Raw genomic sequence first — 69,134 nt, 5'->3', positions numbered from 1 at the left:
CTCTAATTTGTACCGACAGGGATGGAGCACGCGAGCTGCATTCCTGCCATCTCTACGTCCACCTTGAGTCCATGCACTGACCGGGGCCGCGATCTCGCCTCGATGCCGATCGCGAGGCCCCCGTCGTCCCGAGAGCGGCCCGGGCACCCGGGAGCCTGGCGTGGATCGCCGAACACAATGGGCTCCCTATGATTTCGGTAGCGGTGTTTTTTGTCAGCGCCAAACAAGAGCCCGCCGTGGTTAGCCTTGATCGATGGCTGAACTTAGCTGAGTAAGCCTCCGTTTAATTAATTCTTTAATTACTTTCCCCTCTCGAAAGACGTGCTTCATCCCTGGATTTCTCCCAGGATGAGGGGACTCTCTCGTTTCTATGCCGGACGCTTGATTTCAGATCTTTCTGATACGGATATAGGATACGCCGTACGGTAGCGAGAACGGTGACGAGGACGATCCTTCACGAGGAGGCGACGTTGCTCTTGAATAGTGGTTCTTTTTTTTCAAGTTATTCGATTATAGATTTACGGGCTCGTTTTTTCGTCTGCGGTATTAATTTGATCGCGCTTGCCTGGCTAATTCGCGAGAAATAGGGTCGAATCTAAAACTATGACAAAAACTCAAGTCACGTAACGAAGAATGTGTCGAACTGTTGTCAATTTTATAGTATTATAGACTACACAAAAAAATTAATATTAAATCAACAATCATTGTTTCATATAAGCAAAATAGTTTTGCTTATATACATATTAAGTAATTATATACTATACTTTTCAAAATAACTTTTTTATAATGTTAAAATAAAAATATAATATTAAGTGTAAAAATATTTGCGGTTTTTTAATTTTAATTTTAATGCTTATTTTGAAATAAACATATGCTTATTTTCACACTTTAAAATAATATAACGCGTAAACATAAATAAAAGTTTATTCCAAAATAAGTTTAAAATAAAAGAACATGGAAAGAACAATTTTTCTAAAAAAAAAAGATATTTACAATATCTAAAGATTTAGTTAGATACAAATAAAATTTGAAAACAACATGTTGGACCATCAAAATAAATGTTGTGGATGCACAATAATGATGATAAGTAATGCAAAAATGGTTTCGATATTTTAGTAACCAGTTTGAGAGTCTAACAAAATTATTTTAAAATGTGTATTTAAATTAAATGTTTAAATGCTTCAGCAAAACCATTTTTTTGGTATATTAATTAATTTCTGTGTATAAATATGATTTAATTATTACATTTGTTACACCAATGCATATATTTAAATAGATATTTGTTAAACGTCAATTACGTGAAGTATATAAGTTTGGCATAAAAGAAAGAAGTAAAAAACATAATTTATTTCGATCAATTCCAGCTGAATGTAAGAAGAATAATCGAGTATGGTTATACAAATTCTTCTTTGGCTCATTCTTACTTTTTTTCTTACTTCATATATTGTATTTAGATGACCATTTAGATTTGCTCTCGATAAATACAAAAGTATATTTTAAAACAATGTGCTTGTCACTCTCGAACTCTCGTAAAGTGAAAAATTGCACAAGTTCAATTTTTATTCTTATTATAAGAATAATTGTTATTTTTATTAAAATGGTAAATCACTTGAAAAATTACGCATCTCAATTCTTATCTTTTTTTTAGAATACTGGCATGAAAAGGTCAATTTTAATATATCGACTTGTTAATTTTTTAATTTAACTATGGCGAGACAACACATATTTTTTACTATCAATGCAATGTGCAAAAGTAGCGTAGTGTTGATATGAACTAATTATCTCATTACACGCAAATTTTTGTGTCCAACGGACAGCCAGTAATAGAAAGTAATTTACAAAGTTGAGAGCCATCCATACTAATTGCCCTTAACGGGAAAGTGCATTTTGCGGTAACGGATTTTGCACGTAATTTGCTGTCCAGTCAAGCTGAGAACTTAACTCGTTCTACAAACGCGTATTATGGCAGCTAATGCCGGCGTAAAATGCGAATTAATCCGAAGCGCGTGCAGGCTCGTTTAGTTTCCTTATACGCGTAATGAGTTTCAGTCGCCTGTAATTGCAGCGACGTTTCGATTAATCGATAAATATATCTATTTCTGACGGAATTCCTGGCAGGGGAGGAAGGCGTGTACTTTATAGCTACTTATTCTAATGCAATTTAACATTGGTCGCAAGTGAATTAACTGACGCGATAAAATTGAAAACAACTTATCACATTCCGTATAAGCTGACATATTCGTCAATCGGTTTATGCCACTCGCGAAATTTGCGTGGTCTCTTTTATCTCACATTCTTATCGTTATCATATAACTTTTTTTCGCACAATTCCGAAACTGTTCACGGCAATCACGATGTAGCGGTAATCGAGACGCATTCGTTCTCCACGCGTGCAGCCCGTATGCCCGAGATGATCTCGCACGCGTGTAAACGCGCGTAAAACGCTCGGACACGCTTGGCGATGTTTCGAGCTAAGGAGGCGTTAAGGCGGGCAGCGTCGTAAAATAAGGCGGCGACGTGCTAGATACGAGCACAACGGCGCGTCGTAAAATCAGTCGGTGCAACAGCATAATTCTTCGGGATACTCCGGGCTGTGAACTTCGCGACTGGTTTTAACCGCGTGGTGGAATAACCGGCCGTATGTGTTATGTGGATGTAATTGTTACGAGCAGCTGTGTGTCTCTCTCCCTCCCTCTCTTTTTCCATCCCATTTTCCTTCTCTCCCTGCCATCATGAATCAGTTTTGAAGATCGTCGGAGGCGCACACACGTTTTACATTGTATGCGACGAAACGCGGCTCGCTTCGTTTACGGCCCATTGGAATCCGGGACAAATCGAAGGGATCCCCGCTTACTCCATTAACGATCGACCGGTTCCCTCCAATATGCGCGCTTCAATCAATCATGCGCGGAGTCGATTTTAATATTTAGATAAAGCCCGGTAGTATCCCAAGCTTTCGTTTTTTGCTAATACACGTATTTAGTATACACTTGCTTTTCTTCGGGAAATTAATTGTTTCCTTCGGCGACGAAAGACAATTCCGAAAAAAAAGGAAGCGTTTTTCGCTTCCGGAAGTATTTCTTTACCTTTTTAGCATTTCAAGTTTCACAAATCATCATGAGAGGCCGGACCAAAATCTGATAAGAACAGTTATAAACTTTCCTTTTCGGCACCGCGCAAGCATCTTGTTTTCCAAGGCGGGGGCCTTATGGCGCGAAACCACTCGCGGTTGCTGATTGCCCAGCATAAAATTTGTCGTAACCGAGGAATTATCTGTCGGCCGATATCGAGTTAATTTTATGGGTCTGCGTATATAATGTCGCGTTTCGCGCGCTTGTCGTTCGTCGCCTAATTTTACGACGTCGTCCCGCCCGACGACTTTCTTCGCCGTGTCCAAGGGAAGTAGCCCCGCGCGTATTAATTCATACGCCCCATCTTGTTCGTCTGACAAGACAAATTAGGATTGTTACTTTTTAACAACTTCGAGTATTCGAAGCTTCAAAAATTTGAAGTTACTAAGCTTCGAAAGTTTGAAGCTTTGAAGTTTTCGATTCTTTCGAAACTTCGAATATTCGAAATTATCAAAAGTAACAGTTCTAGTTAATTAATTGTTTGCTGTGTGATAATAATATAAAACAAACGTAACGCGTACGAGACATTCGTTCGTAACATTACACTCGCGTGTTCCGTATATTTCTGTAATGAAAAGCCATCGTCCGAACATACATTCGAATTCCAAAGTAGACCGAGAGAGACTTTGACGTCATAATAACGCGAAGGCAACTAATATTTTAAAGTTCCGAGAAGAGTATGGAGAGATTCATCGAACCGTGAACAAGCGTAGGTAGCGAGGTAGGTGTTTGCCACCGTACGAGCGCCGCCATTGCGCGAATGGGAGGATCATTGGATAACCGATGCGCAATTCTGCACCAGCCCTTCTAATCGAGTGACTCGAATGTTAGTGAGAACGAAAAATAAAAAAACAAATAGAGAAAAGGACAATAGTTTTAAAAACATATGTTTGAACTCACTTAACGAATTGCCATCTATTCACGAGATGCCTTCTGAGAAGCTGGGCGATTTTGAGATCATAGTGGTGTCCAAGCGGGCGAGACCTGAAATTTTAAAATCACGTATATATATTAAAATTGAGAAATTTTCAAACAGTTTAAATCAATTCGTGAGCCAGACATGTATATTGCATTTACAATTATAATATGATGAATTAAAACACATGGTAATATATTCCTTCGTGCATCGTGTTTCTTTTTATCATGCAATATTAAAAATAAAAGAAAATAATAGAAAAAGCACCGATACGCATTTAAAAAAAGTAGAAGTTTACATTACACAGAATCATGAGCGGTTTCTCTTGTAAATTTTTCGTAGTCGGTTAATTTTCTGTAGCAATTACTAAAGTACGATGTTTTAACCGCAAAATCTCTCTTAGGGCACCACAGTGTGCGACTGAACGATTACATCAACGAGTTCCGAGGGAAACGCTAAAAAGAAGCACGGGATTTAGACACCGCGTGACGTCGATCCTCTCCGGAGGATTCGACCAGTGTCCGAGAAGCGAGCACGAATTCGAGAGGAGTCGTATGCCTCGTTCGCGGTCGACAGGTTCGCATGCACAGTGACGGGATCGTCGAGTTTCGAAGGAAGACGAAGAAGAAGAAGAAGAAGAGAAGGCGGCGGCGGTGGCCGACGTTACCTCGCCGCCATGCCATCCTTCAGCGTTCGCGTTCGCTCCGAGCTTTGCGTGCCACTCAACATTGGCAAGTAATTTCTTGCACGCAATTTCCCGCTACTGGAATTGCCTGGTAGGCGACCTTAGTCCGTCAGTCATTTACTTTTTAAATCGATCCTACCTGCCCGCCCCCTGCCTCGCCTGTCCATCCATCCGTAACTCTATACAGTCGACCCTCGTGTGCACGCGTGTGCGAGCACACGCGACTCCGCGGAATTTCTCAACGCGAAAAATCGTGATTCACGATAGGCGTTTTCCATTTTGGCAAAGCATTTTTATACTCTCACCATCCCTTAGATTGTCTGTTGTAAAAGACACTTACTTAAAAACCTGCAATCATGCAAATCTGCATGGAGAGAATTTTCTCATAAAATTTACCCTAAAAATTTTGATCGTTGTGGGACAATGCTGTGTTTCAAAGAATTTTATATGATTTTCTTTGATTTATTAATATCTTCTACATAAATTTTATATTTCAGAGCAGTAAAATATAGAATAAGTTTCATTATTTTTACTAAACTGTGCATAGTTAAATATTAATGATTCGCGGAGAAAATTTTATAGTAAAAATTACTATATAAGATAGTGACTACGGACCATAAGAAGAAATTTTTGAGAATTATTTCATAAGTAATGTCAATTTGATGAAAACCATAGTAAAAATTTGCATAATTTCTTTCTTGGTCCATGCTTACTATTTACCACAATAATTTTTACTATAAAATATGTTAAACGGTTTGATTCTCTATTGTTTTAAATAAAATAAATGCCAAATAGCGATAATCATATACAATATTTTACGGAAATTTTACAATGCAACATAATTTTAATCCGACTGTTAGTCGCTCATAATAATTTTACCATGCAGTGTGACAAATTGATTGCGGCGTATTATTTATACACTGAGAAAAAAGTTGTTAATTTGACTAAATTTTACAACGTGATTAAATTTCTTTGATTTAAGTATTTCAATTAAATATATGAATACTTAAAGTATTTCATATTTCTAAATTAAATGCATAAATATTTGAACTAAAAAAATTCAATCAAGTTGAATCAAGAAAAATTTAATCAAATTAACAATTTTTTTTCTCAGTGTACTTTAAATGGTATGCACAGTATATATTATCGATTAACTTATCAATAGAAGCAATGACACATAAGGTAGAAAACTCATGATTCAGAAATCTCGAATTCAAATTCGAATGTGTGTGTGTGTGTGTGTGTGACATTAAATATTATACATAATACATATAGAAATGAACATTAAATATTATACATAATACATATAAAAATGAACATTAAATAGTATACATAATACATAATGAAAACACATTTCTATATGATTATGTCATATTATTATAAAATATTTTATCTCAAATTGTAAAATTTTGCTTTTAAATTCAAAGATCCCTATCGATATTTACAAAATACTTGATAGATTGCCAAGTTGTTCCAAGCTCATCACATGTGGTAAAATTTGTAATTAATTTTGTGATAAATATAAGGCTATTCCGTGTGAATTATTCCAAAAGAAATCTTATCAATGGCATGTAATTGATATTGACACGAGACATTGTAGTAATCGCCAAACATGACAAATTTTTCATTGTCCTCTTTCATTCGCTGTACAAATAGATCTAATCGTATACGTCACGAGATGTTAGTAAGTAATAATCGTGATAGTGATTAATTATGCAATATCTTCGATTATTCTATGTAATAAGATAAAAAAAAGATGGTAATTCTGTTATTGACAGCCGTCACTTTACGACGGACCATGAAGACTCTCGAGCGGTCTAAAACGGTTTCGATATATAACTCTGGCGGTATTATGGCTGGATTACATCGCGCATTAATTTTCTTGTCGAGTCAGTCAAGCGTATCAGGATGTTCTGGGATGTCGCTACCCGTATCATTAAAGTCGCGAATAAATTGCTCGCCGGTATACGGACCGCGCGATGGTTTACCGAGTATCGCTGAACACCATTTCTCAACCCTTTAAACCAGGATGATAATGGTCATCCTGGTATTAACCGTGCTTAGGATCGAAGCAATTCCTATACACTCGGTGCATCACGTAGCTGAGAGGCAAACTTAGAACGGAAGGGATCGATATGCACGCCGTTATTTTGCATACAAACCGTGCGAGAAGGTATCGAGCTAACTAGGTACTTCGTAATATTTCAATAATCTTAAAAAAAATTAGAATACTGGTCTCAGAATATTTGAGTATTTTGACCGATATGAATAGCTGATCGATAAAAGATACGAAATCACAAAATTTACGATGCTACTATAATTGTATGATAGTATTCTATTCTATTCCGTAGAATAACAAAAAAGAAAAGAAAAAGATTCGGCTAATCGATTCGAAGTTAAGGGAAATATGTTCTTTTATATCTCTGTAGTCGAGAATTGTTTCCCAGGATCACATTGTCGTGCGAAATGGTTGCGCATATAAAGGGACAGAGCGTGAAACCTTTCACCGACGTGGCGTTTCGAGCAGCTGGATCGGCCCGTGACTCTCTAACGCGAGAAAGAGGGAAAGAATTATCTTCCGAATCGAGGCTACCAATAAGCAATAATTGTACGTTTAGCGACCGTGCCGCGTTTGCATTCGTGTCGGCACGACAGGCCGGACCGCCGCGGAGAGCAAGGGAAGCGAGGAGCAAAATGACTATATCTTAATCATCTTTGGTTATTGCCTTTCTAGACCGTGTGCTCGACTTCGCTCGTGGGAACCCGGCTCGCGAATGTGGAAGAGAAAACGCTGGGATCCTTCGCAGGAAATTCGCAGCACGCATACACACGCTTATCCGTTCGGCATTCGAAATACAAAGCGCTCACAAAGATCTCAAGTGTTACGCGTACCTGACGGGTGCGAGAAAACGGCAATTTTCATGCCGTTCGATCCCAAAACGAAAGACGCCCCTCCCTGGCGCCCGTCCAAGACATTCGGATGCACTCGTCCTTAATTGTACACGTGCATCGGGATACGAGAAAATTATGCGAAAAATATGAACACGTCAAATTTCTTGTCTGAGGGGGTGGGGGGAGATGAGTCGTGTCGGAAAGTGATGCGTACGTGTGAGAAATCGTGTCTACATGATCCGCACGTAAAAGCATTATCGACACCCGTACCCGCAGGGAGAAACTGTCGTTGATCGAGTACGGGATCGACTCGAAAGACACCCGGAGATGCGTGCCAAGGATAAGCGGACTGTTTCAGCCCGTTTATCGCGCGTTTATTTCGCCTGTTAACCCTCTACTAACCGGATTCTTTACTTACGAAAGAAGATTACAGAATCGAGACACGGGAAACGTAAATTAAAGCAAATTGAGACTTAACAAATATAGATACATTTGTAATTTCCAAGTAAACAGTGTTATAAACGATTAAATTTGTTGATTACTCTATTAATTTATCCAACTTAATTGATTTAACCATTTAAAGATTTACCAAGTATATTGCTTTGAAAACTCTTTTTAATAACAGAAAAATAAAAATTTATAAGATTTTCAATGATTTCGCTTCTCGATATAATTTAATAATTATTTTCTGTTAAATATTATTATAATACTGTAGAGAGAACTACGCGTGATCAAATTAGGTAATACAATTTTAAGTTATCACGCGACGTTATATTGCATCTTTCTATCTGCAGTAATGGATGGCGCCACCAACTGCTTCAAATAAAAAAAAAAATAAAATCAAACTAATTGTAAACACTTATGTACAGACTATACACTCTATTACATAATAACATATTTCTTACGATGTCATTTCTTGATTGTAGTAAACAAGTTTTAATACATTTAAAGGTTTTCCATATTAAAAATCCAAACTAATTTCGATTAATCGATAAATCCGTAAGTTTATATAATTAAATTAAGTTTACTAAATTAGAGTATTTTTAAGTATGTATTTAGATAGTTATATTCATAATAATTATACATAATTTTACACGTAACAGTGAAATGTTTCTTTTTTTTTTAACAATTGTGTAGTTAATTTAAAAGTTACAAAAATATATAAATTATACAGATTTTTATGATAAACGCGCAAAACTAGGGAGCGAAGTATTAATAACACATCGACCTTGTGGAGGATTGCATTGACATATTAATATACATATCCTTGCGTTTAAATAGATGATTCATATATATCAAACGAAGGACGTGATGGAAATTCTAACGACTACGAAACGTGCTTTCATGTGCTCCGATAAAGTAATCTGCGTGACGTTGCCGAGCAATCTCGGTTATAAGTCAGTTCATTTTGCATTCCACAGAAAGCTTGAATTTTAAAATAAAAAAATTTAACAAATACTTTTACTGTTGAACTGGTACCCGTAATATCATTGACATTCATTTAACAACGATTATATCGTAGAAAGTTAATAATTATTTTAAAAAATATGTTTCAAATATCTCGCATATAAAAAAAAACGATTTATCTGAGATATCGAAAAATTTAGTTACATTCAAGAAATAATCTTACAACTATAGCAAAAATTGTTTGTGTATAAAAATTCACTAAAGTAGATAAATGATTAGCAAATACTGTGATACGTACATGTTTTCCACTTACTCGATTTTACTGACAGAAGCAGAATTTAGAAATTTTATATGTGACAATAAAAATTCTAGCAGACACAAAAATTAACGATAAATTTTAGTTGTGATATCGAGAACATCTATCTACATCAACAAATTTTTTAGTGGTAAATGACAAGTGAGAAGAACAAAAGTTATAAAAATAATCTACGGCAATCGTCACGAAAGATAATTTTGTTAAGTATTAAAGATAATTTTATATATTACTATAGAAAATGCCACCGAGAATAATCACTCACAGATGAAACAGAATGCGCTTATGCTTCGCTTTATAACTTATAATATAATATATATGCGAGAAATACACGGAAAGACCGATTTTGCTGAAGTATTTAAAAATTTTACTGAATATACATCTGAAAATAATTGTATTGAAATAATTATGAAAGACGTTCAAATATAATGCTGCAAAAGTTTTAACTAGAAATCAGCTTGAGTATCACGTATAATTTTAACCGTCCAATAAAATTAGTTTAAAATCTCTATTCACAGTTCAATTTTTATATCTTACTTTAGCAAAACCACTTTTTTTAATAGCGTATATTTTACAATTTTCTGGCACACATGATTTCTATTTGATTCCTGGCAAAACTCTTCGTGACAAAATTGTCGTATAGTTACGACACGCCAAACACATTCGAACTAAATATTGACTCTCAGGAGTTTTTCACAGAACGGAGAAAGAAATGCGTTTCGAAATCGTCAGTGTCATTGGGTTATCGGACTATGACCCGATAATGTTCTCATCAATGTTTAAGCCGGTTTAAACACCGTACGATTTATCAGTTGTTCGGTGTTAGTTGAGAAGAATGCGCATACTTGACACGATTCTCGTGCTCGTGATTCTCTGCACGAGCCTCGCCGCATGCTGGTCCTTCTCAAACGTGGCGATGTCCATCGACAAGCTGATACGACCGCAAAATGACAGCTCAATGGTTTTAAACTTTAAAGAGAACGACGCCACCTCAACGGCATCCCCGGATGTCACGATGCAAGGCAGGATAATATTTGTTCCACGAAGAAGTAAAACTCATTGTCAACCGGGTCAGCAAATTGATCGGCGAGGCAAGTGCAGGATAGTGTGGTAAAACGTGACAAATAATCAATAAGGTATATTTATTGCAGTATACGTGTAGTAGATCTGATGACAATTTTTTTATGAATTTTTATGCAATTAAAACACTTTTCAGAATTATTCAGAAAATCTGTATTTCTTCTCAGAATTTTTCATGTTTATAAATTCTAAAATAAATATTTTTATATATATTTATATAAAAAATCTGAACAATTTTTTAAAACGTTATAAAATTATATAGATATTCCGAAACATTTTCAAATTTAAATATAAATTATGTAAAATTTTTTATCAATATTGTATAATTGTCTCAGAATTTTTTATATAACTTTTCAGAATTATTACAGAATGTTTTAATTTTTAATTAAAACACTTTTTAGAAATACTAAAAATTTTTTATACAAATCTTAAAATATTTTACATATATGATACATTCTAAGAAAAACTGTACATTAAAAAATTCTAAAGAAAATGTTCATCAGGGATTGTCATAAACAAAATAGGCGTAAGAACTCTCAATAATCAAAATTAAAAGTAAAATAATCAGATAAATGAGAGTCAAATGTAGTTACGGCATATATTCGTGCAAACAAAGTCTCGTAAAATAAAGAATACATGAATTTACTTAACAGTTTATTCATCCAACGCGCTCGACTCTCGTTTGCTTGATTATTTTACTTTTAATATTTATAATCTTTTTTATATCATATATACATTCTAATTCTTCTTCTTTAAAATCTAATTATTTAGTTTTCCAAAATTCGTTAATTCCATATAATGCAATAAATCGTAAATACATCGCTGATGTGATTTCTTGGAAAAGAACAAGCTAAACAGTTACAAGGATATGCATTATGTTTTTTGAATTAATTAGTTTTCGCGAGAAACAAGTTTAAATATAAAAGTAGCGTATTATCACGCATGATAATCGTGCTTGGCAATAAATATGGTTCATCACTATTATCGGAAGTCTGTCACCACGTACGGGTTATCAAGAGTGCTCATAGACGAAGCAAAACAAACAACTTTTACTTAACACATCTCTTTAAATAATTTAGTAGAAATTAATGTGTGTCACTGTGCACAGTTTATCCAATTATGTACGTATCGCACATCATTGTTTCAGAGATCAATTTTCGGCAAACGTGCCATTAACCTCGCACGTATTTTTAGCAGGTCGTATTTTTAGCAAAACTCCTTTTTTATTCCGGTGAATCGTCCGAGTAGCGTTCAGGATTTCGTTACGCAGTTCCCAGTATCGCAATCTCGAATCGATGAAAAATTCCGGGCCGTCCTGATAAAGCCACCGGCTTTCGTCTTCGTGATACTTTGCGTCGCAGATAAAGCAACCTTTTAAGTCGGTTTGCGTACAAAGGTCAATTTTAATTAGCCCGCTCGTCCGTTTCCAGAGGTCTGTTTGCGTCCGCGTTCTTGAAGACGGCGAGAACGGCGGACGGCGGACGGCGGCGGCGGCGACGACGGAGGCGATGTAATAGAAATCAATCGTCATCAGTTTCTTGGCAATCGCGTTCGCTGTTCAGCGGCGGGCGTCACGATTTTCATCGCGGAAAACGCACGCGTCCGGGCCGCGTGCCGAATCTGAGCTTCGTGTCGCTCGCGCTCCGACGCGATTACGCCGCCCACCCGATAAGAATTTTAAGCGAGATACCTCGCGCATTGTGATTAACAAACTGTGACCGATGATAATTCTGGAGCACGTGTTCTTTTCAAAGCACGAGCATCAGTACGCCACGAAGTGTTGCCAGTTCCAGTGTGATCGTACGCTGTATCTGCGAGGACAATTTTTCTCGGTACACCGCGGGAATCCCCCTGGCTCTCCGAAATGCACGGGGATTAACGCGTGATCGCGCATACGATATATCTCTCGAATCGAGTGGCGTACAGATGCTTGAATTGTGATCGAGAGAGTGATTAACATCGAAAAGGAAAATTTGCGCTTGTAAATTTCCGAATTAACTCCAACAAATTGCAACGCACACTGTATGCCACAGTAGTACGTAATCATGAAGCTCTTACTGGCCATAATAACGTTCGCCGTAGCGTTGCTTTTCATTCTGTCAAGCACGCGCGCGACCGACGCGACAGACACGCGGGAGGAAAAGCATTTCTTGCCCTTCAAAAATGACAGCGATAACAAAATCAAAGAAGGATCGATAATTAATGTCCCTATACAATGCCCACCTAGGACGATCAGAGTTGGAAGTCGCTGTCGAAAAATCTATTAGGTAAGAACAGAAACCATGGACGAAGCGTTAATAATTGCGTCGCAATCAGCGTAAATAATTGTTTCTATTACTAAGGGAATGCTAGAGCACCCGTCAAACTTGATAGGGGTTGAGATATAACGTAGGGTCACCAATATTTTTTATTAAAAAATTTTTTTAAATTGGTTTTGCAGAATTCCGAACCTTCTTACACGGTCAAAATACGCAAAAATGGAGACAGCAAAAGGCAATTTCATGTCAATAACAAAAAAAGTTTTCATTTTTATGTTTAAAAATTGTTTTGTTATTTGACCCTTTGCTGTCTTCATTTTTGTGCAAAGAAGAATTGTGTATAAAAGATTTAAAGACTTTATCAAATTTTTATGTTGCTGATAGAAGGCAATTATTTTATTTTATACATATATAAGCTGTTTTTTTTTTAGTTTTAAGCAAATATTGTCATAAACTGACAACTTGCTATGCCAAAAACAAGTCATTTTAACATATTAAAAAACTTTTTATTAAAATAAAATCAACCGTTGCTTTCTTTATTTTTGTGCATACTTTAATTATGTAAAGGATTTAGGAATTCTATAAATCAAATTCAAAGATATTTTCTAATAAAAAAATGACGATAATTTGCTTCACTTTAGGATCCTCTTAAGATTTCAAAATTAATTAACAGACTTATTGTCAGCGCGTTATAAATAAGTGCTACAAATAAATAACAATAGTAGAAATCAAATATTATTGACAAACGTATATAAAATAAGAATGATTAGGTAACGTGATTTAGCATACAAACAATATTTCTTATTTATCATATATAATATGTAATATTATTGCTATAAGGAGAAAATTTTTTCTTAAAATTGCCCTTAAAATCATAACTGTGGGATTATAATACTTCGAAAAATTTTACTATTACATAATTTTAATAGTAAAATAATAAATCAAACTCTATTAAAGTTTTATTATAAATTTTATCTTTATAATAAAATTTATTAAAATGTGCCAGTTGTCTTATATATGATTACTGTCTTTTTGAGGATAAATTCTGAGAAGAAATGTTTTACGTGTGACAACAATATTTGTTATTAATAATATTGCATATTATCTAGGAAATATAATTTTTGTGCTTTAAATTGCGTTATTTAATCATTCTTATTTTATATGCGTCCGTCAATAGTACTTGATTTCTACGATGCATACTGACGTCAAGCACGTCCGCGTTTATATCTCATTGATAGTGGCGTGACGTAAACTTGTAATTCCGACGAAGTGTAACGCTTCGAAGTTGATTTTGTTTGCCGGAAGTAGCTACCACTCATCAACTATTCTCGTAACCTGCTCGTCCATCAGATGCGCACACAATCGTCACCTCGTATCGATCCCCCTTACACCCATCAAACTTAAATATGCAATAAATTGCTCAGATCTTTATTTATAGCCATACTATTTCCGCATATACCGCATAGTTCTTACTTCCAACCATATAGAAAAGTGTAAGATTCGTGCGTATGTAAAACTCTGATGTGTAAAACAGATCGAAATTACAAGATCTTAATTTTTGTTACAGAATTTTTATAGATAATTGAAGTGCTCCTGTTCAATTATCTATGAAAGAAGACAATCCCACAAGGAAACAGAAGAATTAACAGGATCAAAAACATATAAGAATATTATTTATAATTGTTAAAAATGATTGAAAAAGGAAATCATGGATTTCAGTTAAATGTACCTAATTAATTAATAATATATAGTAATAATAATATACAATAACTTATAAGTAGGATGTTTAAATCACCGAATTGAATTGGCAATCTTAGATTCTATTTAAAATATAATTAAGATGCAACAAATTATTTGCTACACATATTTATCCCACAAACGCAAAAAATCTTAAGCGTGCAATAATTTCGATTTATTATAAATATTATTACAAAGTTTTAAATTTATATTTAATATTAAATGAAATGGAGAGAGTCCTGGAATTGATTAATTTGCTGCTTGCGCTGCAATTTTTTAATTTTATTTTGTCTACGCTTTGTACGCTTGCTAAAACCATTTACAATAAATATTCTAAGATAGTAATGTATATTCAATCAATTATTGAAAGAAAGAGAGAGAGAGAGAGAGAGCATTACACTCGAAAAAATGACAACAGTAAAAATTATATGTATAAAAATTAACTGAGATAAATGATTAGCAAATACTGTTGCAATCTATCTCTTAATCAATTTAACTGATAGAAATAGAATTTACAAATTCTGTGATAGCCAAAATTCAAGATAAAGATATAAAAATTAGCGACATATTTTAATTGTGACATCAAGTTTGCTTACATCAATAAAATATATTTTTTGCGTGTTCTCGCATCAACTTTTACGTTATATAGAATAATTTTGTTAGTAAGATAAATCAAATTAAATTGTACTTCTTCTTGAACAAGATTATACTCTACATTATTATTATGGTTAAATATGTTTAAATATTACAATTATTTATTAAATAAACAAAGTACACGGCAAACATTATATATAAAGTGAATAATTGAAATGTTTATATACAGATACAAGTATGTCTGTCATGTATAAGTCTCACAAAATGAATAAAATATTTTTAATATATATATTTGTATAGATTTTTTATATCGCCCCACATTTCCATTGAGTCATGAGAAAAGTCTTTTTAATAATATTTGCACCTAAATCTCTAAAACATGCATGGCGTACTCAATATTGTGCTGCGAAAGTTGCGAATAAACGCTCGTGCGTAAGCAATCAGGATATGATTTCGACCACTAATTAACGATAACAAAACGGGAAGGAGACGAGAAACCGCACTGATAAAACTTTCCTAAGGTATAAATACATCCGTTATCATTATATGAGAGTCCAATCTAGTTATTACCAAGTATCTTAATGTTGCAAGCGTACACCGAGGAAGAAAGAAAGAAACTTGACGCCAATTCATCTGATTTTGTCTACCTAATTTGAAATTCAGAAGAAAGTGATCAGGAAATATCGTCTGCAGTAATGGCACCAGCCAGCTTGATTCTACTGATTCTGGTGTCAATAATGTTAGTATTTGCGTGCGATGGACGGCCACTGACTTTCCCCATAAGAAACCGTACGAAATGTCTACCTGGCTATAGGCGCATTCGTACCGGAGGATGCAGAAAGATTTTAGCAGCTTAAAAGTACGACTTCCTACCTTGCACAAGGTAAATATTTCATGATATTTTTAGAACGCAAATGCCTTTTTATTCTTTTCTCATTTCTTATTTTGTAAAATTTATCTTACTTTGCATACTAATTAAAATATTATATAGAAATAGATATTTTAAAAAACTATTGCATAAATTGTAGTAAATCGATTGTAGTAACAAAATATTTCTTTTTCTTATTATAGAATGTCAGAAGATATTCCCAAAGTTATATATCAGCAACGTAAACAATAACGGTCGTATCATTTCAATATTATCACATCTTTTGACTTAAGTAATATGGATTGCATGCGGAAGAAACCACTTTAAGAAAATCATTGATCATCAGGAATTCAATATGCTTTTGTTACGAATATATACCACATAAATGTCGTGTATACATCTTTATTTGGATGAAAAATAATATCAGAAAAGGTAATTTATTTCTATTAAAAGCCCTCTCTTTTCCTATATTTAAATTTATAAATGTAAATTCATTAAATTTAAATAAATTAAATAAAATCAACAGATATCTCATTATAATAACGTTACATATTGTTATAATAAAAAAATTTTAATTTTAAATTGCCTTAAACAAATGTTTCTAAATAACATCAATTATTAACTACTGAAATATCGTTAACAATAAAATAATACTTCTAAAATTTAGACCACTTAAAAAAAGAAAACAATAAAGATGTCAGATTATGATCAACAAAAAAAAACTTAAAATACTAATATTTTAATACTAATTACACAATTCAGTGTAAATCTTTAATTGATAATAAAATAAAAGTCGGAATTTATTATGCGATAATATGTATAAATATTGATCACTTCTCATTACATTATTAATAAAAAATTTTAATTATTTTAATATTTTTAACGTTACAGTTTAATTAATATTTCTTAAAATTTTATCCTTTACATTTTAAAACATTAATTTTTAGATTGTAATAAATTTGTCAATTATTTAATAAATATATAGTAATTAATAACATTATTACGTTACTGTTATTAATTATATTTTCAAATTATTTGAATTTTCTTCCAAATTACCTTCCGTAGTTGTCTTGCAAAATATCGTACGTCTTTATAGTTACAGCGTTGGATAAATCTATTTTCTTTAACTCGATCGTCGATAATGTAGTAATAATATTGTATATTAAGGGGATCCGGGAGTGACAGAGTTACCGACATTTTTTTGGGAACTTGGATTTTCGAATTGGAGTAACAGAATGCAAAATCCTTTTACAGGATTAAAGTACGCACAAAAATGAAGGGGGCGACGTACGATTTATTCTGATAAATAAAAAAAAATTGTTATTTATTAGTCACCTAACGACAATATTTGCTTCATACAAAAAATCTATAGTTTATATGTATAAAATAATCACGTCGCCCCCTAGAAAAAACTCTCAGGAATAATATCGTGCAATTAGAAATAAGATTAGAATCCTAGAAAAAAAGATTCGCATTCCGCAAATTGGAAAATGAAAAAACGAAAATTTAGGTTATATATACGTAAAAAGTTGATAAGTAAAGCAATATAAAAAACATTTTTTTTGTTTTCAATATAAAATCCAATTCATAGATTTATGTTTAATATGTGTACTTTAATTCTGGAAAAAGATTTCTAAATCTATACAAGAAATACATATGAAATCTCATTAATGATGTGCACGAATGACTCTACATTATCGACTTTTATCAAATTTCAAAGGCACTCCTGGATCCCCTTAAGACGTTTACGTTCCAATTTTGGACATTGTGTTATCTAAGAAATAAACATATTAATTATTCTCAAATTTAAATTAAAAATATTATTAGCAACAAGAAGAAGTCTAAAAGCGACCACGGTCACAATTTAACTGTAATTTAAATTTAAAGCGGGAAATAATATTTCCAATACATTACATTAAAAAGGCATATGTTTAACATATAAAATATATGTATATGTATAGTCTTTTTCAGACTTTTTTTCTTTCTATGTATGACTTTAAGAGCCATCAACTTTAATAAAATTTATGGATTGCAAACTTAAGAAACTGGTTATCTTTAACCTATTATTACTTAATTATTTCAACTTAAAAATATATTTATTAATTTAAAGCATTATATTTTACATAAATTATAATTGGCATGAAAAACAAAATAATAGCAATAATTTTAAATTTTACAATCAGTTTTAAGTTTTACAATTGGTTATTGTTAATAAATCTCAATTATTCAAAAGTTAGTAAAAGATAGTGAAACCGATCTTACAGCGGACACTTTGTCAGCGTGTATCCGAAGTCTTAAACCATCGCACAGATGGCTCTGCTATGCTCATAATTCGATTAATTTACATACTTGGCGATTGGCCAAATAGCTTTGATTTTTCTTCATGATCATATTTTTTAATGTGAGCTATGCATTTACTTTTATAAATAATTAATTTTATATGTCACTCTGCTTATTCTTTACATGAACATCTGGTTTTTCTAAGTCATTGCAGAATCAAGATCTCCCTTTGATTGTTACCTTGAGATGTAACGTTATGAAAATTAATCTCGGAATATGTAGATTTCATATGCAAATGAATAAACGCCCACACCGAAGTATAGAAAAGCATTTGCTCAATTAGTTCTAAATTATTCTAAATTGTAGTTGACGTAATAGTAACTTGTACTGTCTTGCGGATATATAGCTTGAAATTCTTCGCGATACTCAATTATATTTATTAAGGTATGACCAGCACGAAAGTTATATACTTTACATTCGATCTTTTACTTCGATTAATTTCACATAAGGTACGATTCACAGTAATATATAGCATTTAATGATTATCTCAATTTACGATCAAAACTTTTACAACGGAATTTATTTCTCTTTCGAGATTTTGACGATATCGCGAAAATTTTGTCTAAAGCTTACTTTTTAAATTATAAAATGAAATAGTTACCGAATTACGGGAGGCATGCAGAACGTAGGCAGGGACAATGCGACTCACCGTCCAACACGAATGATTAACAAATTCGATGTCTTCATATTTCTTGACGGATGAAGAATTTGACCGCGAATAAACACTTTGCATGTAACAAACCGATAAGTCACAAGTTTTTTCTTTCTCGTCACGCGTACAATACACACATCGAATTTACTCGCGCACTTGATCCAGTGATTTATGAATCAATAATCGGTTTATTAATCACTACCGATTAATCATCTCGCGACTTATTTTTATTAAGCACTGGTTAATTATACACCGAAAATTATTCGTAGAAGAAAAAGCGTTTACACAACGCACGTAGCCCGCGGGACTCCAACGTTAACAGAACGAGTCAAGGTTATGTTTTTGAAGAGTCTGTCGATAATTGCAGTCGATAAATCATGGTATCAAAATCTGATACCATGATAATGCAGAGTATTAATTAATCGACAGTAGAACGGTTCAAAGTATGCGTATATTATATTATATTGCTAATGTCTAATTGCAATTTTATTTTAGCTTTAAGCGAAATTTAAATATGTATCAGTCTTTATTTATTTAAAAAGATAGATAAATCTTGCTTAAATTCCAAATAATATTGGTAGTCTAATGCCCGATTTCTTCATACTTCTCGATAACTATCTTCCAGATAAAGATATTCGTTAAATAATTAAAATTCGTTTTTTTTTCCACTAAAACTTTTGATTATATATCCAATAAATATCTATTCTTCATATTATTAACTTTCGACACAAAGATATTAGAATTTTACTATATATTATCATATTCTATTAGTGAAGTGTGAGGTTATAATTTGAGATATCTTTCGAATAAAGTTATCAAAAACTTATCTAAAGGTGAAGAAATCGGGCATACGTGAATAAATAAATAATGTTAGAATATCAATTGCGTCTGCCTGTACACCAAAGTTGTCGATTTTTTAATAAAAATAATTTATCACGAACTCGAAAAGAATGTTCCTCGTAGATAAAATATTAAATTGCCTTGAAAAGACGCAATTGATATATCGTTTCTCACGTTAAAAGCGTAATTCGCGGGACAAGTGCGACGCACTTTCTTTTCCTCACGCATTTCACGTAAAAGCACTCGAAACGCGATGTGCCCCACGAAAAAGTTGCACCGCTTATCTTCGCCGCGCGACGATTCATGCGACACGCGGCGCGAGTGAGCGCGCGCGTACGCTCGCTCGCTCGCTCGCTCGCCTATGCCGTGGCAAGAAGTATAAGCGCGGGACGTGTTCGTCTCATCAGTCGATCGCGGTGCGGGCGCTCGGATACGCTCAGGTGTGCATCGTCGTGTGTCGAAGTAAAAAAAAAAGCCGACCTCGAGCGAACCGAGCCGCGAAAAAAAACGAACGGCTACGAGTTACGCCGGCGATAACGGTGAGTGTGTACGATTGTTAATAATAATTAACGACGACGCGAGTCGCCTGTGCCGGTGTAAACGGAGGAGCGAGGAGAAGAGAATCGAATCGGCATTACCGCAGAAATGCAATCACGGCTGTTCAGCGGCGCGCCGTTTGACAGCCAGTCGCCGCCGCCGCGTCATGCCGCGAGGATGTTCCTCCTCGCGATCGTCTGCGGCGGATTCGTCCTGGGCGAAGTCGGCGCGCAGTACCACGGTGATCCCGATCACATCGTCTACCCTGGACCAGTCGACGTGAGATCGAGGGCCCTCGAGTACCCTGATGGGCCCGCGGGGAGCTCCGTGGACGACAGCGATACGCCGGTAAATTGGTACAGATTGACCCTACCTCGGAATTAAATCCACGATGTTGCTGCCCGAATTATTAATTTATTATTTATTATAACGGTCTTCACGATCCCCTCCCCCCCTTTCCCGTTCCTCGCGATATAGCTTCCGTTAAAGAACTGGAAAAGTTCACACTTTGACAATTTGATGTAACGAATGTTTTATTATCGCTATTGTTAATTCTCTTAACAGACTGACGTTCTGATCTCTCTACTTCTCTTTTCGTTTTATTTTTAATTGGTTGCAAGAAAGACGGTAAAATATTAATTGGTTGCGCGTCGCAAACACCTTTATTTTCCAAGACTCACGTTTTCGCAGAGAGACCGAAACGCGACGTCGGAAGGCTGAATCTGTCAGTGTCGAGGATAAAATGTAATCGCGACACGCGTAATGACTTGTGATTCCCGACACGTTGTAACAACCGTGACCGTATCGTACGTCATCTTGCAATTGTGCAAATACCGGATCGATTAGCGATCCTTCTATCGGTCGGCTGCTATCTTTTTTCCTTTTTCGATGCGCGAATCATTAGATAGCAACAAAAAGGTACGAGATAATAATACGGTTGGAGAAATCATTCTCTTTCTCTCCCGACGTGTAAAAATATAGTGTGAAATAGCTCCTCCACTAAAACAGATTTTAAAAATTACATCATCCTTGTCGGTTTTGTTAAAAAATTATACATTTATACAATTAGTTATCAGAATAAAGAAAATTTATTCTACTATTAATTAATTCTACTACTATAATTAATCTAATTTACACTACATGTATTACATGCGGTATTTTTAATATTGCCGTACGTACTGAAAATAAAGGGATCCATGTACGAGTGTAGAAAACTAAGTAAATTGACTACCGATTAGGAGAAATCGTTGTTTCAATAGCGGGCTATTAGGCTTCACGCGATAATTACAATATCGTCACAACGGCTCTCTGAGTCAGTAGCGAGACCGAGGTTGCGATTAATAAAACATAGCGGCGCCTAAGCCGAGGGTACAGCCTTGCTTTCTGGCGAGGTTTCTCTCTCTCTCTCTCTCTCTCTCTCTCTCTTTCTCTCTCTCCTGGAATCAGGGCTATTCCAACGTGTTGAGAGGTCCTTTCGTTGAAGGAAGGACTATATATGCGGTCGTTGTCGCAAAAGTTGTTTGTTCCTTCTACACGGGATTACAGATGCAGACCCTGGATTTGGATATCCCACGTGCTGAAAGGTGCTCGAGAGAGAGAGAGAGAGAGAGAGAGAGAGAGAGAGAGAGAGAGAGAGAGAGAGAGAGAGAGAGAGAGAGAGAGAGAGAGAGAGAGAGGGGGGGGGGGGCCCGAACGAGTTCAGGGTATGCGTCGATTTCTCGGCGATTGTCATTTCCAGGAAATACAGTGCCTGACGCGGAATATATTTCTCGATTATGCAAATCTCAGAATTCGCCCAGCCTACTCGTGCCCAAATGCCACGAGGCTGCATTTGCGCAAGTATCACATGAGAAAGTATCAGTTTTGAAATCAAAGTGGTGACATTAGTTCCGGAGGCGTACATGTATTACGCGAAGAGCACTTGTTCTCCGTGGAGAAGAAAAGGCGTATTTATTTCCACATACTAAGAGAAAAAGATTGCTATTACCATGATTTAACTATAATTCATAGTTATTTTCGGTAATTATATATTTAGAGTTGTATCGGTGCAAATTATGGCTAGAAAAGATGATCGATTTCACATTTATATTAATCGATATTTAAAATATTTTAAATTAAAAACATAACATTTTTATTCAGCTATATGCTGTTCAATTAATTCTTCGCTCAAAATAATAAAATATTTAATACTTAAAATGTTAAAAAATAATGCATCAAAGAGAAATAAAAAAACTGTGTTTTGTTATAAAATTGTATATTAGTCAAGATAAAGAAAATATATTCTTGATCTATAAAATGCATTACATATATTATATGCAGTATTTTTAATATTACTGTATATATACTGAAAATAAAGGGAAAAAATATATATTACAGAATATATGCAACTATGTACGTATACATTTTCATGTGTATGTATATGTATATATATTTGGATATATTCTGCAATACGTTCTCTTTATTTTCAGTACATAAACGGCAATATTAAAAATGCTACATGTAATGTAAATTACCGACCAACTATATAGATTAATGAAACCATAATTAACTTATCGAATAACTATTTCGAAATGAAAACTTTCAAAAAGAAACCACGTTAGGTCTGTTAAAACATCAACATGCTTAGAGGGTTATATTAAATCTTATGCTATTATTTAACTTTGTATAACTTGAAATGTATACAGCCGAATAAAATGTTGAATAACAAAAAATATTCAAATGTTACGTATATATCAGAAACACTTTTCCTTGTACGAGAGCACGAGATTCGCAATAAAACTCCAAAAATGCTTCAACAGATTTTGAATTGATTTTTGCGAATTTAAATTTAAACCAGAAGATTATTCTTTCGCACAAATTAAATTTTTATATTAATATAAATTTTTATATTAATTTAATGAGCATATGTATATAATGAAATATTTACTGTTTATATATTTCATAGTAACAGGATAATATAATAGATTCCACTGCTTAAATCTTCACAATCACTCATTAAATTTATATAAGTTATTTGCTCTTTTTTGGCAGCTGAATAATATTTCAGGAATCTAAATACCTTAAAAATGTGTTTGAATCTAAGCTAAAGGCGATTTTGCGTCCATTCAAAGTAATGGTTATCAATGACTAATAAAGCAACTATGCAATGTCTCGATATATGTACTACTTTTATCTACAGATATTTATCAATATGAAATCGATTTCACTTTTAAAAACATTGCGTAAAAATTCTTGAGCGGTAAGAGTGAGTAAAATAAAGAATTCTTTATTTCAGAAAAAAACAAATAAACAGAAATATACATAAATTGATAAATTTATGTATATTTCTGTTATTACATAAAACATGCAATATAAAAAATCAAGATCGCTTACTAAGGGCTATGTACAAATAGAAAGACACGTTCAAACTTGATCACCACCTCAGCCTAATTGCGGTTAATGTAAAAATAGTTTAATGATAAGAAGCAAATCCACTTTCCTTCTGATATTTCCTTCTCTCAGGATTTTCGTGTATCATGGATCATTGACCGACATTCGTTTCACTAAGACGATTTGCTTCTTAGTCACGCATATCACGAGTATCCGCGATCGAACGGTATGACTCATAGTCCGCGGGAATACCCCGGAGCATTTAATTTTATATTTATTCTTTTAGTCAATATTTATGAGATTGTATCTAGGTAAGGCTTGGTAAGGAATAACTGTAATTACTCTGGTATACGTAAGATCGTCTCTCTTTCTCCCCTCCTCCCCTTTCTCTGCTTCTCTGTGATCTTAATGCATGTTCGAATCGAAATAAGTTGTTTAAAAAATTCTATTTTCAATTTATTATTGCTCACGCACATTAAGTTTTCCAATATAGCTAACGAAGGAAAATTGCTGACCGCGAATTAATAAAACAATTGGTAATTATTTCCTCAATTTATGTAATCGTTTATTTAATCCCGCTAAAAATCTTGGTATTAAATTTTCTAGCACAGTACACACAAAAAAATATCAATTCTATTGTTAGAATAATAAGAAAAATGATACTAAACTTACTTAACTTACTTTTTTCTTTTAAATAACGGTTATTTTTAAAAAATAACTTCTATATTAGTTTTAAAATATACTTATCACAAATTTGAAAAATATTCATTATGTATAATGTACTAAGAAAAGGTTCATACTATTTTCAAATTATATAAAATTTTCAAAGAAAATTTAGAATGAGTAAATCAAATTTTTGTTTTAACTTAATATTCTGGAAGTATTAAGTTATTATTAAATTCAGTATATGTTTTGAATAAATTTGAGATTTATGATGAACTTATGATATATATAGATATATAACGAATAACTTATGAAATATTGGAAATTTCGAGACAGTAATGTTTACTTAATTTAAGTAGTATATAGTAAGTAAAGGAACTTGTAGATATCTGAATTGAATAAAGCCCATCACTAAATAAGTGTTTATTAAATAAGCTCATTTTTACATTCATAATTTAAAAAACGTGCCTAAAATTTATAGCGCTTAAAAACATGTGTCGTAATAAATAAGTAAAAAAAGTGAGAGAATATTAGAACCGATAAAAACGCATCTGTTTGATGCAACAAAACGAAGTGAATGTATGAGCTGCTTTAATAAAAAGTCGCAACATTTTATAAATATGCATATAATAAACTTAATTTATTTCAATTTCTCTCTCTCTCTCTCTCTCTCTCTCTCTCTCTCTCTCTCTCTCTCTATATATATATATATATATATATATATATATATATATATAACGTTTTTAAAAAATAAAATAAATTAAGTATGCTTTATTCGGTTCAGATACTTTATATTTTTCTGTATACAGAACAGAATATTACTACTGTGTCTACTACTACTTTGTCAACTACATATTGACAAAGTATATTGAAATCGCTTTCATTTTTGACAACTTTAATCAAAGTCTCGATTTACTTAGTTATGAATATTGGCTATAAATCGCACTTATGATACATTCCGTGTTATCAGATTTTGATTAGATTATTTTCCAACAAAGATATCAGGAGACCAAACATATATACAATGCACACACACACACAAGTATATTTCAAATAATAATTTATTTTTTAGATACCACTCGATTTAGCGAATAGATTAAATTCGATAGATACGATGGAAGAATTTATGGAGCTTCTTCACGGTGTTCCACAAAGCGAAAAGAGTATTGCAACGTTTGCCAGTAAGTACAATTCGCTACTGCGTTATCTTTATCATATACTAAGTGTAAATGTGCAAATAATGCAATGGCAAATAACAATCTTAAGGAAAGCTTTACCGTAAAAAATGGTCATATCAAGCTTATTCATTGAAAATCTCACTTTATTGAAAAACCTATTATCATAATTAATTATCGAAAAGATCTTGCGATGCAAACATTTCATAATATATTTATATTATTGATCACACATTCTAAAATATTACATTACCACCATTAATTATTAAATGTAATTACAATAAAAAACCTATTATTATTATTAATTATCGAAAATATATCGTTAAATAAACGTATGGAAATATGTTGATATTATTGATATTATTGATCATTTACAACGTTGCTCAATCATATATTAAATATAGCTACAATCAAGTGTATTATAATTATATACATCATAGGAAATAAAAAATCATAGGAAAATTAATAATTTATGAAGATGCAAATAAAAGCATCGCGACAAAATCTATATCACCTAAGCAGGAACATAAATTAAACCGCGGCGCGGTATGTCCCTTGATCATTTCGTTGTTTACACAAATGCAAATTAACAATGTGGACTGAGATCATTCTAAAATGTGAATCGTATGCATTTTGATACTTTCGAAGCAGTGCGCATAGATTAAATATTATGCAATTTAAAAAAATATTGTTTCAAACTTACAAGTTTAAAATGCCTTTTAACATTTTGTACACACATTGTTTTTTGGGACAATTTACAAATATTAAATTTTTTCAATTTTTCCTGCATTTGCACTTTAATATCTCTCTAAAAAGTACTTCTATAGTATTTATATATTTATACAAAGTTTTATAAATAAATGTTATAATTAATTACAGGCCTCTTAATTAAAAATTTAAAAAAAATTTACAGAACAAAATTCGAATCATGTGTACAGAGTGCTAGTCTTGCAAGAGTTAAACGGTTTCTCAATTGACACAGGAAATAGCCTTCACTTGTTACAAATAAAAAAATTGTCGAGGTGAATTGATATCCGGCAATTGATTCACCTGACAATATTATCTAACCAAGATCAAACACACGCAATCGTCATTCAGCTGCAACTTGTGTGATAGTTTTATTTTTCACTTGGGCCGTTTCTTCTGTATTACATGCATTTCCCTGACTGTGCAATTCCCTGACTGTGGTATAAACAATCTCGTGGATTTGACATATGGCTTTAAATGGTCTTCTATTTGGACAATCAAAAATCAATTTATTGTTCACGTAATTCGCGCAAAAATGCACATTGCGGTCTTTTATTTCGGCTTGGAAAGTTTTTAAAAAATTGTCGCGATCCTCTGAAAAGTTTAAGGGTTGCAGATAACCACCGAAATTATTTACATCCCGTATTAACGTATTACTAGCTCGGATTGCCTCTTCCAAACTTAACAATTTACTTTTTTGTACTTTATCTGCATCGTGGTGTACTTTAGCCGAAAGGTTTGAAACTTGAGCAGAATAAGCACTTTCCTGAGAATCGTAACATTTTTTAGCAACTATCGGCGAGTTATCAGTTAAAGAATACGCGATCTGCAGTATACATTGTTGTTTCCAGAATTTTTTTTTCCCTAGTTTTGCCCGATGATATAAGGACAAAGAATCTAAAATTCATAAAATTTTCAAATATAATTAATTATGTTTTAATCATTGATCTTTTAATGTCTCACATTTATTGTTAACAAAATATATAAATTATTCCTATAATAATAAAATTTATTTAAATTATATAATTAAATTATATAATTTATATGTAAATTTATCTCTATATAAAATGTAATTTATAATATTCTGTAAAATCTATAGAGATGTATGTCTGATAATAAAATATTCTTCGCCAAATAATTAAATAATGAATAAAATAATTATCTTAAATTAGATTTATTTCTAATACTACCTGTTTGTGCAGCCATTCGTACAAATTGTATTTCTCCATTCGCTTTCAGGTACTTAGTCGCGTTAGCTTCAGCAGTAACAGGTCCATCTCCTTGACCACACTCTCTGTTGATGACTCTGATGGTTGGTGCCATTTCCTCTTTCAATTTTATCCTATTAATGTTCTGTATCTTCTCGACGATGTGCTGAGACATAATCTTGGGCTCGAAAAGATTATAGAGATCGTTCTCGGCTGTTGCATTCGCAATAAATTCATCTTGATTCACATCGATAGCGACATTTTTCTCGTCGTCTTCGTTCATTAATACTTTTAATTTGTCCAATATATTTTTTTCGAGCAAATCAAATTCATGTTCGCATTCATTTGCTTCATGCATGATAGCCGCATCGTTCGAATTGCTCATCTGATCATAATCCTTGCCATTTTCATGGGTCGTTGACATTTCAGTCTCGTGTGAAGAACTACCCGGTGCTTCGCGTAAATAATTGTTCGTGTAGGTTTCGCATTTACCGTTTTGATCTATGGACCGTTTTATCTTCCTACGCGGAAAATACGTGTACGTGAAACCATCTTTATCTAATAAACGTTACACTTTTTCAAATGAATTTATTACTTAATTCGTATACGGAAAACAACATGTACACATGGAAAGAATTTTTCGTTATATTTGACTGCAATATTTGCTACAAATTTTAAATTTGTAGTGATAAGCTTGGCAAGCATTTGTTATCAGTAATAAATTTTTTAAATTTATATACAAAACACATTTTATAAATTAATAAAAATTATCTTATAGCGTTGTAAAATATTTAAAAACAAAAAAAATTATAATTCAAGACAAAATTTTCATACATAATGATATATAATCATATACGAAATTTGTCTCTGTATAACTATGTATTTAGAATGTATGTCTTTTAAAAAACGTTTATCTTATTGTTAGTAAAATTTAAAACCAAGCCAACTGAATCATAAGTCATAAATATATAAATGTATTATATATTTATTTATTTATGACAAAAACAGCGCATAAGTACTTTATATTTTACTATGTTAAAATATAAAGTATATGTAGAAATATTAATAAATCATATAACATTCTTTAAAATACAAAGTTATCCTATGACTACCATAATTTTCAGATAAATTTTATGAGAAAATTCTCTTCATGTATAACCTAGTTTTTGAAAAAAATACCGGTTTCATACAATCCAGACATAAGTAAATGCAATATAAGTAAATGCAATTGTGTGTATGCATAAATTAACTGGCGTAACTTAATTTAAATAAATTAATTTTCATGTTCTCACCGTTTCGACTGTTTGTTTCCGCAAGAGATACCCGAAATTGGCATAATATCGGAAAACATGTGAAAGACTTTCATTTTATTGAACAGTATAAAATTAGCTACGTTTTCTCTTCCCTTAATCACCTGTCCGAACCATTTAAGTACTACCTGCTCTGCGAGATGGTCTTTTAAACCGGGAATCATTCCATCGGCCAATATAAAATAACGATTTGCAATTGAGATTGCTTGAATACGTTTGTTGGCCATTTTCGCACCCCCCAAAAATGGCTACCTAGAAAAAACCTAATATCAGTTTAATTAATCCTTATGATCACAAAATAACTTTTTTTTAATAAACTTTAGTTCCATTTTAATAATAACTTGTCGCAACTGATAAATTAAACGCTACTATTACATTATCACATTTTCATATATAATACAAAATATTTATAAGACATTTAAAAAACAAGGTACTTAATTTTAAGATATTAAAATATTTTATTTCTGTCTACGCTTTTTTAAATACTTAAAAATGTTTCAATTTTTAATGATGTTTAGATTTAAAATACTAAAATGTTTAATACTGTTAAAGATTTCAGCTTTAAAACTAAAACATTTTTAAGTATTTATAGAACCAAGACATAGAACACTTCAATATCTTAAAATAATACACTTTTTTAGTATAATATCTACTTCATAATTAATTTACCCAATAAGTTGTTAAAGGAAAACTTTTTTACGTATTATGAAACACCTTTCCTATTATATAAACCGGAGACTATGTCGGTAGTACAAAGAAAAAAATTTCTCCAATTACATTCAAGATACAAACGTGGATACTTTCCAGATAGATTTGCAGGCGAGGAGCGATCGAACGCGGTGATGCCGACGCCGGCCAAGTGCATGCCCGAGCTGCAGCTCGTCTCCCTAAAACTGGACGACGATCCTTCGACGTTCGTCTTCCCACTCTGCACACGGATCAAAAGATGCGGCGGCTGTTGCATTAGCCCTCTGCTCTCGTGTCAACCAACAGCGACGGAGATGCGAAACTTCGAGGTAATCGATCATCGTCGAGTTAAAGAAGAGTACGAACGAAAACGCGCCTATTATTACGAGCAACCAACTTGAAAGAAAGCAATAATTGCTGAACATCTTTCTTCTCGCGTTGTTTTAAGGTGATCGTGTCGTCGGTGAAGAATATGGAGTACCGGGGTCGGCGAATCGTGCCAGTGGAGGAGCACACTAAATGCAAGTGCGACTGCAAAATCAAGGAGGAGGTAATTTGACGGCAATCGATAATTGTCTTAGTTAATCGACGCCTTCCTGCCTAACCGGGCCGCGCCGTTCGCACCTCGCGCATATCATCTCGTCGTATTGTTTCTCACGCGACTCCTATGCATGCGTGTCGCGCCACTCAAGAACGATTTACGTCAGCCGGTCGACTGAAAGAAACGCCAGCTCCGCTTCCAAGTACCCTAACAATGCACGAAAATATACATTAAAAACAGAAGTAACAGAAGTACCAAAAGCGTGAATCACTTTCCACGTGTCCATCTTTATCCTCGGTCGTTCGAACATATTGCGAGATTTAAATGTTTCAATCAAACATTATGTCATCGTGAAGAAGTTCCAAATGATATAGAAGAAATTCTGAGATTCTAAAGTTTACTTCGACCAACTTAGATTAACTCAATCGCCCAGGTAACAAACTAACGTAATTTGTCGTCATTTTGGCGTCAAAATGTAAAAAATGTCGTTTATTACATGGGCAATTGAGTTAATTATTGATTAAAATTAATCAAAGTTAGTCAGAGTGGTCCTAAGGACGACTTCGGCCAGACTCCAATTATTTTAATTAATAATTCAACTATAAGATTTGCTTAAAATCTTTACCATTTATTATCTGTTTTCCTAATCTTTTTTTCTGCGTGATAAACAATTAAGAAGTTTAATAATTTCATTAATATTAATAAAATAGTACAGATTGTACTTGAAATATTAATTATTGAATTAATTAAATTTTCCTCTTAAAAGTCGCATAAAATTAGATAAGAAAAAAATCTATAATAATATAATATAATCCTGTTTTTAACCTGTAAATAAATTTATTATCTTTTTTCATATTATTTAGTAATCATTTTTAATCAATATATATTTGACTATGTTTTATAGAAATTGATGTTACTCTATCACATGTTTTTAGATTATATATTATATAACAGGTACTTGTATTAAAATACTTTAATTTTAAAGTTTATTTTTATCCATAATTTTAATATTTTTTTACATACATATATAAATTATTTATAATAAATAAAGCGAATCATATTTTTTAAATTAAAAGACTTGACAAGTTGTATAAAAAATATACAGATTAGTACTTACTTGTTAAGTGAGAGTTAAGAAACGATATAAATAACTTTTATGTCTAATAATAATTCAAATGTGGTTCAATTAAAACGATAACTTTATTGTAAAATTATATGCAATTTCAATAAAATTTAAACCTGTTTCTGTTAATTTTTTTAAAGAAAATTATTTGATAATTAATATAGCCAGTAGGGTTGCTTAAAGCAGAATCTATAACTGCATTTTTTTTCTGATCTAATTTTTCCTGTACATATATTAAACAACAAAAATTTGAAGATGTGATGGATTTTTCTATAATCACATATAATCATAGATGTATTAGTTAATAGATTAAATTGAATATTTAGTAAATTAAAATACCTAATAGAAAATTCTTATAGAAAAACTTAAAACTTAATAAATTAATATCACTAAATTAAGCAGAGTGTTTGGTCGAAGTCGTCCTAAAAGGCGTATTAGTAAGGCCACTTGCGTAATGTTCAGCGTATACATAACAATATTTAATCCAAATTACGCTATTTCTCAATATACCAATTTCGCTGATTGCTACAATTGTCGCTTCCTTGCAACGTGCGCGAACACTCGCGAAGTGTGTCAACGCGGAGGATAAGCAAAATATAACTATGTTTGTATGCGAGCACGCGAACTGTTGACATTCTTTTTCGCCGATGATTCATGTCGTTTTATCTTTTTGTCTTCCAGCACTGCAACGACAGGCAGCACTACGAGCCGCACAACTGCAGATGCATCTGCAGCAACATCGACGAGGAGCAGAAGTGCAAAAGTGACGACATGAAGATCTGGAACTCGACGCTCTGCACCTGTTCGTGCAGAAACATTGAGCCATGCACCACCGGATACTACTTCAATCCCAACACCTGCAGGTGTGAGCCGACAGAATAGAGGGATAAAGGCGCCCTTTCTTCTCATTATACTTCACTCTGTCTCATGATTTACGAGCCATACGCGCGAACCAATTTATTTCTAAGTGCACCTAAGTGCTCTGAAACTTATTGTACTTCGTCTGCTTCGTTTTCGCACGATTTTTTTGCAAGTTTTACCCTTTTTCTCTTATGCCCTACGCGCGAATGTATGCGCCGTGTACTTTCCTACTATCTCGTATAGGGTGCTCGTGAACGAAAGCATACTTTCAATTTCTCTCTTTACGCCAACGTCTTTCACTGGACAACGTCTTAACTCGCCGACATTTCGGGTGGTCCAGACAGTGAAATAAAGACTTGCTTTTCGTCAAAATTTACCTCATTGCCTAGTCATTAAGGATGTATTTACACCCATTTTTATAACTTATATTTTGAAAATTATATTTTAATTGTAAGTTTAAATAATTTTATTCCAATTCTGAGTTTGCGCAAATAAAAAATTTTGCTTACGAAATAATTGACCTCTGTATCGCAATAAAACATAAATTATCTTGAATACTTAAAGTATTTATACATAAAAATTCAGATTTTTTCAAATTTATTTAAAGCAAATTTTTATTTCTTACTAATTTTCGATCCAGGTAGAAAATCTTGCATTACTTTTAAATCCAATATAAAGCAATCTTTTACATTTTTTTCATTATTTAAAAAATAGGTGTAATACATTCTTAAACTAAAACAACGTATACCTCATGTGTACATATATTTAACAAATATCTACGATGTAACACTCCCTGGAGATGGAATGTTTGTATCCTCTATTAACAACGATTGTCGCTTTAAATAAACCATTTAAAAAAATAACTTAAACCAATAGTACTTTATATGAAAATCTTGTGAGATCGTAAACGATGTCCTGTACTCTCAGTTCACACAAATTTGGCATGATATCACAATACACATTTCCTGCAATTATTGGCAAGTAACCGCAAATGTGTTCCAGATGTGGACCGATAATGTTCTCTAGACCAGTAAACAGGTTTGCAACTACGAATTACAATTTCACTAATCGTCGGTCGGAAAACAGGCGACCCGTCATAATTCCCTTGGACCCGTCGGATCCCAGGAGGAAACACAAGGAGGATCCTGAATACAAGTGACAACAATTCAGTGACGGACACACGACGGATTACAAGACTGCTAAAACGAATCTATAGTTATTTTGTTAATTTCTTTATTATTACGTAGACGAGAAGAATCTCTCATTAAGAGCCACTTCGATCAATTTTGATTAACTTTCGGCTAATTAATCAACGATTAATTGAATCGACAGAATTGGGCTTAATCACATCAATATAAAAAGTAAAACACTTTATTATTAAAATAAGACAAAAATTTTAATTTTTGTTTTATAATCTACATTTGCTCAATTATAATATCTGATATATATTTGAACATATAAATGGTATTATTAATTTTTTATTTGATGAATACAAGTTGACGCTACTAAAAATAGAGTTAAAATAATCAAAGTTGATCAAAGCCTTAATTCCATGCTTGGAATTTGAAAAAGTTAAATTGTTTTACAATTAAATCCCTGTAATTTTATCATGATGTATGTTGCAAATTTTATAATTTCATTCATAGAAAGTGTTTAGTTATAAAATATTAAAATGCCTTTTTTCTCCGTTTTTTAAAATACATAAAAATGTTTTACTTTTAACGGTGTTTAGATTTAAAATATAAAACGTTTAAAGTTATTAGATATTTCAGTTTAATGTTTAAAATCTAAACACTACTTGAAACTTTAAAAAACATTTTTAAAAGCTTAAAACCAGAGACAAGAAATAAATTTTAATATTTTAATAATGAACACTTTTCCTATTGAAGCTTTTATCTCTCATGCTCAAGAAACAAAATGTTTAATTATTTTAAGAATTATTTTATTTAAAAAAAACTAAATTAGAAAAGACTCCTTATAATTACAAAATTTAATGTGCAAGAAATAGGGCTGTAAGGAGTCAGCAGGGTTATCAGTTTGTGCTAAAACAACGACAACAATTTCTCTTGTGTCACAATTTAATTAAGCTAAATCGATATGTTACAAACGTTTTCGACTTTCCTTTAAACCATCTTCAGAGCTTAATGCTGGAAATGAAATACAAGTGTACGTCATGTGTGAGATACAATTAGAAAAGAAGTAACTGTAATCCAGAGCAGAGCTGTTTAATTATGTTTATTTATATTCATCCTTTTTTATCATGTACTACGGCTACAAACTGTGCCTGTTACCATATTGTACTATGATCTTGAGCCTGTCCATTCAGCTAAGAAACCAGTTAGGAAAGTTCAGTTCTGCTCTGGATTGCAGTTATTCCTTTTCTAATGGGAAATTAAGTTGTTTTCACGCGCCGATAACCGCACTGACTTCTCACGCCCCTATTTTATTAAAATGTTACAATTTTAAATGATGTTTAAATTTTAAATTATTAAAGATTTAAGTTTTAAACATGTACATTTTAATATAAATTTAAATCATTTAAAACTAGCACATTTTTGGATATTAAAAAACAAAGAAAAAATATTTCAATATTTTAAAATTAAACTCTATGAGTTTCTATCACATTTACCATACAATTACAATAAGCATAATGAGCAATCATTTCTACAATTTGATGGTGAAAGAGATATTACACAATTTGAACATTTACACCTCCAAATTGCAGAATAACATAAAAGCTTTTCTTTAGTTCCAAGGTGTTTTCATGCTAAACTACTGTATGTTAACTGTCAAATAAAAAAAGTCAAGAAACATTGTGATATAATAAGGAAATATGACCACCACAAGATCTTTGTCGACGTTATGTCATAGTTTATTCCTTTTTGTATTTATTGTCACGTCGATACTCACACAAACAGCTTGTTATTTGCCCTTACATGATGCATAGCAATAAATTTATAATATGACACATGTGTGCAGGATCATCGACTACATCACGTGTATTCGTTAATTAGTATTTACATCTAAGTCATAGCATAACATAGAATTCTATATAATATTAATTACAATATAATTAAATAAATACAATCTTAGTTTACCTGGCTGTTATTACTCCGTAACGGACGCACCTTCGATATCCTCTGCGCTTTGATCTAAAGCCTTTTCACATTTCTCAGTGTTCCGCAAGTACGTGACAACAATTGCGTTTACCTTTAGGATGTCGTTGAAACTCTCGCTGATAGATTTAACAGAACTGGCTATATCGTCTAAAAAAATAGAATAAATTAGTTATATTTTAACGTGTAAAAATGTATCACAAAATTTCAGATTTTAAAGATAAGAAATATATCAATAATCTGTAAAACATTTCCTACGAAATTGAGTTTTATTACTACTATTTTACTCTGTTTTTGTTACCCTGTTTCTTTTTATTAAACTTTTATCAAGGAAATCACACAAAAGATAGCGAGAGAGGTTTATTTCGTTGTAACTTGCCGACAGAAGACGCGATGTCAACAACAGCCGATTCCTTCGTGAACTTGATCCGTTTCACTTGCTGTTCCATTATACTATCTCGGAGTCCTGGTGTCATTCCCCAGTTTACATTTGGTGCTCGCTAATCCGCGATGGTTTCGCGAGAAAGTCAAAAGTGTCAGGAGCGTTGTTGGTACGCTGCCGTTTACGCGTTCGTCAGTGACGTCAGTCGGTCGGTTGAGAAAAGGCGGGAAGATAATCGTCGCCAGGCGCCATATTGGACGCGACTGACGCGACTGAGCAAGTGTACGTTTACGTAAACGCTTACGAGTCCGACATATCGAAGGTGATTACAAGTAAATTTTGCACAATAACAGCTGTAATTGTATAATGTGATTTGTAAGGGAATGTATTTATTTAGTGAAGAAGGAAGGAGTTGCTCTTTTGACAAGTATAGTGATTGTCCTTGCTATGCGTATTTCTCTTTTCTTTCTCGCTACCTCTTTCTCTCTCTCTACTCGCGAAAGGTCACATTCCTTTTTACCTTTCCAATATCGTTTACTTGCGGATGCTTGTACGAGCGACCAAATGAAATGATAACAATGAATTTTTATCTCTTTTAAAACTAAAAACTCATGCACGATCTTCGTTTTATGTGCAATTTAACGTCTGAGAGAAATGCAGACATAAAGAAACCGTAAGTTTTATCATTCATAGAAATTGTATGTCTTCGTTAATTACTAAATTGAGATTATTTTGTGCAATTATAACAATTTTTAATAAGATTTCGTCAATTAAATAAAAATAAGATTCGTTTTAGGGTACTAAGAGTCATCTGGCGAACTCTTGAGTTATCAATAAGCAGTTTAAATCGTCTCATATTCGCTAGATGGCACAATCATCCAAAATCCGTAGAATTCCTACAATAATAAGTACGACCGGTATTCATAGTCGAATCTTATTTTAAAATTGTCTCAAGTAATGCCTTAAGATTCTAACACAGCTCTACGATTGATTAATGACATCTTAAGACCGTACTTAAGATAATCTTAAATATAAGATTTGACTATGAATACTGCCCTAAAACCAAATCATCGCTGTATTCAAAATTTTAAGAACCATCTCTTTAAAGGAATAAATTTTAATAAATTTTAATTGAATCTTCCTCACATAAAAATTTCGATATAAAAAAAACTATAATTTGTTGCAGAATATCTTCACATTAAATATAATATTTTTATTTACGATTCAAAAAATTGTGTGCGTTTTTTAAAAATGTTTTACAGCGTATTATTTTAATTGTTAACATATATATCTCTCACCTCGCCGCGTTATATCTTAATGACAATCTTTTTGAAAAAATTAGATTTGAATAAATCCTAAACTTTCTCAACACAACAATTTCGATGTAAAAGCTACTGTTTGTTTTAACTGTTATATTTTTATTTATGATTAAAAAACATGTTTGTCTCTTTTAATGTTTTTATAGTCAATTGCAGTTAGTTATAAAAATTTTTACCTAGTGTCTCTATTTCTGAATCAGATTCAAAGAAAATTCTAAAAATATTCTGAATAAAATTAATTCTTTCTAGATTTGTTTTTAAAAAATTACATCAATTTATAAATAATTTAAAAGAATAAATCCTTTTTGAGTTGTTATAATAATCATTTATATTATATTAGCGGTATAAGCGTAATATTACTGTTTTCTTAACAAAGTAAAAGATATCATATAGAGGCTCCAAGAAAATATAAGAATTATCAAAAATTCATTTAACTTTTGATCATATTCCTTATTTTGTTATACAAGAAGTAATTAATCACGCCGTATAACATTGGATTTAATTACTACCCTCTATCACAAGGTTATCCCCCGATTATTTATAGCATCTCCGAAATTCCACGGAAGCCGAAGACCGTGTCGATCGGCATGGATGGTTAAATGGCAATTTTGTAATTTGAGGCTTTACAGCCGATCCCCATGCTGTTCACGCTGATTACAGGCTTGCATTTCGGGTATTTTTACCACGCATAATTGATTCGCACTCTTGATTTAACGATAAGGACACGGACGAGCTGCGTTTCTTCATTACGATTACATCGCGGGCCGCGTATTTTCGACCACAATGACGTGAAATCTCTATAAGAATCAGAATTAATCACACTCGCGTATAGTTCTCGATCCTCGCCTGGCGGAAATAATTATTATCTTAAAAGGAATGACTCCTTGCTTATTGGAAGAGAAAAATCGGAATTGCCATCGATGCTTTAAATTCAATTATGTTAAAAAAATATTGATTTGATGTAATATATTGTACATTCAATAATTCATCACGCCTATTATTAATAATAGTAATTAAATATCAGCTGTTTCAGTTATCCTGACTTGTGTTTCCACACATAAAAAAACATTTGTATCAAATTAAAATTACTAATATTATTGATATATTTTATAATATTTAACAATCGCCGCGTCATACACATAAGAAAGAAATTATATTCTTTATGTAGAATTTATGTAGAAAGCTTTTGATAATCTTATATATAATTTTACTCTTTTCTTTAAGAAATTTTATAATCTTAAATTTGAACAAAAAATATATTTTTATTTCAATATTATAATAGTCAGCTAAAAACAGTATAATATGTAATTTAATAATAATACTAATACTAAATTAAAATATTCTATTTCTTAATTCAAAAACGTTGTTTTCTATTTTCTAATACTTTTTTCTTCTAACATATACAAATTATTATTGAATAATGAAAATATATAATATTTTATTTCAATATTTACATTTCAAAAATGAAGATATTCTCATAATAAAAATTTTTTTTGTACCGAATGTACTTGCGATCTCTAATTAGTGCATTTATGTTTGCATTTCAATATGTATGCGTTTACAATAGTACACGTACACATGCATAAATATGTATTACTATATCATCTCGAATGCCGCTTTCAAACAAATTCGGACAACTTGGAGTCGACGGTCGAGATTTGCCGTGATACCCGCGATTAATCATCGGGCCTCCCTGATATATATACACATTTAAAAGTTCCTGGCGAAAGGGGCAGAGAAAACGGTAGCCGGACTCGGCCGGTTGGGCCAAACCGGCCATCCGTACCACGGCGCCATTTTTTTGCGCCATCCGTTATAATTGCCGGGGCCTTGTCACTTTTGCCGTGGTGCGGAACCCGCAGTGAGGTACCTGATGTGTGCATTGCTCGTGCCCCACTCTTTTGCACTGAGGCGGCTTTCTCAAAGAGAAGATCAAGAAGACAGGAGGAGGGGGGGTGCGCGAAGGGAGGAAGGCAGAGATACGCAACGAGGACGGAAAACGGAGGACCAGAAACGAGGTGCACAATGCCGACTGTCCCCGCAACTGCGGGTCTTCCTCCCGTCTCGTCGAACTGCCTCAAACGAGACGCCGCGCCGACGCGTACGGGTACACGACGTAATGTTATACTTCTCCTTCCCACGAACAAGAGCCTAAAACATGGACCAATATTTATGTTGATAATGCCCAACGTTTTGTCAATAAATTGTCCTGTGGCGTGATCCATAATTTGATCTTTTACAATGCTTATGTTAATGTTAAGTTTGAGTGTGAAACACGGTTGATGTGCTGAATTAGGAACGACACGAGACGAAAAACGCAAAGACTTTTTGTATAAAAAGAAATAATGAAAATCATCAACTGCATATGCACTCGTAATATAGATTAATGACACGCTATGGTACATGCTGATAACACAAGCCTGCGAGATTTTGGCGTTTGAGAATTATGAGTGATTTCTTACGTAATTTTGCGCGCTGAACACAAATCTAGCCGCAGAAATTGTTTATAACACGTCAGGTTTTTTAAATAAATGGGGTAAATTAGTTAAAAAACGACGATTTTGTCTATTTTCGTGAAAGAATTTATTTTGCTATTACAGAGAAAGCAAATTATTTTCCTTTATTTTATCCGATAGTTTCGTATAGTGTTCTTTTTTTCATTTTTGTTTGCCAAAATGTGATTTTCTTTACTGAGATATATCAATTAGAAGTTATAAAAATATTTAGTGTAAAATAAATTTTTGCGTAGAAAAATTGCGTTTTCACAAAGTTCCTAAGATTTTTGACAATTTTAAGCTTTATATTTGAGTTCTACAAATCCAACAATATAAAAATATACCAATTTCAATCATTTCCTTCACAGGCAAATTTTGATCTTAAATTACCATCGTTCTTTATATTTAATTTCTTTGTTGATCTTGTTTTAATATTAAAAAGTAGCGAGCAATTACTTTTTAAGTAACGATAGCGATAATCATCATTAATAAGTGTTTGAAATAAAAAGATATATATTTATTTTTGAGATTCTATTGTTGATTGACTTTCTGGCAGCGTCGAAGCTTCAACGGTGCTCTCGTCGATCTCGAGGAACGAGTAATGCTTAAAATTCAAAGACGATCGGCCGACCAGTGCCAGCAAAAACTCGTGCCTCGCCTGCATATTTTACGCCACTTTCTTGTATGTACACACGCGTGTAGGTATCTCCCTTTTTACTTTCTCTCTCTCTCTCTCTCTCTCTCTCTCTCTCTCTCTCTCTCTCTCTCTCTCTCTCTCTCTCTCTCTCTCTCTCTCTCTCTCTCTCTCTCTCTCTCTCTCTATCTCTATTCTCTCCTTATTTCATTACTAACCTTCGTTTCCTCGCGTATCTCTCCGTTTGACCTTACTAACCCTTCCTGTCATACTTACTCATATTAACAATCCTTTTATTTTATCACCTTTTAAAACTTACTTCCCCATTGACATCAGAGAGTCTATACCATTGACCAGGGAGTCTGTACCTGTACATCTCTATCGTTTAAATGTAAAGTCTTCTGCCATCTTCAGCAGAACGTACCACATTAGCTTTGCGTCTTTTAATTGCAATTGCTCACGTGCAATAGATCTTTTATTATCTAATAACGTCTTTTTCTTCTTGATTTATTAATTATATTATTATATATAGCATTCAATCGGCAAACGGACTTATTGCCAGCATCCTTTTAATCTTATATATATTACATATGCTATTATTTTCTAATATTTCTTTTAGTTTTGCTTATTAATTTAGCACAACTGTTTATTTTCATCTTTTTTAATTTTAATGTCTTATGCTATTAATTTTTTTATTATATTATTATTTTTATTGTTTTATTATTTTATTCACTGTTTTATTTACTTTTTTTTCTATCTGTATTATATTTTTGTATCTTAAAAAGAAAACAAACGTTCGTTTCGTAAAGGGCTTGGCTAATAAATGCTCTGTCGGTGTATCTGTCTTCTTCACGATCTCCTCTCAAGAACTGCTACCGCGCGGATGGTCCAGCGGTAGAGAAGGAAAGCAGCGAAAAGAAAAGTCTGATGATCGTAATACGGTAGCCCGCGGAACAAGGCGATGGGTTTAAATCATATTAAAGCACGTCCAGGCATCTTGTGGGCCATAAGCCCAGATTACGGACGCCACTCCGCTCTCAACGCGAGAAATTCCACAAAGTAACCCAATCGTGTTTTCTCTTGGAATTGAACGATGGAAGAGGTATGAGGAGAAAAGTGGTTATAGATTGACGAACGTTCCGCGTGCAAAATTTTTTGTTAGATACTTACATTATCGTTAGAACGTTTTATTATTGTTCGTTAAATTATCGTTAGAATCACACTATATATCAGTATCTGCCATTATTAATATAAAATTATTTAGATAATTATGCAGCAAATATTGAATATAAATGTAATGTGATTTAAACATATTTATGCAATGTGTGTTTTATATTAGAATATTTTACTACGACGTGAAAAGTGAACATGTAAAGCTAAACTAAAGAACTTGTTTCTTGCATTTATTTTTACATGGATTTGGAACATTTGATGAATTTCGCTAAAAGAGATCGAAAGCTCTAGCGGACTAATCAGCCAAGAACTATAATCAGTTGCTCGATACGATAGACGCCCATAATCATCTTCGAAATAAAAAGAAGATATCGCACACCCTAGGGTACATTCTCTTTCTTCCTGCTTGATTTAAAACCTTAATTAGAACGGCAAAAGTACTCCGTATCGAAAACATTGTAATTGGCAACAATTTTCTCGCCTAAAACGCGATCTCTGCGTTTCCGCAATTCGCTCGATAATGTCCGTTCCGTGAAAAAAGAAAAGGGGAGCATAGCTTTGGTGTTTCATAAAAGCACGTGATAGCATGATACGTCCGTGGATTATGGTAGCGAGATAAATCGTTCGGTATAAATATAACAGCAGAAATGATCCTCATACCAGTTCCTTTTTTTCACGCGTAAAATGTTGCCTTCGCCGAAATTACACTGGTATCGGCTCCCGGTTGCCAAAGTACAGAAGCATCGGGCCCATCTATCGGTGAAGAAGAGCTGTGCAGGGGGAAGGGAAAGGGAGGCGTAAGATGAAAGACGGGGCGTACGAGATAAAGTGGTCCCGTGGAACGTTACGAAACAACGTGGGCAGCTCCGGTAGAAAATGGCGTGGGCTGCGCGACTCTGTGAGACCAGGTGGAACATGTTTGTACAAGATAGGGACTGATAAGCCATCACCGAGGCTCAACGAGAGGGTTCGATCGTGGTTCTGGTCACCGGTTAAAGGTGCCCATCGAGGAAAGTGCATTTATTACACGGATAACTTGAAAAGATTCGTGATTTGCTGGAAAATAAAGAACAATATCTCAATCAAATTGAATCAAATTGCAATCAATTTTCTCTAAGCGTTAAAAGAATGTTTTTTTTATTTCATTCGGAGACCTTATTCGAGCATAAACAAAAGGGCGTGCATCTTTTCTATTCCGAGGGTGGTATGTCATACATCATTATATTACGATAGTGCTTGAATTACGATAAAGTTCCCAGAACATTCAACTAGGATTTAACGGCGGGGAATTTTGTCAGACAAGCGTGCGTTAAGATGTAAATCTGATTTACAGTTTTAGGGGCACAATTTTATCGCGTTCACACACGTACGAATCTATTCGGAAATTAAATGTTCACAGGGAAGGCTTATGCAACGACAGGCGTCCAATACGTGCGTCAAGAAAGATCGCGGGCTCTTACAATTCGTTTCGACTGCGGACCAAATGAATCGTGACGAAGTGAATACGAGAAAAATATGCCTCCATTATATATCGCAAAAAACGCGCATCGCTGTGGTTGGAAATAATCGATGACTGTTCGCATAAAATGGAAAAGGCTATTTAGGGCGGCTCCTGTGTAGATAGGCAAATCAGAATTAGACCAGATTGTGTCGCAAAAATATAAGAGGAATACATAATGAATACCGACGAGACAATTCGGGATGAAACAAGAAATGAAGAAAGCTGAGAGATGCGAATGGGTCGAGTAATGCAACAGGAGCAAATCGATCATTTAGGTCGGGATTCGAAGCGGATTACTGTCGGAATAATAATAACGACCGGGACGCACTGTGTGTGTGTGTGTGTGTGTGTGTGTGTGTGTGTGTGTGTGTGTGTGTGTGTGTGTGTGTGTGTGTGTGTGTGTGTGTGTGTGTGTGTGTGTGTGTGTGTGTGTGTGTGTGTGTGTTAGTATATGCATGCGTGCATGCACGCGACACACGCGTGTGTGCCAAGACGATGACCGCTTACGATGACTTCTGAACTACGCGGTCCACTTTTCCTCGGTACAGACGCGTGAGAAAGTCAACAGCGTGGACGAAAAAACGAGTTCTCTTCACGAGAGAAATATCAAAATTAAATAGAGAATTGTCATGAAATAAAAAAATATCATAGACATTAATATGTATTAAAAAAACAAGAGAAACTTACCAAAGAGACTTTCTTGTTTTATTTACTTCACGTAAAGAAATAAGAAATTGGAAATATCAATTTTTGTCATTGTTAAAAATTGGATATATTAAAAATAAAATGTATTTGTGCAAGATATAAATATATTGGTTGAAATTAAAAGCATGCTTTAATACGATTAAATAAGCTAAAATAAGAAAGCGGCAAATATTTCTCAATATCTTACGCATGTAAAACCCGAGCATTCAATTCGCAATTAAATTAGTTTGGCTAATTCTTTCCTGTATGTAATATACAATAAATTTGATAGAAATATTTGTTTTGATACACGGAGAGAAATTTCCCTCGGAATTTTATCTCAAAATCATAATTGTCGTAAAACATAAACTTTGAAGAATTTTTATTTTTAATAAAATTTAGTTTTAGCTTTAGTAATTTTAATAAAATCTAGTCAAACAGTTTTATAATATATCGTACATCGAATTGACCATAAGTCGAATAACAATATAAAATAGTTTAGCTAAAAATTTTATTAAAATTACAGTAAAAATTTTCTAAGTCCACGTTGTCCCTCTACCATCATGATTTTGTTTTGAGAATAAATTTTAAGAAAAAATTGTCTTTATACACCCTTATACAATGTAATAAACTTTCTTTGTGTAGTATTAAATTGGCTTGTAATTAATTTAAGTATTAAAAGCACCGTTGTTAGTATGTACTTTTAATACTCAAAATAAATAATGATTACTAGCCAATTTAATACTACCCATTATTATATTTCTATAAGAGTAATGGATGTTACCTACTGCGTGAAAATGATTTCTCGTTACGTGAAATTTACATCGTAATGTAGGGCTTTGACGAAAAAGGACAGGGGAAAAGACGAAGTGTAGCGAAGACAGAAAAGAAAAACGGTGCCTCGTAGTGTTTTGTACCTGTGTAAAAATTGAAAAAAGGCGTAAGAGCGGAGGCAGCGTGGAGAAGTACCTGTGTGCCCAGAAGAGAGCGGGACAAAGAAACTTGCTGTTTACGAACTACTCGCGCCTCGTACGCACCAGCTGTAAATTACCACGTGTCCGAGCGTAATAATGCTCCCTTTTACTATTCTCAAGACGGGGCAAAGTGCTTGTGTGGGATCTTTGGCATCGTCGTACGAGAACTATGGATGCTCGTGGAAATAACATCAATCGAGTAGTTCTGGAACATCAGAATGTAAACCAATAATGTTCTGAAACGAAAGCATTTGCACGTCAAAGTGAAGACCTTATCGAGAAATTTACAGGAATTCCTCTACTTACGACGAGATTACATTCCGAGACTTAAATCTTCGCTTGTAAGTCGAATAACAATAGCGTTAATGAGCCAAATGCCACTAAAAATGACAAAATAAAACTGTGGTTTTTCTTAAGAGTACAACTCTTAAGATATAATATTTGATATTTTGTAACATTCATATTTAATTAAATACAGATTAACTTCAACAAGTGATTAAAAAATGAAAACTACGCATGCCGGTTGTAAGTCTAAACGTAGGCTGAAGTAGTATAAACGGATACCTACATTCAACCTCCTAAAAGGGAGAGGAGAATTGTAAGCGATTAAAGCTTGACCGGAGATTTCGTCACGCATTTTCACGCATTCAGCAGTAATTAAAAATCTAATATGCAATTTCGCGAGACTCCGTAGGCAATCCATGTCTCTCTTCGTTCTCTCCCTGCGCGTGCCCGAGCGGAAAGAGCGTGCGTGCGTGCGCGTGTCCGAGCGTACTCTGGCATCATTCCTCCTTTATTCGTAATCAGCGAGCGCACCGTATGCGTTGTCGAGGCTTCCATTCGACGAGAACTACCGTTCATTACGGGTTCGTTACCGAGTCTCTACTTTTCCCTCTTTCCCTTTCTCGCCCTCTCTCTCTCTCTCTCTCTCTCTCTCTCTCTCTCTCTCTCTCTCTCTCTCTCTCTCTCTCTCTCTCTCTCTCTCTCTCTCTCTCTCTCTCTCTCTCTCTCCCAGCCATTCGGCTTCAGTATTATGCGCCGGCACCGATGACATTAATGATCTTCACGGAATAGCGAGTGCATGCCCCGCGCATTGTGTCACTCTATGAAAAGCCGACGCGTTCGCGAGATACTCGATAAATGGCCGTTCAGCAAGAAGATCGTCGACGCTCGTCCTTCCTTTTTGTCCCGCTTTCGCGTTTCTACGAGTCCCTCTCTTACAGCTTCATTGAATCTCGTTTCACCAACGCTGTCCGTACTCTTTATACCTCGCAAGACTGCCTCGCGGTGTATGTTTAGGGAGAACGCTCCTCGCCCACGCATATATCGAATCTCATGACACACGGAACAGCGATACAAGCGATACTCTATTGAGTACTGTATAGTATAATATGCTTACGAAGGAAGAGAGAAGGAATAGGACTTGTCGTAGCCTTTCCGACCGAACAAGAGAGCTCTTCTACAAAAGAATAAAAATTTTTGAAGAAGAAACGCATATATTAGATGTACAAATAAATAATCTACAATTTTTTAAATAAAATTTAGTACTTATCGTTGAAACATATCGTTATAGTTTAATCATGATAATGAAATAATCCTCATTATTTTTCAATACTTTGCTCTACCTTTCGGGCAAGATTCTGGCTCAATAGAAAGACTAGTCCTTTCTTGCGATGATTCATCGTCATTTCCTTTGGCACTTATAACGGTTTTTTATCAAAGCACGCTACATTGAACGGAATAAATGACAATTTAAAGACGTTATGCTCGGAATTCAGGGTGCGATAAAGCACTTCAAGTTGCAATAGTGAATTTCAATGTTATAACGATAATGAATATTGATTTTCATAAAAAATGGTGGATTATTTATTTGTGCCTAATATCTCCAAATGTATCAGAAATAATAATGTGCGTTTAACGAGCCAGTTCTGCTGCAAATCACGTTTCAAGATGTCTTGGTAATATCATCGCGTCAAGTCACGCAAACCTTGTTTCTTAATTTCTCTCTCGCATATATAACGTATAATAATCACGGACACCTTCTCGAATATAATTAGCGCATTCAGAGCAAACGTGTCTCACGGCGAAGCGAATTTGGCGAGCCGCGCAGTAGTATTTTTTCTGTCAATGTTAAATCGGTACAAGAGAAAAAGAGAGAATCAACGACGAAGGGTGGCAAGAACGGTACGCGGGGAAGGCTTCAGGACGGGAATGATCCAAGAGATCACGATTTTTGTGGATCCGGATCCGACGGTCAAATTCGATCCTGCATCTTGCGTGTTGAGACACGCTTCGCTCAAGTGCTTCTCTTCTCTCTCTCTTTCTTTCTCGTCGATCCAACGTCTCTCTCTCTCTCTCTCTCTCTCTCTCTCTCTCTCTCTCTGCTCGTAATTTTTCTTTCTTATTCTCTCTGCGTGTCTGTCTTTCTCTCTCTCGCGCTTGTACGCTCACCGTCGTTCTCGTTCACTTGAACAAAACAAAAGAAGCAACTGGACCAGCTCAGAGCGAGAAGCGAAGGGCAGACAAGAAAAGGAGAAGAGAGAAAAAGGAGGAACGAATCTCGGGGCAAAGAGGAATCAAGCGTAGCCGGAGGAACAAAGAGAGAAGCGATGGACGATGAGAAGGAGGAAGAAAAAGAGGGAAGAAAGGGAGGAGGAGGAGGACGCAGCAAGAGAAAAAAAAGAAACAGTATGAGGAGCAACAAAAGTAGCCGTGACGCTATACAAAGCGAGCAAATCGAACGAGAGAGGCCCGAAGGGGAAAAAGACGAGGAGATCGTCCCTTCAGGGCGATGCAGAAGGGAATGGGGGAGCAAACGAAGAAGAGGCGAGGATGGATGGAAGGAGGAGATGGCAGGGATGTAAGCTGGAGGCTCGTCGTACTTCGTCGTACCACCCATCCGCGTTTTGTATTCACGGCAGAGCCTCGTGAAAATTGACGAAGAATTCGGCAAGTAAAAAAATTTATCACACAACGCAAAATAGAGCCAGGAATAATAATCTCGGAAGAATCGAAAGTCGAAATGTTCTGCCAAAAGCTACAACCAAAAATAGATTTTCTCACTAAACACAAAAAAAGATACTGATAATTTCCATAAAAGATAAATGTTTTAAAATTTATGACACTGTTAGACGCGCGATTCGCAAATATTGATATTGCTCGGCGCATCGTGATATTGATATCGCTTTCCGTGTTGTGCTCTCTGTTTGCGGTTTTCGCGTAGCACAAAGACTTCCCCCGCGAACATCACGTTCGTCATTGAGTAACTTCGAGGAATTCTCGATGACTCTTCGTGCTGCTGCAGCAGTTGCTGCTGCTATCACCGCTTCAAACGTGTCTTTCGAAAAAGAAGAGACGCGTTTCGCAACAAAGATGTCCCAATCGGAAGTGAAAGAAACAGCCGCGTAATTGATTTCACAGAACTTGAATCTGGGTTAAATCCGCGAGGCCAAGAATGACGTGTTTATTCCGACGCCGAGTCCCGCACGAGAATCGCACACATCCCGTCCGAAAGAACAGTATTCTTTTTCTTATTGTAGCAAGGTAATGCAAAAAAAAATTTCGTTAATGTGAAAATTCTTACGTCATTGCAAGCAAAGTACAAGTAATAATGGGAAAAAAATGTAATAAGAGCACGCACAAAAAACTCTAACTGATAGCTCTTCTCCCCCCCTCTCTCCCTCTTCCTCTCCCGCTCCCTCTCTCTCTCTCTCTCTCTCTCTCTAGAAAGTCGAACACGTATTAATCACAGCTTGCATCCGTCATTTGCGCTTCCGCTTATTACTACTGCCGCCGCGGTAGCTTCTGTAACACGATGGATCGCGTCCATATAGGATGCTGCCCATGTTTAATTCTTTTATCTTTTCCTTTTTTGCCCCAACAGTTGCCTTCGGTAATTACAGAGAAGTTTTCGCATCATATAAGATTGAAACGATTTGTGTTTAGAGTTTTAATCAAACATCCATCTCTTAAATAAAACGAAGCTGATGGAATACGGACATCCGAAAATTAAAAGAAATTTGTAACGCTGAAAACTCTAAAAAATCAACAGGGTAAATAATGTACAACTGTCCTTTTTTTTAAATTGTTTAAGAAAAGAGTATCTTTGCACGAAAATCACAGACGTTTTGATTATACTTAAATAAAAACAGTTTGTATTTTACCATTTTACATATTTTTCTCATAATAACAAGAGCTGAAACAAAGACATTTTACTTCTATTATTGTATTTAATGACTGTGGTGGAACTATTAGGGGATGTAACGACAAATAGAATGGAAATACAGGACAACAAAGTAGCGATCTTTGCTCATCGCAGATCGATACGTCCCTGGACCAGAAAAGAGCAGGAGAGAAGCGAAGAGAGAAAGAGAAAAAAAGCAGAACTGGCAAGAGAGGCAAAACCGCGCACGTTGCGTTACTCTCTTCCTTTCTCATTCTCGTCTCTTATCCTCGTTCGTTCTGCTCTCCTCATCGTGTGCCGCGCCACGATGTCGGCTCTACTGCACGATGTAGTAATGTACAGTATGGCAAGACTTATAGTACGATAATGCGCGCAACTACTTCTCTCGCGCGCCAGTATGTATGAGTAAACTCGTAGCCAACGGGTCGAGGTACTTCGCAGCATCTTCCCGGAACTTAGATCTCCCACGATCTTACTACAAAACTCTTCATATATACTTCCCACTCGCCAAGCCTATGTTAACGCGGTAAAACGTCATTGTGTTTTTTTGTTTTCTTTGCCTTATTCAAAGAGAAAAGAAGAAGGGGAGGCGGGAGAGAGAAAGAGAATTTATCTCCCGTTACTTTATTTTACTACGAAATATGTAAATGAGCTCGGAATAGCAGGAATAAATCTTTAGGAATATTGGAGAAATAAAAAGAAATGCTAAGTTGTTTTGCAAATGAGCCAAGCACCATAATCAATCCCGTCACCGTAGTAGCGTCGGCGTGTCCTGCCATACTTCGCCACGGCATCGTCCTGTGTATGGCATTGGTGTACATATATATAGCGAGATGCCGAGTAAACCTGATAACCAACGGACGCCGAGGTCCCTATCTGGTGAAAGCCGAGTCAGAACTTTGTCAACAATTCACGAGCATTTGCTAATCTGTGCCAATCTATGCGCTGTCACCTGTGGACACGAAGCTGATTCTCCATTTGCTGAAGTTTGCATTAATCAAAGTCCCATTAAAAAGCGTAGAAGAAAGGTCATCAATATTGGCACACTACTTTGTTTTTAGATGACATTTCTTAAACGAAAACATAAATGTAAACTAAAAAATATCTTCCAAATAGTATGATAATTTTTATAATATAATTCCATATTTTGTAATAATTCATGTTTTTTGCAACGTAACAAAAAATAAACGTTTGTGAAATTGAGCTTCAAAACAGGCATAGTATAAAGAAAACATATTTTCACATATTAAACGATAAAGTTTATAAAATAAAAAAACTAGAATTGAACATTCTAAAAGTAAAAGCAATTTAAAGGCTAAAAATTAAAATCAATGATTTTTTGGAAATAAAATTATATTATGAAAACAATGAACTATCTATGACCTGATTTCAGTAACAAAAACATAAATTATTCTATTATTACATTGGAGTATCCGTGTAACGTTTGAACAACGTAATTCTTTTATTAGCTTATTGTTATTTAATTTTTATTTGTACTTAATTTTCATATAAAATCGTTTTGTAGTTCTTATTTGCAAATTAGATGATAGAAAATAGCATTACGAATTAAATAAATGTTTTACACGTAGTAATAAAACTTTAATAAATATTTATGCAAAATTTTATTTGGATTTGCTTCAAGAATGCTAAGCGGTTTACTTACGGATTGTTTCCGTGTCTTGGTTCGTAAACCGCTTAACATTCTTGAAGAGAATACTCGTGGAAGCCTTAAAAGCATAATTGGATTTACTTACTTGTTTAAAAGCCATTTACTTAAAACTGCAGCAAAATTTTTATGCTGCATAAGCTATTGTAAACTAAAATATTTTTTATTCTTGCAGCTGGTCTCACGCCAAAAATTCAGGTATTCATAATTAAAATTTTTTGATATTAATTGAGAAAGAATAACCTAAAAAGTCTGCAGTTTTTAAATTTCAATAACTTTTAGCTGGTATTAATCAAAATATCTTAAAGCAAAATAAGAACCAAAAGAATTAGTTATATATTATATGTACATAATGTAGTGCAATACAAAAAAGAAATTTCTTATTTAATAATAATAGTTCAACGTTACAAAAAATAAATTATTTTTTTATAAAAATATTTTCAGTTATTATAATTCAATCGCTTTTAATAGACATCATGCAGTATGGACGGATCTTTCATTATATCTGATCTAATCGCATCATGGTAATTCCTCATAATCCAGATAATAACAACGGCAGATTTATTTTCCGTAACAGAAGATACCTTTGTCGCGCGCGCGGACAAAGATTTATTTCATAATCTGGCGTAGCGTAGCCCCCTTTATTCCTTCGTCCGTAGATAATATGAAATATGATAATTGGCGTCACCGTAGGGATCGGAACGGTTGATTTAAATTGCCTAATTGTAAGTTCCTCCCGTTCTACGTCTTCTGAACAGAGCTGATCGGTAGTTGTGTTCTCCGCGCGGTAGCAACCGCACGTAATAGCATTCGGAAGACATGGGCAAAAAGAAGGGAAGAAGTAGATGGGGAGGGAATAAAAAACGAGAGAAAGAGAGAGAGAGAGAGAGAGAGAGAGAGAGAAGAGCGGGAGGGCGGAGAAAAAGAAAAAGATGAAAGAAAAAAATCGCGCAAGAGGAGAGAGGGGACGCGCGAGAGGCTTATGACTTGGTGAAGAAAGAAGAGAGGTGAAGTGAAGGGGAGCATCGGGAGAGATTACAATCGAAAGCGAATCTTTCTCCTCCTGTAGCTCAGACGAGGTATCCTCTCACTGATCCATGACTTATTTGCCATATCTATTACAAAAAGAAAGAACTTTACCAAATAATTCAGTTTTTCCGAAATAGGAATTAACCGTTTCAAAGTACAAGCTGATTAATTGTCTCACTATCCACATGTAGAATGAAATATTCTTGTCAATCCTTTTCTTATGCCGAATTATTCTCGTATATCCTGAGTGATTAAACATTAACAGTTCCCGAGGGTTACAATCTATAACCTTTCTGTGAAATAGAATTCCCCGCATCCCTATCTTTCAAGGCTTATCTGAAATTTTTATAGCGCAGTGGCGAGTGAAAAATGTTTTTTCAAGCTCCGTCGAGATATTACTTAATTCGCTTCACATTTCGTTCGGAGCATAGAATATATTCCGCTTTTAAAATAATGCACGGTCATAAAAGAGCTTTATGAAGCCGAAATTAGCTTTGAGTCCTGGAAGAACTTGAACTCAGGGGGGGGGGGGGCGAGGAAAGATCCTGAAGTGATTTTTCTTACACGCACGAGCCGCACACTTTCGGTGAGACGCGATCGTGCACGAACCCCGGTAATCGCTACGCGAATCGTTGCACGGGATGATTTGACGTAATCGCCTCTCGCCGCGAAAGGATTCGTGGCTACCGCAGCACGCTTATATCCTGCCACCGTCGTCCCGTCTCGGAGCGTTCTTTTACTTTATTTCCTCCGTGTGCTCTCTCCCAAGTGCCCGTTCTCCTTCGCGTTTCGGCCCGCCGGCCGCCGTGCCGTTTCGCCCCCGAGGTCACTCGCGTTGCTCGCTTTTTCTCGCGTCGTTCGCGCCTTCATCTATAAAAATATGTTTCGCCGGACGAAAATATTTTGTGTCCTATGGAATGTTCCGACTAGAATCGCCAGACATCCTTCGACCTTTTCAGACAATCTTCCTCACTTTTAGCACAAAGATTTTATATACATATAACGCAATTTTTAAAAATTAATCATATCTCTTTTATATACAGTGTTTGGCAACAGATGGGAGAAAAATTAAAGCGTAATTTTAGATAATAAAATAAAGCGAAAATCAAGGATCACAAAGGAGTGTAGCCAACGTTTACATGTCTATCCTGTAAGAATGTATATACTTTATACCTTTACGATAACTTTAGGCTAAGTCTAAACAAGAGGCAGTACTAGACTGGAGCCCAATCATACAATCTGGAAATCTGTGTATCTCTATTGAAATTAGTCTAGACATGTTGATAATGCACAATCATAAAAAATTCTCTATGCTCTCTACAAGCTTTATAAAGGGAAGTACTCTTGAACTGCTGCGGCAGTTGCCAAATTAATAAACTCCCAGTTTAAGTAGTAAATAATAAGAATTGTCAAAGTAATTGTAAACGAAACTGTGAAATAGTATTTTTTTATGTTAAGAAAATTCACAACTTTCACAAAAAAAGGTAATAACGCATTCGGGACGGATTTCGTAAGGATGCAACACATTACTTTCAAGCTTTGGCTATTCGTTCGTTTGCAATTTTACAGTTTCCCGCGAGCGACCGTCTCTTGCGTGTTGTCCGCGTTCTCCAAACTGCATACGTGCACGCGGCTTAAACAACGATTGTTAAAGTCAAAGAAGCATGTTTGATTTAATTTGTCGTACAATCCTGGAAAGATTTCTCACTACCATTTACGTAAAGTCTACGTGGACGGTTTAACAGCGCGATCATATACAAAATGAGGGAGAGATATCTGGTGTCTTGGATTTGTGATTTACACATCGTAAAGGCCACGAACAAGACCGTGCAGGTTCGTGCGTGTATACGCCTGGACTACCTCTTTCTCTCCTTTTTTCATCCTCCCTCCCCCCCCTCTCTCTCTCTCTCTCTCTTTCTCTCTCTCTCTCTCTCTCTCTCTTTCATCACACGTGTGAGGATGCGTATACTTACGCATACACATGCGTGTCGAACGTCGCATAGGATATCATAATAACAATTCAAGTGTTTGCCAACATCAGAAATACGGTCCTATGTGTTGGTCCGCTGTCGATGATCAAACATTGATGGACGATACTGCCACAAATGCCACAATACGAGCAGTTTTGTCGAATGGAATATCGATCATGTACCGTTTAGCAATATTATTGTACAGTACATGTCTAACATCAAACATGTACTTACTGGCTTTATATGAGTTTCTTTCTTTCTTAGATAATTAGGGGTCAGCAGACTTTGAATTGCTAGTATTTAATTAGTATAGTATTAACTCTGTTACTGTCACTATTTTTTATAAACAAACTCGAAAACAGATTAATTAATTCAATAATAAAAATATATTTAATTAAAGCTCGCGTAATTATACAGTCTTGAGTAAAAATGTTAATTTATCTCTCTCTCTCTCTCTCTCTCTCTCTTCATTTATCTAGAATTTTTTTATCTGCATTATTTCCTATTAATTATACATAAATTTGAAGGTTCTTGAAACAGGATAATTTTTCAATAGAAAAATTCTCTTTCTAAAAATTGTTATTTCAGATATATTATATGAAAAAATATGGTTCTGATGAATAATAAGTTGAATCGTTGGTTCAGTGAAGCAATTAAGATAAAGGAAAAAAGAGAGATAGAAATTAATTAACTTAAAGTATTTAGATCAATTTAAATAGTTTTTAGTTGTGCGTGTCGTAAAAAAAATCGGTTGATTAATTCCCGTTATATATAAGCTTCTAATTTAAATATTAGTGTGACGCTGTTATTTAAGACTTACATTTAAATCAGAGCGTTATATAATGAGAGTTATATAATACTGCTGCGCAGTAAAATTATAAAGTCGTTTATATCTTCCGCTGTCAATCAAATCGACCCATTAAATCGATTATATCGCTTGACAACATCTGACATAGAAAATAGCGACGTTTCTGGGCGAAGGATCCCCCCGACAAAAACAAAATTTAAAGGCGCATTGAAAAAAGAGAGAAAGAGAACGAGAACGCTCTTTTTCCTTTTCTTTTTTCTCATACATTCTGTCAAATCGTATATCAAAGATTTATTAGTATGGATTTGCATTTTAAATATATATGCGAAGTAATGCGGGACTTTAAGCTGCTCGTCAAGAATATGTTACCTCGCCATCACTATTCTCTCTCTCTCTCTCTCTCTCTCTCTCTCTCTCTCTCTCTCTCTCTCTCTCTCTCTCTCTCTCTCTCTCTCTCTCTCTCTCTCTCTCTCTCTCTCTCTCTCTCTCTCTCATAGATATTCTTTACTTTTCAAAGATAAAGGCTGCATACGCCCTTTGCGCGAAATTATAGTTCTAGGATAATTTATTGTCGTGTTAATAGAAGTTTTAAGAGGTAAATAATTTTCTTAGGAAAATTATTATCTATTTCTTTGAGAATAGATTTTTGAAAATAGATCTCTCTCTTTCTCTCTCTCTCTCTCTCTGTCTCTCTCTCTCTCTCTCTCTCTCTCTCTCTCTCTCTCTCTCTCTCTCAAACTCGTTTCTACTAACGTAGATTAATTTTATGTTTTTCTAATTTTTTAAATAAAAGAATAGATAGAAACACGGGCCTTACTAAGAAAAATCTCTGAGAAAAAACATTATTAATCATTATAAAGTCCCTATAAAGGAAATAGCGTTAGGCCAAGCTGAAAATGTACAATGCCAAACCCTGCATTAGTATTTCAAAAAATTGTCGCATTTGAATCACGTAAAGTCGAGCGCAACACTCAATCGAGTTTAGAAACCGTCGTTCAGTTCACATTACACAGGTACACGCTTACAATCAATAGAGTTGCGACCGCACACATTTCGCGTCTTTTTTTCAATCATTCTCGAATCGTTAGTCATACAATTCGATCGGAATCAACGCACACTCCTGCTCGAATCTCAGTATCTTTCGTGGTCCGGGAGTCGCAACGATTGTATCATGCGACCGCGAAGTGAGTCATTGCTCGGTGCCGTCATAAACGGAATCCTCATCATCTGGAATTTCCTATCGCCTAGTTCGATACGCGCGACGTCGGCGTGTGGTCGAATCGCCGGATCGTCATTGTCCTGGAACGAATCTCGCGCATGAACATCAGAAGTGTCGAATTCGACGACGGGCCGTCGCTGTCGATCGTTTCCGCCGGATCACTTGACGCGGTTACGCGAATTCCGCTTATGTATGTACAAATGTAATACTGAGCAGTACTAAATTGGCCAGTAATTATTACCTAGTTTGAGAATTAAAAGTATTAATAGCAGTACTCTTAATACTAAAAACAAGTATTAATTATTACTGGCCAATTTAATAATGTTTAGTATTACATTTTTATCGGCTCTTATAAAAATGTACTCTCTAAATTGCATTTTGTGTGTTTTCACTGATTTACAATAGTATACTTATAATTATGATAATTAATGAGTATCCACTGACTTTTAGTGATTTTTACTTCAGAATTAGTGTATAATCACTGAAAGATCAGTGTATTTATTTCACTAATTGACAATTAAGGCATAAGTATACCACTGAAATCAGTGTATTTTCAGAATATGTTGAATCTACCAGATTTCCAATTAATTCAACAAGACTCTTTTTTCACTCTGAGTATTAAATTGGCCAATAATTATTACTTTATTTTAAGTATTAAAAGTACTAACAGCAGTATTATTAGCCAATTTTGATATTGCTCAATATTACATTTTTATAAGGAAGGGACACGTATTGTTTTTATCACGCGACACTGATAAATTCGGGACCCGTCATTGTTTCGTCATCCCGTGCAAAACGCCCGTCTCGCACGTAGTCGACGTTTCGTCCGGCATTCGCATGGGCGATATTATTTGCCTTCGAAAAGCACCGTAGGATTATTGGGAACGTCGGAAGGCATGATCCCGGATCAATGATCGAGACAGATGATCTCGCTTGCTCGTGATATTTACGGATGTAACGTGATTCGCGTGATGAATCTTAAATCTATTTTTTACATTTTCGATGTAATATTATCGATAAGAGAACAAATCCACATTCCCGGATGATACGTCGATTCAATCGCGTTTTTTACATTATTAAGTGTGTCTTGTATTTATTCATAAAATCGTTTAGTTAGCAAGTACTAAATTAATTGAAGGAGTGGGGGAATCCCTAAAAAATCACAAACAAGTCCAAAAAGTTAATTTTTAGAAAACAAACGAATGTGTCATCCTCAAACCATTCAGTGTATAAATATGGTAAGTTTTTTTAATATAATAAGAATGAAAAAAGTGTCTTTAATTAATATTTTGAGAAAGAACTACATAAAAAAAATATTTAGATTTGATTAGTTCTTGTATGAATTTTATATTTATTATCTATTTATTCTGTTTAAAATCTTTTATACACACATTTACCTTTTTTCATAACATTAATAATAATAACAGATACATTTTAATATTTTTCATTAAAAAATATTTAAAAAAGATCGCCCAATATAAATGGCATGGACTTCCTCCACTATCTTCTTATTGGAAACTAGCTATGCCCTGCCACGCGTTGCTGTGGCTCTCTATTCTTATGCTACGTTTTTTTCAAATTTTCTTTGCTTTCGTTGCTCAAATAATACATATATATAATATATATATGTATTATTTGTAAATTACAATATGGGATATTGTTTTTTTTGCATAAATTTTTTGCACAAACGAATAAATAACAGAATTTAATAAACAGTGAATTATTCGAAGTCTGCAGAAAATGTTTAAATGATCTGGCAGATCACAATTCGTCGAATGTTTATCGGACGTTTGTACAAGGAATGTCCGCGCCTTGGTAGTAGTAATAAATGTACTTGTTACGAAAATAATCTCAGCCAGGGGAGAAACGATCCGCATGCATCGCTAAGATCTCGCTGGATCGTGACTAAAAATGACGATGCGGGTCGAGCTTCTCGTTGCCTACGGCGGATCAGAATCAAAGTACCCGGGATGATCGGCTGTACTCGTCTTCACGGTCGCCCAGATGCATCGACCGCGCAAAAATACCTTGTTTGCACGCATTTATATTAAGGGTCCTTCGAGATTGCCGCGCAAACAATACCGTATATTGCTGGCAAAAGTGCGGAATCTCCTTGCTTTTCTTCGTTCATTAGGCTATCAATAATATCGTATATAGTATAAAATAATTTATTTACTTCAGCTTATATGTCAAAATTGTGTAGTGACCGTGGCATAAGAGTTGAACATATGCTCTTTATACCAAAGATCCAGTTTCAAAAACCCATCTAAAACAACATCAAATTTTTAATATATATTAATCATAATCTTTCTCAAAACTATCTTTCAAAAAGCAATGTGGTAAATCACCGAAAGTGTTATATCTTTGTTAAGTTTAGTTTAAAAAGTATTAATATTTAGTTTTAGAAAAATATCTTTTTGTAAACTTGTTGTGTTATTGCCAAATTCTTTTTGCAGTGTAACACAACCTTTTATATTTACTCTTTATTTATTCTCGCTTATCCTTTTTTACTTATTACTACTTATTATTATTTAATTTTTGTACACAAAATCTTCCGTAGACACATTTTATTTATTTTCTCTAATATTCTTCTTTTTTTCAATTTTTTCATTTTCTGTTTTTCTTTTGCAATATTACCGAAAGAGAGAGAGAGAGAGAGAGAGAGAGAGAGGAGAGAGAGAGAGAGAGAGAGAGAGAGAGAGAGAGAGAGAGAAGAGAGAGAGAGAGAGAGAGAGAGAGAGAGAGAGAGAGCGATCTTTTTTATAAATGTCTTTATAATTCAAATATTATTGACAAAGAAAAAGTAGATTTCAAATTCAGAGAATCTGCGATAATGGTAGGCTAACGAATCTTCGAAGGAAAATGCATTTAGTATTATAAATTTTCAAAAAATTATTTTTATTTCTTGTTATTATCTTACCCCGAGGTTGTTGATATTGAATGCGATTAATAACAATGCAAATGACGTTGCGCGATTGCATTATTTGTATTACAGATCTCAATTAATCTCGATTTCGTGCCGAAGACGAAAAGAAATCAAGCTCGGCAGAATTATCGTTCGGCAATCCATTTGCACAGCCACCATAGAGTTGCGCGCGATGATTAAAGCATACTGCGGGTGCCAATGATCTCCGTTGATCGCGTCGATCGTTATATTAAAGATGGTCTAAGGAGAAATCATCAATATAAGTGATCCTCTCTGTTATTATCGTAACCGCACGCGGCATAAATCGATCACGAATTATCATTACGCGCGAATAATTTGGTCACTAGTTCAATGTGCTTTTCTCGTATCACTTTTTATTTGCACCGGTCGCGTCGTACGTACCGTAACGTACCGCATGCCAGATTGATTGATTTCGAGTAAGATGTATAATTTTACGAAAACATTTTCGGACACAACGCGCGCAGATCAGTGGTGATTTTCTAATCGACGCTTTAATAGAATGTAGCGAATATGCGCACTTTAGCAAGCCTTTTAAGTATAATCGAGATAATCAAGGTAAATTCACGGGGGGCTCATCAATAATGATGCTGACAACGCGCGGTGTCGGCGCAGATTAATGGAGCGTAGTATGAAATTTACCAATGTAATATTCATGAAACATGAGCAGGGCCTCGATCGAGGGAAAGCGTCGTTTTTTCGCTCGGGTTCGACAAATTCGACAAATTTGCGTGAAGGGACGGATGCGAATGTGGCGCTTCGTGCAAATTTGGGAGACCGTTTGCATCGCATTTTCGGGAAATACACAACATTGTCTCGATCACGCGATCTCAAGTGTTTACCATTTTGACGCGACTGCTCATTAATCGGGAAGGGCTTCTCAATAAATTTCACGATTATCATGATTGCCGATACGAGCGAGGCCGGCCGAAGGAGGCTGCTGGCCCCAAGGCTGATACATACGTGCACGCATCAGTCTTTATTTATGCGCTATGGTGCACTCCAATGCACGTATTACAGGTTCAAATTATTTAATCTAGCGATATTATCAAAAACAAAATGTTCTCCGCATTAATAAATATTATAATCGTCATTACACGGAAAGAATTTACTCTTGGAATTTACCTTTGAAATCATGGTGAGCATTACATGAATTTTAAACAATTCTACTATAATTTTAATAAAATTTAATAAAATATTATTAAAATTCATAATTTATATTTATTATAATTTATTTTAATAAAATTTAATAAAAATTTATTAAAATTATAGTTAAATATACATATTGTGCGACGATATTAAATAGATTTTTTTTTTAATTCTATTCGTATTAAACGGTCGAGAAATTTTTGCTTCCCAGATAGTTTCGATAGATTTTTATCATATAAAAGTCTAAAGTAATAATTTTAAATAAATAGTGGCTCAACCGCTCCGACAACTACAAATATTTATCGCGTGAGAACACATGCACAGACGTATATTATACGCGGACATATATCAAAACGTAGATTTTTCAATTCTACTAAAACGCGACCGCGGTGCAATGGACGTTTCGCCTCAGCGGCACATAAATCATACAGGCGATAAACAAACGATTCGTTACGAGGGCCAGACATCTTGACTGCATGTACGGCGATCTTCCATAATGAATTTACTATAGTTTCGATGCGGTTAATCCTTGATTACACGTAGGCGCGTATGTCCGACTTGACGCTCGTAATTTACAATTAGAAGATCCGAGACGATGATTATAATTGCTTCAATAAACGAGGAAATTCTGATCAAACGATATATACTTCATATCGTTACGCGCGCGCGCGTGTATGTGTATGTATAAAATATAATATATTTAATATGAGTATGTTATGCATCGCGCGTAATAATTTCGTAGCAAAACTAAACGAATTAGAGTATTAAAAAAAATAATCGGTTTAAATTTCTCGCGACTTTCCTCGCAACATGTAGACTTTATAAAACTTTCATGGTATTTAAAAACCTTGAAGTGTTTATTACACAAATTCAATTTATACTTCTCAAAATACAAAATATGATCAGATTTACAGTTTTATAATAGAATTCTCGATGCTGTTTTCTGTAAAAATGTGAATAGAAGACTTTCGCACAATAAATTTTTTTCATGATACTTATATCCACTAATAATTGTCCGTTTTCTGTTTAAACATCTTGTAAATTTGTTTCTTTTAGACGAGCTACATTGTTTAAAATCAAAAATTTGAAATTTAACAAATACTTAAAAGTTATGCAAATTATTATTATTACTGAAGGTAATTAATAAATGATATTGAATGTCGCTTCTTTTAATCGCATTTGAAATCTGATCGAAAAAATTTAAAAGCGAGAGATGTATCATTTTTCAGATGAAGTATGTCTTTGTCCCTCGTCTTAACTGCTGCCTCGAATTTCCTCGCGTCACTTGATCGACTCCTGCAACATCGTGGCATGAGCAGGTACTGTGAGCCAAGCTCGAGATGATGCAGGTCATTTCCCGGTCAACGACCGTTCGTAGGGTTGCACCGGACAAAAACCGTTCCCTTCATAATGCAGACCGTGCCACAAAGTGGCTATCTCTGTCGGGCAGCGACATAGAAAGTTTTGTCCGTGTCCGTAGTTTCCCACAGAGCAAATACGACCGCTTATAATGTTAGAATGATTCAAAGTGTTATTTTCTCACGTTGTAAAAGACTGTGGTATGCAAATTTTATGCTCCATTTTATCATCTAATTCCTTATGTATATATTGCCTATTCTTACATATTAAATTTGTAATAGATTTATATAAATACACAAAAGAAATGTTCAACTGTTTGAAATTGTTTGAGAGTAAATGTGTTTTGAATTAATTTAAGGCATGGTTTTGTGTATTTAAAAATTATCTTGGTATACAGGCACAACCCAGCCAAACGTCATGTTCCTCATATTCCATTCAACTTGTAAAATCGCGTCACGGTACTAAAGTAGAATGACTTCAGACACTAGCAACATTGTGCGTTAAAAGCCCATAGTCAACATTTTTTCAGGCAGAGGTTAATTCGGTTTTACGACCTATGCGGGATGATCCGTGGAAATTCTTACAGCCAAGAAAAGTGTTGCCCCGAGAGCTCCAAGCCGGTTTTTTTAAATCCAACCGTCCACTACTATGACAAGAAAATTATTTCTCGGTAGAAAATAGAAAAGAACGTATAGTCCCTCTACGTGCCGTCATCCGTAAACCTTTCGGGCTATGTTCCCTTATAATTATGTAATTAAAGACGCATTACGAGCCCCAACAGAATTCCGTTCGCAACATTGGCATTGTTGTGACAGAAATGAATCTTTGCTTTCGAATCGTGATTACTTTATTTTCTTTTTTATTTTGATTTGCTAAAGTGTGTGTGGGAACAGTGAAATGATACCTGCCATTCACTCGTACTGAGAGAATCTCGGACTTGCGTCGTCTCGAAATTCACGGCTTCAATTTCGTATCGAAATAAGAGGCATAATACGATCGAGATATAATATGATCCGACGACTAGCGAAGCGAATCAAGAGAGGAGGACCTTGGACCGAAATTACTTCGAGGAATGCAATCTCCTAACCTCGTGCAACTCTCGGAAGAAACTACAATCCAATGTGCGCGCTACAAGACGCATCCAGGATTCTGCATTAATATGATTGTCCGTAAAGAAACGCATGAAAAGCCAAAGACCCCGCCTTTTTCTCGCGATTTTTCTTTTATGGAAGTTGTCATTTTTTTAAATGAAATTATGTAATTTTTTTGTATAATTTTTGATATACAATTTCTCTAAATATTCTGCATATAAAAGTATTAAGAAAAAATTGTCAAATTATTAATAGTTCACGAGATATTTTACTTTATCTTGACATATTTTTATTGACGAATTTGGTTCATCAAGTTTGAAAGAAGCTGCTTTGCTTTTCCAAACAAAAAAAGTAAAATTTTGCAGACTTGTAAAATTCTTTTAAAATTAATTAAAATATAATATTAATTAAAACTATTGAATAGAGCTACTAAAAGACAAAAAATTAATTAAGTAAATTTTATTCAGGCCAGGTACTTTATAACCGTAATAAAAAATTATGTGACACAAAATATCTTGATCAAAAACATGAAATATTAATAATTTATAGAAAGAAAAGAGCTCATTTAAATAAATGATAGGCTTTGTGAACTTGGCACCTTATTCGAAGCAATATTTTTTCTTAATTTTTTTTGAAAGATTTTCGTACGTAGCTGAATTTAGTAACATTTATTTTGTTTGTAGTAGCGTAGAAAAAAAATACCGAAATTTCAAAAAACGTCATTCCCCGACTTTGAAATAAGTCAATTTTAACGACTGTTTCTTATAGAAAATCGTTTGTAGTGGATTATAGTACAATTATTTCCGTTTGTAGTCAAACCGCGCGGTATAATTATTTAAACAATTTATAGATAGCAAGTTTTTTAATTTTAAAGATAGCTCAAATCCGCTTGCAGGACTCGATTCAGAATTATTTGTAGTTGTTTGTAGTGATTTTGCTTTCGTTTGTAGTTGAACCGTTTGCGTGATATAATTGTAACAATTGAAAAAAAACGGAAATTTCTTACTTTTCAAGATAACTACAAACGAAAGCATAATTATTACGAACGATTCTGAATCGATCCCCGCAAGTGGATTTAGGATATCTTAAAAATTAACAATTACCACTTATAAGGCATTTGTTTATTTAATTGTCGGATGCCAAGTTCACAAAGCCCGGAAATAATTACGAAAAAAAGGTAATTTAACTTACCAACACCGATGTATAACAGCGGAGTTGCGTGTATCACGAACTAAAAAATACAAATGTACTCAAATTAATTATTCAAGTATTCAAGCAATTGAGCTTATTCAGCAAACAAAGCATTTCAGTTAGCGTTCAGTAATTTATCAATATGATTAATTCTTGCCTTTAATTCTTCACCGATTCTAGAAATTGAAGCTAATAAAGAAATGAAAAATCATAATAAAGAATCACTGACCGCTCACTGATCTGTTGTTTGCTGAACGCGCCCATTATTTATGTCAAAGAATAATTATCGCGCGTGTGCAACAATTGATTTTGCGAGCAGAAGATAAAATAATAAGTTACTCACCTCAAAGTTGCTCCGCCGTTGCCCGATGCCTCTCAGCCGGCCTCCTCCTCATAGGTTAGAATTCCGCACACACACAAAATTCACTCGCGAAAACACAGTTAATGACGATCGAGCGACACCTGACACGATATTCCGAGGTTAATTCGATCACTTCGACGCGTCGTCACATATCCTTTATCGCAACGCACGACGACGGAAAAACAAATTCGAGAAAGACGGAAAAATTGCGACATACGCGATGTACAATGGAAGGAATGACTGCGATGAGGAGAGAAAAGGGGGGACTCTCGCGAATTATGTTACACCGGCCACAGCTAGACTCGATGCACGACGAACATTTCACTATTTCCAATATGACGATTAATTCGAAGGAAACTGAGCTCTCATTGGATATCGCTGATCGCTCGCAGCGCATCGGCGAGTACAGCCGGCCCGATGGTAACAGGTCATCGATGTACACGATCCACGCATGTCGAACTCGGATCGATTAAAATTTTTCCCGTATTAAAATCGAGATTGATTACACGATTACATTTATGTTAATTAACGACACGCCGCTCAATTCACCGGCATCTAATCACTCATCCACACCGCTTTCTCATTAAGACCTGCTCTACAATAGCTGGAGTAAGAAGTAAGAGTAAGGTTAATTTCCTTCTGCGCTGTGATTGACCGAGCGTTAAGAAAAGCAGGAGTAAGCGTAAGACGAAATGAAAATAATTTATTTCGCTTACGCTCTTACGCCAGCTTTCTTACACTGGATTAATCCTTTTACGCCTAATTTTACTTCTTACTCCATGCGTACTCCAGTTATTGTAGACCAGGCCTAATGCTACCAGTCTCGAATTTTTTTACAGCCGCGAGTTTGGTTGGCGACAGCGATTGTTCCCCGCGACATTCCCAAATCGTCGGTACATGACGGGGGTGACGCCGTGCCGATAACACGCATCCGAGGCGTCGCGTCCCACGGCAAGGTCACTGCGCGAACGAGCGGTGGGCAGTAGTGGCAAGTAGCGCGGCGTAACTGAGGAGAGGGGATAGCCACCGGCACTCGCTGCCCGCTCTTCGGCCGGGCTCGGCCGCTGGCGCCGAGTCGAGCCGAGCGCCGAGTGCTCGCGGTACCGTTCGCTACCCCTACCACTTATGCCGCCGCCGCCGCTCGCCAGTACGCACTACCGGCCGGCCGCTCGTTCGCACGGTGACCTTGCCGTTGGACACGACGTGCTGGACGCGTGTTATCGGTGCGGCATCATCCCCGTCGTGTACCGGCGTATCGCGAATGTCGCGAGGATTCAAATCGTCACAGTTTCAGTGTATCTGTAGTGGATGTTTCAGTGGATCCGTAGTGTAACCGTCACCGCGGTGTCGCGACACTCTCTCGTCTTTCTCGCGAGGATCGAGTGAAGGTAATGATAATTGTCGCGAATTGATAATTGCCCGATGTAGAGAACGATCGCGTTTCGGTGAGTAACGTTGTGAAATCGAACGTATAAAACATCTTATAAAAGTGCCATATTCAGTAGCAAAAATATCGCAAGTGCAACGGAGTGTTTTCGTACGCCGGCAATTTGTGGGAAAGCTTGGCAAGGGAGGGGCGGGGAGAGAGGAGAGGAGCAGTCGTCTCTAACGTATTCCTGGAAGTGCGCGACCGTTGGATCTTATTTTCGCGAATAAATAAACGCAGCAATACTGTAAGACCGTCCACATTTTCAATATTAAAATACATCGCACTCGCGTATCATCAATATGTGTCGTTAATTGGCGTAAATGTAATCGTGTAATCAATCTCGATTTTAATACGGGATAAAAAATTTGAATCGAGTTCGACGTGCGTAGATCGTGTACATCGGTAACCTCTGTTACCATCCGGGCAGGCTGGACTCGATGTGCTGCGAGCGATCAGTGATATCCGATGAGAGCTCAGTTTCCTTCGAATTAATCGTCATATTGAAAATAGCGAAACGCTCGTCGTGCATCGAGTCTAGCTGTGCCCGGGTACAACATAATTCGGAGTCGCGAGAGTCCTCTCTTTTCTCTCCTCATCGCAGTCATTCCTTCCATTGTACGTCGCGTATATCACAATTCTTCTGTCTTTCTCGAATTTGTTTTCCCGTCGTCGTGCGTTGCGATAAAGGATGTGTGACGACGCGTCGAAGTGATCGAATTAACCTCGGAATATCGTATCAAGTGTCGCGCGATCGTCATTAATTGTGTTTTCGCGAGTGAATTTCTCTCCTCATCGCAGTCATTCCACTGTACATCGCGTATGTCGCAATTCTTCCGTCTTTCTCGAATTTGTTTTCCCGTCGTCGTGCGTTGCGATAAAGAATATGTGACGACGCGTCGAAGTGATCGAATTAACCTCGGAATATCGTGTCAGGTGTCGCTCGATCGTCATTAACTGTGTTTTCGCGAGTGAATTTTGTGTGTGTGCGGAATTCTAACCTATGAGGAGGAGGCGGGCTGAGAGGCATCGGGCAACGGCGGAGCAACTTTGAAGTAAGTAACTTATTATTTTATCTTTTGCTCGCAAAATCAATTGTTGCACACGCGCGATAATTATTCTTTGACATAAATAATGGGCGCGTTCAGCAAACAGCAGATCAGTGAACGGTCAGGTCTTTATTATGATTTTTCATTTTTTTATTAGCTCCAATTTCTAGAATCGGTGAAGAATTAAAGGCAAGAATTAATCATATTGATAAATTACTGAACGCTAACTGATCTGCTTTATTTACTGAATGAGCCCAATTGCTTGAATACATGAATAATTAATTTGAGTACATTTGTATTTTTTAGTTCGTGATACACGCAACTTCGCTGCTATGCATTGATGTTGGTAAGTCAGATTATCTTTTTTTCGTAATTATTTCCGGCTTTGTGAACTTGAACTTGGCACCTGGCTTGAAGCGATTTTTTTCTTAATTTTTTCGAAAGATTTTCGTACGTAATTGTTGTAGTAACATTTATTTTGTTTGTACACTGAGAAAACATCTGTTGATTCAAAAAAATATTATTTGATTTAGCTATATACTCACGGGCTGTCAAGCAAACATTTGTTAGTTTAAAAAAATATAACGTTTTAATAAATCAAAAAATTGAGTTTCATCTCTTTTGTACAAAATATACTGTTAAATCAACCAAAGTCAATGTTGAACAAGATATATGTTTTTTTTATATAAACAAACACTTATTTTACACTACATATTGTATTATATTATTTTTACTAAATATATTGTTACACTAAGAGAAGGATATTAGGTATACGTGACTACAATTGAATGTTAACGTAATTATGATCATCTACACTACACAAAAGAAATAATAAATTACATGGAGAATGTAATACACGTATAGATTGTATATATAAAATTATTAATGTGACTATATATTTACTCTGCTTAATACCTTAATTCGCTATTACAGGCAGATGTTGTAGTAAATGTTGAAGTAGATGCAGAATTTTTATCTGTTAAACTGTGTCCTGTTAGCTTTTTATAATCTCGTATTTTATTTCTGTATTTATTTACCAATTTTCCACGCGAAGTAATTGATTTATTACTTTTTGAATATCTCTTATAGGAGGAATATAATAAGTGCTGCGCGTTTTAGTTGGAAATATTTACATGTACATTTATTAATTTTTTAAACTTATAATTTTAAAAAGCAATTTACCCATGAATGTTATTCAATACTTCCGATAAAATTAGATTCACAATAACATTTCGGCATTTTCTATTTAACATTTTTTGTTTTTCATATGATTTTAAAATTGCACGACCTTGTGCTGTTTTCAACAAAATATCTTTTATACAGATGATCGCTGTAACTTTCTAAATATCAAGAATCCTGTAGCTTTTTCGTTACAACTGTCTTCATCTAATGAACTGCGCGTATTTGGATTGCTATTTTCATCTTGCTCCTGTAAAATATAACGCAAAGATATAAATATATTAATTTTATAAATACAAAATATCTGGTAATTTAGATAACAACTCTCAAGACTAGATTAACACAAAATAAATTAAAACTAAAAATTCTGTACAATTAATTAAGAGATAATTTATATTTACATTGTGTACGTACAGATATTGTGTCTTCAAGTTTATTGAAATGCTCTTCCCACTTTTTAGTAAATTTTATTTGTAATCCAATTTGTGGAATTAATTCCTTTATTAATTCAGGTATTAAACTGCTCATAATTTCTTTATCAATACAATTTTCTATAAGTATTAATTTAAAAAATTAAAAAGAAATAAAGAAATGTGTATATATGCGTACACACAAACACACAGATAAGGTAAATATATTCAATTGTGTATGCATGTACGTGCACCGGAAAAAAAGATCTGGTAAAACAAACCAAGCCTTTGAGTTGAGTAAATTTGGTTACAACTATAATCAAATCAAATTAAATAAAAGTTTGGTCTGTTCAACAACGTGATGTAACAGTTCCAACTAAAAAATTTAGTGGAAAGTGAAAGGTTAAAACAACTAAAATATAATTATATAGACATTATAGATATTCTTTCAACTACGATAAAAATTGTTCTAACTGCATAATATGAATAATTTTAACTCTGGAATAGTAATCAATTAATTCAACGCAGTCTTTGTCTAATTTTATTGTATTTTTAGTTACTTGACACAAATAAAATGTTAAAAAAACAAAAATTACGTTGCAAGCACCAAAGCAGCTAGTTCGCTATATACAACTCTGGAATCACGTTTGTTTAACTTGATTTCAATTACTATGACTGCGTTCTGTTTCACGCATGATGCGCATAATGCATCATTCATCCTCGTTTAACGTTAGACAAACAACAAAAATGAACGATGTATCATGCGTATCATACGTATCATGCGTGAAACGGAACGTAGCCTAATACTGATCTTTTTTATAGTGTGTACGTGCACGTGTGCATATGTGTGCATGTGTGTGTGTGTGTGTGCATGCCATGCGTGCCATATGTGCGTGCGTACGTGTGTATACACATACGAATATATTTTTCACTTATGTTTTACCAAAAATATTAACGGTATTGCGTAAAATCTTCAATTTTCTCAAAACTTACGTATTATATACATTACTATGATAAGGAACACATACAGTGATACAATGGCTCACCTTTAAAATGATCGATGAGATCATTGAAATCCTATGATTTCAATAAATTTATTGTAATGTCATCTATTATGCACAACACAATTCTCGACGTTTCGTATAAATCACTATGAACACATACGACGTACAGATTCAGTAAAACTGTATGCTTTTGCTTTAATTCGTTACCACAAATAAGTTCATTCCCGCGCGAACTACGTAGAAACACTATGAAAAGTCGCTCGTTGTGTCTATTCAGCTATGCGAGATGCCGCGATGCTGCGATTTGTTTTTGTTTTTCAGGAAGCGCGAGCGCGGGACAGTTACTAAGCGCAGGACAGAACACGAACGACGATCGGTTTTTGTCGAAAATATTCAACAAAATATTTAGTCACATCAAAAACATGGTTGTTTTATATAAGCATAAGTTATATTGGAACAAAATTATTTTAGTTATTTTGATCGATATTTTGCAGAAGAAAGAAAATATTTAGTTCATGTATGAAATTGCGATAAAATGATTATTGAACACTTGACAATGATTCATTCTTAGGTAGGGTAAGAGAGACGTCAAAAATAGCCATCAGCTAGCTGAGGCCGAATGAATATATTATCGACCTAATTATCGATCGCTGTAAAATAGTTGCTAGGTCGATAAAAGTCTAAATCAAAATAATAATTGTGCAATTAAATGCAAATCTTCTAATTGATTTCTTTTACTGTACCATCTATTTTATTGAATTAAATATATTTTTTACTAAAAAGTATGATTTTGGATAAATAAAAAATAAAAAATATTTTATTATAATTTACTTCAAGACATTTTAGTTCATTAAAACAAAAGTTCAACAAGAGTTTAATTAAAT

General features: G+C 34.5%; 3 protein-coding genes across 4 annotated transcripts; 2 read left to right on the top strand and 1 right to left on the bottom strand.

The window, feature by feature from the left end:
- The first annotated feature begins 10,145 nt into the window (after positions 1-10,145).
- On the top strand, positions 10,146-16,317 carry LOC105838433. Of its 2 annotated transcripts, XR_001139225.3 has the most exons (3): positions 10,147-10,480; positions 14,250-15,896; positions 16,085-16,317. XR_001139225.3 is itself a non-coding variant. In XM_012683987.3 (2 exons), the coding sequence occupies exons 1-2, from the start codon at positions 10,180-10,182 to the stop codon at positions 14,258-14,260; spliced, it is 267 nt and encodes an 88-aa protein (XP_012539441.1). In that variant the 5' UTR covers positions 10,146-10,179; the 3' UTR covers positions 14,261-15,302. The 2 variants fall into 2 exon arrangements, 1 of the variants encoding a protein (XP_012539441.1); XM_012683987.3 differs by lacking the exon at positions 16,085-16,317 and having other exon boundaries at positions 10,146-10,435; positions 14,250-15,302.
- A 3,821-nt stretch (positions 16,318-20,138) lies between these two features.
- Positions 20,139-33,547, top strand: LOC105837703. Its single transcript, XM_012682696.3, has 6 exons — positions 20,139-20,598; positions 25,355-25,463; positions 29,530-29,738; positions 29,858-29,959; positions 31,755-31,936; positions 32,937-33,547. Exons 1-6 carry the CDS (start codon positions 20,359-20,361, stop codon positions 33,091-33,093), a joined length of 999 nt encoding a protein of 332 aa, XP_012538150.1. The 5' UTR covers positions 20,139-20,358; the 3' UTR covers positions 33,094-33,547.
- Positions 25,583-35,168, bottom strand: LOC105837692. Its single transcript, XM_012682674.3, has 4 exons — positions 35,033-35,168; positions 28,705-28,974; positions 27,395-27,933; positions 25,583-27,101 (listed from the first exon to the last, which is right to left on the bottom strand). Exons 2-4 carry the CDS (start codon positions 28,947-28,949, stop codon positions 26,548-26,550), a joined length of 1,338 nt encoding a protein of 445 aa, XP_012538128.1. The 5' UTR covers positions 28,950-28,974; positions 35,033-35,168; the 3' UTR covers positions 25,583-26,547.
- Between the last annotated feature and the right edge of the window lie 33,966 nt (positions 35,169-69,134).

The sequence above is a fragment of the Monomorium pharaonis genome, chromosome 10 (genome assembly GCF_013373865.1).
Source record: "Monomorium pharaonis isolate MP-MQ-018 chromosome 10, ASM1337386v2, whole genome shotgun sequence".
NCBI classification, from domain to species: Eukaryota; Metazoa; Arthropoda; class Insecta; order Hymenoptera; family Formicidae; genus Monomorium; species Monomorium pharaonis.
This window is presented reverse-complemented; position numbering and strand designations above follow the sequence as displayed.

Bases quoted from the DNA above. Each gene is read 5' to 3' on its own strand.
- LOC105837692 (XM_012682674.3), bottom strand. From the start codon at position 28,949: ATGGCCAACAAACGTATTCAAGCAATCTCAATTGCAAATCGTTATTTT. The intron at 27,934-28,704 runs GTGAGAACATGA...TTTTCCGCGTAG, and splicing joins GGAAACAAACAGTCGAAACG to GAAGATAAAACGGTCCATAG. The intron at 27,102-27,394 runs GTAGTATTAGAA...TATGAATTTTAG, and splicing joins ACGAATGGCTGCACAAACAG to ATTCTTTGTCCTTATATCAT.
- LOC105837703 (XM_012682696.3), top strand. From the start codon at position 20,359: ATGCAATCACGGCTGTTCAGCGGCGCGCCGTTTGACAGCCAGTCGCCG. The intron at 20,599-25,354 runs GTAAATTGGTAC...TTTATTTTTTAG, and splicing joins TGGACGACAGCGATACGCCG to ATACCACTCGATTTAGCGAA. The intron at 25,464-29,529 runs GTAAGTACAATT...GATACTTTCCAG, and splicing joins GAGTATTGCAACGTTTGCCA to ATAGATTTGCAGGCGAGGAG.
- LOC105838433 (XM_012683987.3), top strand. From the start codon at position 10,180: ATGCGCATACTTGACACGATTCTCGTGCTCGTGATTCTCTGCACGAGC.